The sequence below is a fragment of the Labrus bergylta genome, chromosome 8 (genome assembly GCF_963930695.1).
Source record: "Labrus bergylta chromosome 8, fLabBer1.1, whole genome shotgun sequence".
NCBI classification, from domain to species: Eukaryota; Metazoa; Chordata; class Actinopteri; order Labriformes; family Labridae; genus Labrus; species Labrus bergylta.
In genome coordinates, this window is record NC_089202.1 from 6,452,390 (window position 1) to 6,524,478 (window position 72,089).

Below are 72,089 nucleotides of genomic sequence, written 5' to 3' on the forward strand. Positions count from 1 at the left end.
ATTTTGAAGAAAGCATCAACCTCACTGCTCACACTTTCATATTTAGATAATGTTTATGTTAAAGTTACATGTTTACAAGATTTCTATCTTCTTATCTGTTGAATTTGACTTGATATGGGTTTAAAGTGACTAGAACTTGGGGGGGTTAGATAAATGCGTGTATGTTTGCTGTTTGTCCTTTAATTTAATTTCCAGCAAACTGGCATTAAGTAATGAAAACAGTTCTGATCACCTTGTAGACACTTTCTTGGGATTAAAACAATAACAACTTCTGCCCTGGCCGACACTCATACTGTAATACAGCATGTACACATAAGACACACTGTTAGACAGTGCCCACAGCTGACCAACAATAAATCAACTACAGAGAGGTGGTTGACGAGGAGGAAAACCCCTTTCTCTCTCTATACACACCTCTCTCTTTCTCAGAGCATTTTTCTATGACAGCACCGGCCTCACTCCTCCCCCCTTTCTTTTCCTTCTCCTCTCCTCTCTCTGATTCTCTGTAGGCCTGAAGGCTGTGCCTCTGGGATTATGACAATGGGGATCTTGTTTGGGGCATCTGTGTCTCCTTGACTTGTTGAGAAATGACTAAAGAGTAAATCCCAGACACAGTATGTCATAGGTGTTGAAATGGCTAATACCATATTGGCATTACAGTTAGTCAAGGCACTGGCTTATGTGTTGCGTTATATTGCATACTGAAGACTAGAGCTTTGTTCTGGGCTACATGGTTATTTCCAGAGGTGTGTACCATGCACTGACTGAATGCACTGCACTGCTGTGTGAGTGTGTGCTGCGCAACCAATCAGATGTGATGACAGTGAAGCATCAGGAGGAGTGAGGTGACAGTGTTCAGAGCAAGAACAGAGACGAGAGGAGCCACCGGCGAACAGCAGGTGAGGAGAAGATGAGGGACTGTTGCAAAGTTTTGAACTCGGGACTTGACTCGGGACTTGTCTGTCTTTACTTGAGACCAAAGACTTGAGACTTACTCGTGACTTGCAAAAACAATGACTTTGTCCCACCTCTGCTTATGATGATGGATTTTATGAGTACATTTTTATATACATCACTAGACCATTTGCACTGTGCCTAGTATTTGAAAATGGTGACTGCAGGTTAAAATATTCTAAACTAGCTAGTAGCAGGGCTTGAATGAAACCTAGTTCAGCCTGCACAAGCTTCAGTAACTCTTGATGTTGAATCCTTGAATTTTCTTGATTTACCACGATCACTTCTGTATTGTTTCTGTATGTTGATAACTCATTTGGGCTTTAATGACAGCATGCTTAAGACTTCAGCCAAAAAAAGTACGAGTAAAGGAATCAGGTATCTTCCCGAGTTTTCTTTTTAGCTTTTATTTTACATTTGCAAATATGAAGTTAGTTTTAAAATTGTCACACTAATTCACTCAATAACTCAGCTAAAAGAATGAATTCAGGACAGGACACAGCTGAGATGCTGACATGACACACAGTTGTTTATTGTTTTTCACTTACACAGTACAAATCACATTGGAGTAGCATTAGCCATCATCTTTCATTGCTTTGAATCCTTAACCAATAAATACTGCATTATTTTTGTGCCATCTCAATGCTTTAACATGACGAGTGTGATAATGTAGGACCATGAAACCTGACAGTGGAGCGGTGACTCTTCAACCATCATGCTCATACTTCAGTCATTGGTGAAGATGTAAATAAAACTTCAGTCACTGTTAATATTGCTAAATTGTACTTTTGACATCACATGATTTTCGTATTTAGAAATAAAACAAACGTTTTAAATGAAAACGGGTGCGTTTCGTCAGCATGAAATCCTATGAAAAAAGTACAAAATATAAAGGTAATGAGCTTAGGGTAGCATATTAAAAGGACACAATTATACTGCTTATTAATACAGTCTTTCAGCAAAGCTGTATTGTAAAGCCAATAAATAAAACAAACAATACTGTACACTGGTCACACAATGCATTTGTTCTTTCCTGAAACTTGTGATTTCACATTGTTGATGTGACACAAGACGACGTAGCACCACTGAGTATGAAAGTCAGTTCACACCGCCATGACCCGTTCTCTTGTTCGACGCATTTTATTTTCTTTCGTTTTTTTTCTTCTCTTTTACAAAACAAAGCCAAGCTTCCTGTTATTGTCCCGCTATCAAAGAATCCCACTTTGATTATTCCAGGGCTGTTTTTCATCAAGACGTCTATTAAAACTTATATTGCCTTATTCACTCCTTTGAAATCCATTTTAATTACCCAACTTCGGATTTCTAATTGATTAGAATTTGCAGTGCAGAACATGGCGTATTATGTGTTGTAGCTTGGCAATGCCTGAAACATCGTTAAGCATTTTGTTTTTTATCTTGGCCCACCATCTTTAGCCTTTGGTTGAATGGAAGAAGTTTAGTGTCATGGGCACAGACATGTTTCATTACAAACAGTATAGAAACAAAACTGGGGTTTTTCAGGTTTTCCATTTCTCTTGGAAATGTCAGACCTCTTCGCTTTAATCAAGATCCCCATTACACCCGTTCTTCCTCATATGTCTCTCCTGTAATTGTACTGTCCTAATCACATTCTTTTATAGTGCTGTCAGCATCATGTTCTTGTATCCAGATGTCCGGCATCGCATGGAGAAGAAAGGGTACTGCAACTTTCTTTTCTTTTTTTTTTTTGCACTTCCATAGAAATGTCATTTGTTCTTCAGTGCTCGCCACACGCTTAAAGCAGAAACGCTGTCTTTTCAAGCCTGGGCTTCAAACAATGTCTTATGTCTATCTAACTGCCTCTCTGTCTGTGCCACAGACAGACTCAACCTGTGTGCTTACAGGTTTGAATTTGAGCAGGATTGGCAGCACTGCTTGCCGTAGAACTTGTGGTTGCAGACTCCATGCTGGGGCACCAGGTAACACCAGTTGAAGTAATCCCTACAGGCAACATCTGCAGAAAACAAGAGAGAAGGAATGACTTGAATTATAGACAATAGATTATACCAAGCTCAGTTTTGTGTACAGTAGCAATAAGGTAGTACTAAATAGTATCAGAGCTTGAGTACCTTTCTTCTCAGGCTGTGGGCAGAAGTTGGTGTTGCAGGCCTGGGACATGGAGGGTTTAAGGTGGAGAGCACAGCCTGGAGAGGGCTTCCCTTGGACCAGACATTGGACAGTCCTGGCCTGCACTCCTCCTCCACATGTCACTGTGCACTGTAGAGTAAAAAAATAACAAAACTTTAATGATGAGCACTATGAATCTCTTAAATCATGCATTCCCTGTCCATCCCCATTTTCCAAATGATGTTGATTCTACAAAGTAGCAACAACCAAAGCAGAAATAACATGGAGTGGAAGTCAGTGCTCCTTGCAATATTCAACTATCTTGCTCTGAGGTAATGTACCTGAGACCAAGGGGATGAGTGCCACTCTGGCTGAGATGGAGGTTGAGGGAGGGGTTGAGGTGGATAGGTGCGATGATGTGTGCTCCATCGGTGGATTGGTGGAGTCGTGCGGACGGGGCACTCGGGCAGAAAGCAGGACCGCTGGAGCTCCACTGTGGGTTTGGGGACATGGTGGCACTTCTTGGCAGCAAGCTCTCTGTATTTTCCCGCAGTGTCCTTTATAATATAAATAAAGAATACTTTTAGATGCCATTACAGGCTAAAAAAACCTCAACAGAGTAAAGCAAACAAAACATATCCACATTGAACTGGTGGAGATTAAAAAAAAAAACTTAAAGCAATGAATTGTTGCATTTATGATGATATAAAACTATCTATTTAATAACTATGAACTTCCAAGCACGGTTACTTGAGTTAACTTTGATATTCAATACACACCTTTTCTGCACACTTGATGAAGCGTGCCTGATAACCACGACCACATGTAACTGAGCACTGAACGATCAAAGAGGGAAGGAACATACAGGAAATTGAGAGAGAAAAGTAAGTTACGTTGCCCAAAGAAAATACATCCTACATTAGTCAGATGTTCTTTGGAAAAAAAAAACAGAACTTGAATTACCTCTTGCCATGTGGAGACAAACCACTGGACTTTGCGTTGTTTCTGGCAGCGTTTGATGAAACAGGATTCTTGACTTGCAGGTTTCTGCAGGCCTGCACACACGCTGTCTGCCATTGTTTGTTTCTGGGCACCTGGGTTGGTGCTTGTACACAACACTGTCCTCTTCTTCAGGCCGTTGCCACACTTACGAGAACACTGCCAAAAACAGAAACATGAACATTTTGATATTTCATGTTCTTTGATGCTTAATCTTTCTCATTATGCCTGGTAGAGGAAAATTCTTCAGGTATATTAGTTGTACACAAATCTCTTCAGAGTTAGCTTGTACACCTTATTTCTCCTTGAACGACTGATTAAAGTTAACACCGTTTGACATAACAAAGCTGTTACATGACTTCTGCTGAGAAAAAAATGTCAAAGGTCAATTATCTTAACTTTGCACAGGAAGCATTTCAGCACCATATTTTCAAATCCTCCACACAGTCACTTATTGTGCTTTGCGTCTTTAATAATTCATTTGAGGTATAGTCCAACAACTCCCTGAATATTCATTCTGATCCCGGGCAAAATCTTATGGCACAGCCTGAATCAAAACCTTGAAGGTGTTGCTCTACAGCCAAGAAACCAGAGCTGTGACGCACTTCACCGGGCCTCAGAGTCACAGAGAGGAAGTCAACTGGACACCATTTGTGGCAGGTAGTAAAGGATATTTGGGGTGAAATGGCAGTTAAATAAGTTTAACAGTGCGACAAGTCACCAGGCACAACGTATGGGGATTGGACAGAGAACAGAACACGAGGTCTCATGGGTACATTCAGAGTTTAAAGCCGCTGAGATCAGAGTCATAAAATGTGGTGAAGCCATCAATGCTCGAGTTCACTGAACAACACTGTGTGAAGTTCTTTATGCTGAGTGCAAGTGTGTGACTTTGAAGTGAATTACTACCAGTCCCTTCAGGATCTCACAGGCTTTTTCTGTGATTGTGACAGCCTAAAATGCTTCATTTAGTAGCAGCTTTTGAAAAATAAATTGTAAAAGCATATTGGGAGGCTTTTCTGTATAATGCATTACATATCCTCTGTGTGGACCTTGGACATTCCTATAATACCATCTGTCGGCTGAGCAAGCTCTCTGTGTTCTGATAACACTACCAGTCGATTTCTGAGTCAAGATAACAAATAGAATGAGTGAAAAGTGAATGAAACTAAAGTGAACAGCCATGGAATGTCTCATCTCTTACTGTGTACGCACATTGCAATGATACCCACATGCCCTGTTATCATTTTTTTTCCCATTATTTACTTCATTTATGCAGTTTAGGTTGATGCTGACACACACATCGTTAACTAAGTCTGTGGTGGAACGTTTGCTACTTTGGGCAAAGATAGTAACTTTGATTGGTCAAAAAGACATTGGAAAGTGGCCAAGTGGACGGCTTATAGCTGACAAAACTGAAACATTGTAAAAATCTCTATTAGACACTCAGGATTGTATTTTATTTGTAGGTTGGCTGTTCAATGTTTTAAAAGGTTTCACAGAATGCAAAAGAATTTGAGTTTGTGTTGATGGTTGCAATCTCGATTTCCTGGAGGCACAGAACTTCAACAGCTGTATGTCTTTACTACCATCCCTCAGTGTGGGCACAACGAGAGTTTTCCTGATCTGCCACTGCTTTACTTCCACACATGCTCACCTGTGACCACGGCCCACTGGTCCAAACTGGGGGACAGCTGTGCGTGTTGCAGGCTTGCCTCCTGGCAGGAACGGGCTGAGCGCAGTGAGAGTCGGCCAGGGCGTCTACGTTGGTTTGGCTGGTTCTCTGGTCACACTGGACCTGCCGCGTCTGCGCCCCTCCTCCACAGCTCCGGCTGCACACCCCCCACTCTCCTACAGACCAGCTGGGACAACACAACACAAGGCCGCTGAGTCAACATGCACGACTCCTCAATCACTTTTTCAGACAGGCCTGTGGGAATCCACAAATGACATGATCACCGTACAAAGATAACACTTATAGAGGAGACCCTGTGTTGTACAGAGATGGGAAGAAACAAATTACAGTTACTTTACTGAAGTAGAGTTTTCAGGTCTCTGTCATAGTTTTTTGACAACTTCTAACTCTTAACACCTGCATTTAAACACACTCAACTTCCTACAGTTTTTATATTCAAAACACTGAGGTGAAAAGAATGCATGTATATTTGCCAGATGCGGTGTAGCCTGAATTTTGTTTCTTGTTATTTTCAGTACCAAAACCCATTTTTAATAAGAACGTCCTTGGCAGATTGATACCAGTGATGTGTATAATACACAGATTTAATTATTAGCATCTGTCTCAGTTTCCAAATATAAGGGTTTTGATATTGCTGACCAAAGAGAAGTTTGGTTGTTCAGACCCAAGTCCCCATGGTGGTCATGGCTGCCTGGCTTCAGATCAAGTCAGGACAGCCGTTGTACTTTTAAACTGTAACTTAGGCCCTCATCAGCACTAACACTAAAAACCACCAGATATTTAATTCATCATTTATGGATTGTTGAACATGTCAGACAGATCCAGCATTATTAAGCCCCTGACCTGGGTCTTAGAGACACAGTCCCTCGACTGAAGAGTGCTCAGTTCAGTTGTTATATTATTAGGGCATTTTCCAACACAGCCCCCCCCCAGTACACCACATGTCTAAATCCCCAAGCCTCCTATTCTTTCTTCTATCATCCACAAAGCTTCATTGCATCAATCCTTTGTTACCCCAAACACAAGATACAGGCAACTCCAGCCTTCATCACATCCTCTCCCAAAAATGCCATTCCAGCCTCATCTACCCCAAACAATCCCAAAACAACACTGTCAGCATGTAGAGTTGTATATATGAACATGCTAAACTGTATTTGTATTAATTAGCTGCACCCCTCCCTTGGAATCTTGTTTAAAGAGTACATCTTTAAATGACAATATACAAGTAATCAGATCTAAGTAAATATTATGAATGGATACATTCCATCTGCGTTATTGTTTGTCAGGATGTAGATACACTCTATTGCATCAAGGGAAGATTTGAGGGGAACTTGAAAAACATAAAAATGCAACAATGCAAGACGGTAACCCAATGCACAAGTAAATGCTAGCACAAGACCAACTATAGCAAATGTTTGGATTTACATGAAGATCTGAGACATGTTTTGAGACATTAGGCCTGCATAATTGTTAACGTGTGGTAGCTTATATTATGGATTGGTGATGTAGGAACATTTAACAGCTTGCTACATCATAATATCACACTGCTGGCATACTGATTCAAATCTTACTTTGGCCCTCTTACACCACCACGTCACATCTTGGGTATCAGATTCCTCACAGAAGGTGAAATATAGCTTTTAATGTGCTTGATGATGATGGTGACATATTCTAACTTGAATTAATACTAAAAGACCTGCACTTGTAATGCATGTGTGTAAATGCATCCCTTTAATGAGCCCTCTGGCACCAGTATACTCATATGCAGATTAATACCCTATAAAGTTACAGCTCATCTTGTGATCTTTGCCTCTAGTTTTACAGTGAGTGTTATTGGAGGATGAGTAAGCATCAGACTCTGTGCACAGGAGCACGACTCTTCAGATATCCTTTGGACAGTGTCGAATCACCTCTGTGGTCTAAATGACGCTGTTTGGATTATCACCAAGGGCATTAAATAACCTCTGACCAGTGTTTATGGCTGGACCACTAAGTGTGTGTGTGTGTGAGCTTTCACGTGTGTCAGTGTCTGGGTGTTTCTCTGCTTATATCCGAGTTCATCCACACACTGAGACAGAATGATATCATGCTCTAAATTAGGGTGGGCATCCAATACCTTTTTTCCATGATGTAATGCCAGTTTGGACTTACTTAGTGGTTGCACACGCAGCAAAATGAAAGACGTGCAGGGCCTCAGAATAGTATGATCTGCAGGGATGGACTGGTGACCACTGTCTAGTCTGGCCTGCATGTTTTGGTGAGTCCAGAACACGTTTTTGTCTCAGCTCACAGTTTATGAATGCAGAGAGAGCCCACAAAGTGCAAGACACTGATGCATTCTCAAAAATGTGTCAGATGCTCTGTGAAATAAATGAACACATGTGCAAAGATACAAATGCAATATGTTTCAGTTTAGTTTAACAAAAAGGTCTAAATACAAGGCATGCATTGGACAGATGTGAAACTGAAATCAGTTCTGGTTGATTTCACCATGACGAGCAACTCTAATATACCAGGATACACAAATTAATTTCATAATCAGAAAACCAAACAGTACAACATAACTGTAACTTTATTATATTATATTTTATGAGCGTTAAATATGAAATGTGAGATCTGGAAATGATCATAACTGGGAGTGCAAAAGCATGGAAATGCAGCCTGAAAGTTTAGACTGCAGCCAATTGCAAAAAAGATGGATTACCTATTATTTACTCTGTTATATGAGAACTTTTATGTTTTTAATCAAATTCAAAGTCTAGGTTTGTATATCTAAAGCTCGATGGGTCCTGATCCCACCAGGAACTCCACAACAGATGACAAAGGTTTTGAAAGAGTGATGGTCAGATGTAATATAAAATCATCTAGACGTAAGATTTTAAAGAAATGGTCGAATCATGCACTGATAACACTTACTGACAGAATGAATTTTGCAACATCAATAAAGCATCTCTTATAACGTAAAAACATATTTGATGAAGTGTTAATATTTGACCTTAAGAGATTGATTGCATTCTACAAGTTCATTGTTGTTTTTATTATCAGTCCCCAAGAGCTACACATCAATATATCATGCATTGCAACACTAACAATCTGTCAAATTTTCCTGAAAACAAACAAAATAGGTCTGTAATTTTGTAATACCTTGTTCTCTTGTGCATACGTCAGCACACATGCACAGCTGAGCAGTCTCAGCTGTGGATAATGAAAGAGATAGGCCCCAGAGATGAGTGTAAACAGTTGTGAGATTACTTTACAGCCACTATTATCACTGCTTCTTCATCGCAGAGTAAACACACAAATCCATTAGTGAGTAAACGCTGATAGGGGTGGTGTGTGTGCGTGGGTGTGTGTGTGTGTGTGTGTGTGTGTGTGTGTGTGTGTGTGTGTGTGTGTGTGTGTGTGTGGGGCTCTGCAAGTGTTGGAATGTCACACAAGAGAGAAAGTAGCAGAAAGAAAAGCAGGCAAAGTTAAAAGTGATCGCAGAGTGGAGCATCAATATTTCAGACGAGATCACCAGGAGGAAGCAAGGGAGATGTTGTGTAAAGGGAATGTTAATTTGAGTATATTTATAAATGACTTTTAAATGATACAGACAGCGAGACAGACAAACAAGCAGACAGGAGTGTATGTTTGTCATAAAACCACAGCACGACAAATCCTCGCTGAGAGACGGGTAGGACTGCAACCTGAGCACTACACAGTTTGAGTGACAGCCATCCTTGGCTGGCTGCTTGGTGATATCAGTCTGAAAGTGTTTGTGGGTGCGTGTGTTTGTATATACACGGTAGGACAGGGTTGGACATGTCACTGAGAAGAAAAAAAAAACGTCACATCAAAGTCTCTAGGCCACTAAGGTTATGTTTACAGCTGAAGACACCCAGTAATGGCCTGAAGATCTCAGGTCTTATGTCCAAGCCTGCTGTTGCTCTTTAGTGAGTGTGTGTGTGTGTGTGTGTGTGTGTGTGTGTGTGTGTGTGTGTGTGTGTAGATGGCAGAGAGGTGGGACAAAAGGTCTCACAATTAACCTCAAAGGGTTCTCTGTGACAGAGGCAGACAGCAAGACCAAGATAAACTACAGTATGGGGAAGACAGAGGGCTCAAGGAATAAATGGATGCACACCTTGCAGACAAGAGGTGTGTGTGTGTGTTTGTGTGTGTGTGTGTGTGTGTGTGTGTGTGTGTGTGTGTGTGTGTGTGTGTGTGTGTGTGTGTGTGTGTGTGTGTGTGTATATATGTTTAAAGCTGAAGGGAAATTAAGCATCTGTCGTACCTATCGTTGCCTTAGGGATGAGTAAGCAGCTAAGTACCACCTGAAACCTGGAAATGAAACAGTCATTGTCTCTGTCTATCAGATAATGCCAGTGTGATCACAGACTGTGACTCATCAGATAAAGCCTGGTTTGTTTGAGATTTCTGGATGTGCTAATTGATGTGTGCCAGCCTCACTTCTGAAATGTTGTGTTTCCTGACTGCAATCCAATCCATTTAGCAAAAGTAACATAATTACTTTGCCTACTATCAGCATGACACAAAAACAGGAAACTCCAAATACAATTTCTCACACATTATTTACAAAGTAATATTGTGTATGTAATGTAAAGCATGTCTTCTGGTTTTCTAGTTGAATAAATATATAGGGAGACCATTTTGAAATTGTTCCAATATACATTTTTAATACTAAAACGACCATCGGCTAAAATTTAATTTAATTGTTGTTTAACTTTGTATTAATTCGTCAGTCTTTGACTCGTCAGTCTTTGACTTTTGAAGTGTGATGCGTAACACCTTTGTATCAACCACCATGTGGGTAAATTTAGCCTATGAGAAAGAATTAGCTAGGACATCTGATTACAATCAATCAATGTCCATGGTAACTGAACAACAACATCTGCTGTTGGAGGCCACAAGAGGGGGTAAGGAGCTTCATTCATTGAGTTGGACCCTTATTTTCAAAAAAATCTTTTTGCATGTGTAAAAAAAATAAGATAATTTGACTCTTTGGCAATACAGCCCTATACACAGTAATGTTCTACAACATGTATGTCAACTTGTCAGATAACAGTGAGTGGTAAGGCTTTTTCTACACTCTGTATTTTTATGCTGAGCTATAATTCTGCTTTATAGATTAACTAAAAAGATGTGCTGTTGAGCACAAAGACACCATGGCAACAGTAATAACTCTAATAAAAACCATATAGTTAATAGTTTGGTCTGAAGGTGGAGTACAGTGGTAGCTATCCTAACATAACATTTGCTTGACTCACAACTGTATGAAGTTTTTGGCTTGTGTTGGGATAATCTGTGAAGCTGGCAGAGCTGCATTGTGCTTACACAGAATCTGTTTTTATTGAATATACCAGTGAAACGAAGCAGGAATGACTACAGCACATTACCACACATGATGACACAATGAACAGCAATCATGCCACTATGACTTAAAACCTCTGAGCTAACAAAGCTCTGGAAGGCACAGCTTCCTATTTCTTATGACTTTATATACTGTATATATGTCTCCTGTCAGCACCATCGTTACTTTATGTCAGTGACAATGAAATGGCTCGGTAGTAATTATGCAGGATTTTTCCTAGGATACCTGTTCCAAAACAACACACACTGAGCAGACACTGATGCTGCAGAGGAAAAAGAAAATCCCCTCTCACACAGCTGTTGGTTACTATAACACATGAGATAAATGGCAACGTAAGTGGGTCTCCATGATTTCAGTGCTGATTACATAATATTGGTGGCCTGCATAATACTGAGAAAAGTATTTCTGAAACAGCAGTAAAATTCAGCAATAGTTTTGGACAATAGTTTTGGACTGCAGTTCCTTTGGTGGGGTGCAGTAGACAAAGTGTCACTTAGGAGTCTTGATGAGGGGGTGAGATAATTTGGATCGGAGTGGGTTTCAAAGTAATCAGACACCACCACTGTTCCTCTCTGTGCCTGCAGTGTCTTCTTCCTCTGATTCTGCAAGTATATGTGTGTGTGTGTGTGTGTGTGTGTGTGTATGTGTGTGTGTGTGTGTGTGTGTGTGGCATGGTGTTTTTGTTACCTATTTGTAAAATGTTCAGCTATAAACATATGAGAACCTGAAGTCTGCATATATCTGGGTTGAGGATAAGGCGTAAGGTGTGAATTTAGGTATAAGCGTAAAGGTGTTTTGCCTAATGGTAAACTGTTTGCGTTTGCTCTCTGCAATGAATGAAAGTCAATGTTAACTCCTACTTAGACTTAGACTTAGACTTTCTTTATTGTCATTCAAACTTGTACTTTACAGTACAGATAAGAACAAAATTTTGTTGCATTTGGCTCGTTGTAGTGCAGGATAAAAACAGCAGCAAGTATTTACATAGAAGAAATAAGGTGCAGATATAAATAGATATAAAAAGAAAAGCTATGTGTAAAATGACTATACAGATAAATATATTGCACGTTTGTGATGTATGTTATATTGTATTTTACAGTCCAGTGAGGTAGTCCTGTGTGGGGGTTTGAGGGGGAATGGAGGGATTATTTTTTCGTGTTCAAAAGGCGAGCTGCACAAAATTGTGTTTGTTTGTGTATGTCCGTCTTCCAGACAACAGCTGATAGCCAGTGGTATCATAAAGCATGAGTTTGTGTGAAGTGAATCATAATACTAGAAGCTTTAATGTCCTGGTAGAAAAAGGGGAAAAGGCTGTATTGTTTTCCTCTCTGGCATTGAGTTTTATTGTGGAGAAGTAACGACAGTTCTAAAGATATTTTAGGCTTGGCTTCAGCATAACAAAACAGATTTTGCATGCACAGGAAAAAGTCACATTTGGACACAATACAACTGAATTTATTCAGGACATCCACAGGTCACACTGACCAATATGAGACCACTTCCTCAGCTAAGCTGCTTTCTCGTAAATCAACGCACAACTTGTCAGCAGCCTCCACTTCATTTGCAAGGACTTGGCTGTAATTTCAGACCAATGCAAAGAGTGGACATAGGAATATTCAGAACAGCGGCATGGAGGAATTGACGCCTCAACAAGAAGCAGACAAAAGTCTCAAACTAAACGCTGCTTCGAGAAGAAAGGAATCTACTGAAACTGTTCAGCAGTTCATTCAAGGGAATCCATGTTATACATACAATTTATCGCTAGAAAATAAACATTTAACCCATGAATTTGATAGAGAGGTTAATGACTTTCTTGTATGGGAATATTTGGTCTGCAGCTGCGATCCCTTATCTCTGTGAAACATTGTAAAAATATGGCACCTCCATCTTTATTAAGACCTCCGTCAGATATTCCAGTGATTGTCTCTCATTATTAATGGAGATGGTGACCTTTTGCTCTGCTTACATGTTGCTAATACTATACCTCCTGTGTAGACACCATGCTAGATTATCTATTGGAACAGTTAGCAATGTTAAACCAAACCGATAGTGCGTCCGTTCTGTATCTTGTACTGGTGACCTTTACTTACAGGATTTACAAAGGCACAGGAGATCAGGTAGATCTGATAGCAGAGAAATGATGAATCCAAACCCACATTCAAAATGTACTCACAGGAAGCCACAGCTGCTGCAGGAATGACTCGCTGCCTCTCTGTTGGTCAGTGCATAGACTTGATTTTTTTTTTTTTAGTGTTGTGCCTTATTACCAGTCATAAATGCTACAAAACATATTTTATCTCTTCTTTAATATTTTGTGGCTTAATCTCAAATTCCTGTGTCATTAAATCCAGTTTTATCCAAAGAGTGTCTTCCACTGATTGGTTCTCTGGCAAGTTTCTTACCCTTCATGACACTGTCCAGAGCAGCACAGACAAGGGCGGACATTTCCCTTATGTCTGTCTTTATGTCTGTGTGTTCATACATGTCTGGACTGTCAACGGGTGCACCACTCCCTATGATGTCCGCTCTGTAGAAATGGACCACATTGACTGATCTTTTATCCTCTGCCTTGGCCCTGCATGTGAGGAGTAAAGACAGTGACCAACCAACTTAGCTGAGCCAAGATCCCACAGAATCACACCCTGAAACCACAGAACCTTTAGTGGATCTCGCTCCCACTCGCTTTCTGTCTTGTATCATCAAGAGGAACTTTGTGTCACTCCAAGTGACAGCAGTGACGTTAAACAACATCAAGAAAAAAGCCTTCTTGGCCAGAACCTCGTCATAGGTTAGAAATTCTTGCATTGGGCCCCAACTAAAAATGACTATAGAGCTTGTTTCTAGTGCAACATTGTCAGGAAAATCCTGAGGATTACCAATGATTGGATGACACAAACATGCTCCATCAATTCAGGCTGTCGTGCATTTGGTATACTGAACAACTCTTACCCAAGAAATGGGTCTTGGAAAACTTTATGTTATAAGCTTGGGTCCCAAAATGAAGCTACAGGAAAAAAGGTTTACAGAATTCTTTGCCTGCTGTCTTGAACAAACAAAGGCACTAACCATTCATGACAGCTGGTGAGGTATCGTGCTGAACTGGATCAAGACATGCACAGTTTACACACTGGAACTCCCCCTTATTTTCCTCAAACACATGTTTGGGCTAAAATGTAAGTTATTATTTCATTTACGGGAGGGGAAAATGTCATCATCATTGAACAGGTGCTCTACTAGGCTGGGAAAGGGTGGAGAATACAGTCAGTGCTGCCTGACACCTTTCATTTCTATTATTATGAGGAGATAGTGTGGGAAGTTTGGAAGAATCGACTCAACTAATAAACAGCTCTTTTTGACACTGCATGTCAAGAAACTACAGAACAGATGTGTAAGTGTTGTAGACTAGTAACACATGGCAGTCATACTGGTAAGGGAGATGGAAGGTTAAAAGGTCACAGGGTAGATAGACAAAGGACTACAGCAAGATGGAGAAGTCGGGTGAGAGATACAGAAAGAACATACGCAGAAAAGAGGATATTAAGACAAAGTCGAGAAAAATAATCTCCCTGTTAGCATGGTGAGTTTGAGTTACTGTATCAACGTATTTGGCTGGTGGCCTATACAACTGTCTCCTCTAGTTCCAAGCATGAACATGCATGTACAGAATGTTGAGCCGTAACAGCCAACAATGTTTTTGGCTGTCACACAGCGTACAGAACATTACAGGCCTATAGTCAGACCAGGGCGTGTCAGCTGAGCAATTGAACAATTGACATACCTTGAAGTCTAGAAGGGCTGTTTCCATCCAAAAATATTTATCAGAAAATTACCAGGAAAATGTCTGCACTGTCCAAATATCAATTGTTAATCATATCCAGGTTGAGAGCTTAAAAGAATGCAGACATATCAATGAGGTCACTGAAAAATGTCTGAAGCCACAAATGATCATTGACATAACAAAATGTTTTTGATAAATGAGTTGTGTGATTCAAGTCACAGAAACGGTGTATTTAAAGGAATATTTCCATTCAAATCATTGTCTTGATTTAGTTGAGCATGCTCACGTTTGCTATTAGCACTATACAATATATAGAAGATATCTGAGGCGGATGGGAAGTCATTCTTTCAGCAGGTATCAAAACTGAAACAATTGCAACTCAGAATCCATTGATTGTATAAATAATATAAATAATATAAATAAGTAACTGATGCATGAGCTTCAGTAACCATCACTTCCCTTAACCTCCAACCCAAAACTGACATACAGTATAAAAGAGCAGCGCGTCTTACCTGGAAGGGCATGGTTTGGTGTTGCATGGCATCAGTCCAGTGGCTGGTCTTGACCGGGGATTGCAGAAGGATGTATTTACTTGCACTCTCAAGTCTTTGTAGCATGCTGGCTTGGTACTCATCTGACCTACAGGTTATAAATCAAAATATTAAACTTAGGCACATCATTAACTTATTATTTTCATTCACAGTTACAATCTAACCAGTCTGTGTCTAGGCTATAAAATACCATTAAAACAAAACTATGTGCTCACATTCTCTATGTTGAATCAGATGATGATATAGAGCGGCATTGTATATTATTGACACAAAAAGACACTCCCATTAAGAATACAGCATGGACAAAAAATATATTTGGGATTTAAAACAAAACAGCATTTCCTTTTGTTGTTGCCACGTGTCAAGAAGCTATTAAATTTAAGCACATACTGAATATGTGAGACCTATTCAAAATGCTTTCTAACCACATCTTTCACATGTTTTAAAAAAGAGATTCTCTGTAACTTATGACAACACTTGAACAGTTTGATTACTTTTTTAGTAATGTAGTTTATCTGAGGAACTTTCTGTTAGTGTTGATTCTGGCGCTCCCTGTGGACACAAAGAGGTAACTTTTGGCTCTTTGCCAATCTTGTTGAGTACATCATCATCTTGCTTTTTTTAATAGACACTCACCACAAATATTTGCCTAAGACAATGTATTACAGACTGTTTAGGCAGGGTTCTGTTTATCACATTGTCTGGCACCTATACTGCAGCAGCATTTACAGGCATTCAAACACAATTATACACTGTAGATATAATCAATTTCTTCACGGATGTTATCTTCTGCTTTTGTAGTGCATATAGAGGCATCAGTATGTTTCCTAACTAAAACTCCTCACAGGAGCTTTAACTTCTGTTTGTAATTTTAGGTTTAAACATTTACTTGCTCAGAATCTAATAAACATCTCATATTGCCCTTATGTGTTTGTTGTTAAATCCTTCCACAAATGAGGAGCCAACAGTGCTTTTTTTTTTCTTCACGTGAAACTTGAATCCTGGCTTCATGGATCCCCAGGTTGGTATTTGGCCTCAGGCATGGTCAATCTGCACATCTTAACTCATACAGGCCCGTTAGTCAGTCACACTCTTTAATAAAGCAAATGACCCCCAACCCATCTTGGCCTACAATCAGGACACAAAGGCATTGAGGTGGTGAGGGTGGACTGCAACAGGCCTGGGTGGGGATCTTTAACCCTAAGTGTCAATCAATAGGAACTCTACACTGGGGGCTTTGTTCACATGCATACAGACACACAAATACACACATGCATATACAAAGACCTTCAAGCACAAGGTCTGCTCAGGTCATTACAACAGCTTTTTCATGTTTGTGTGTGTGGGTACAAGTTCAAAAACAGGGCCTCTGATTGGACAAGGTCACTGGTCAAAGCCTTGCATGCGTGTTCTTGTGTGCTTAACTTATATGTGCATGTTCATGTGTGCATTTAATAGCAGGTGTCCCTTAGAACAGGCCCCACCAGAAACGGCTAATGTCCCCTAATGATGGGAAAACTCCCCATCCCCATTTAAACTGCAGCTAAAAGCCTGATTATAGATCACAGAGGTTGGACTGAGCTTTAGATGCTGAGCCGGATTGAAGATCTAAAGGTGATCCGTCCTTTTTCATTAGTGCATCATTTAAAAGGGTCCAAGTTCAGTCACATTTTGACCAGATTTCTATCGCAAGTGTAATAGGATATAATGTTTAGGTGTCATTCATGTATAAACCTACCTCCCGCACAGGTTAATGAACATTGGGAGCGTATGATAGCCCATGTGTAGTTGTGTTTTATGTGATTTCTTCTCTCATCTGCTTTCTTCAGAGTGTATTCCCAACGTACACCTGGGTTCCAGCCCTGCAACAAGATCTACAGGAGAAACAAGAGCAAATGAAATACATGAAATTACATCTACCATTAAGTGATCAGAAATAACCAAAGAAGGTTAACAGCCATACAAGCAAGTAAAGGGTGTTTTTAGATATTTAAAAAATGAAATAATCATAATAAATATTGAACAATACCGTCAGGATCCTCCGATTCTTACCTCTATGACTAGTGTCTCATTGGTGGGGCCGGTTGATATGAGACTCTCTGGTCGGTTATAGGGTCTCTTGTATTCGAAAATAGCTCCAGCGATGGGGTGTCTTCCTGGCCAGTCCACCGTCCATTGTCCGTTAAGGTGGTAGCGTCTCTGTGTGTCCCTGACTGCCAGGTAGGAGCTGGACGTATTTAGTTCTATCACACGGATACTCCGGGCACCCGCAGGGACGGTCACCACCCCATAGTACTCTGGGAGAAATGTTTTTGTTTGTGTTTGAGAAAATAAATAAAATGCAATCAAATTCATCGAGGATAAAGAAAGAACTAGTAGCTACAGTTTCTCAAATGAAAACCAGAAAGAAACAAAAGAGCAGTGGATCAACTCACGGTTAGTGTAAAGCTGCTTAGTGTACTGTCCTTTGTAGATCTTGCAGGTGGAGTTGTCTCCTTTGCACACACCACAAGCATCAGGCACCGCTGTGGAGCCCAACACTCGGTCACAGCCCACTCTCTAGGGAGAAAAAACATCATTGCTTCTGACATTGTATACGTTGAATGCCACATTTCATCATATTATAAAATAAAACACATCAGTTGAAAACTACCAAATATGGTGACACGCTGACATATTTTTCCTTATGATGTAAAAATGGGTTGTGACAGAGCAAGGCAAGGGTGTCTACTGATGTTTTTTAACTGATAAATCCCCTCTAAACTGTACAGCTCAACTCTCATCTCCAAACCGTTTGAAATCATTCTTCAATCAAATCTCTCTTCGTCAGTCTCACTTCATGACATTTCAAAGTATTACCTCACACAGTCCGTCGATGCAGACGTTAGAGCTGTCCTGTGAGCACAGTGTCCCATCCTTAACTTTGCTGGCCAGTGCAAAGAAGAAATCGTAGCCTTCAGCAAAGCAGTACAGCTTACACACATCCTGGTCTGGGAGGAACATGAGCACAGGTAACAAAAAAAGTTGAATACAATGAATGACATGGCTAGAAATGAAAAAGCCTCCTCTAGAATTTCCCTTTAATCGTTTCAATTTTTCTTTTTACATTTTGAAAAACAGGTAAAAAAACGTATCATACCATCCACTCTGGTGTATGGCCTCCAGGTGTAGAACCATCCTCTGAACTGTTTGCTATTATATTCTGCACACTGCTGCGCTCTATAGTCAGTGGTGTTGGCAGGACAATCCTGAGTGTTACAAAGTTTGTAGGACCTTGAGGAACCCTCACAGAACTTCCCTCCAAACACAGGCCTGAAGAAGAGAATTGAGAAGTTAGACTTGATGCAAATTATTGCATGTTTATTACTTCACATAATTGTTGGCCTTGGGAAAAAAAGATGTGTTGAGTAAATGTACCTTTTTTTTTTGCCTCCTGTATTTATTTGTTTTCAGGATGTTGTTCTCTGTCAATTTTACAGAAAACCTTAAAACATTACACCAGTTTGATGTGTTCCTTTTATTTGCTTTTTTATTTTTTTTTCTGATTCATTGAAATGGAATACAATATTTGAACATCATTTGAAAAACAATGCAACAGGTTTATTTAAAAGTGTTATATTTGAGGTCTGAGTCTTAGTACTTTCAATATTCATCGCATTTTCAAAAGGCAAAGAGAAAAGAAAATACAAAACAAACTGAACATTTTGGCTCCCAAGCACTTTCAAATGAAATCAGGTAAGGGGATTCTTGATTCACATAGTATACAGAGAAATAACTGAAATACAAAAGAAGTAAAGAACAATAAATATCTCTGAGGCATGTCTCAGATGTGTAGCACAAACCCTCTTGTAAGAATACTGGAAATATTCAAAGCGTATGAGATAAAGAGTGAAAAACGTTGTCTCTATTGTAGTTTGTTGTGTTTCTGTTTTGTTCATTCTTTTTATATTTGACCTTACCAGTTCATAAAAAACACACTTTGTTGCATTCTTAAAGGTGATCTATTATTCTTATCTGTATTTAAATACATACATACATTGTTACTATGTTGGATGTCCATACTAAACTTCAGCGAAGTTTTTTAAAAATACAATATACACTGCTTTTTGGCTTAATTGCTGGATCCCTGGTTTCCGGCGGCTCTGTCGGAGGCGTTACAAGAATTTGCCAACGTATTAGAGCAAAGCATGGAGCAAAGTTATAGGACATGCCCATCCCCGGCAGCTTTTTTAAGGACACGCCTCCTGGAAGCTCACTCAAATTTCTCTGCAACTTCAAACAAAGCTAGCTAATCAGAGAAAAGTGGACACGTTGGGAGGGGGGACTTAAAGAGACAGTAGCTGAAATGAACCATTGTAGGCAGAGGCTGAAAGGAGGGATTTTACCAACACCAGTACAAGATAAATAAAGAGGTTTTTGAGCTACACATCTAGCAACTCTACTCAATAGGTGTCCCAGACTGATATAATTAATGGTGAAAGTGAGTATAATAGATCTCCTTTAATAGGTTAATTTGAATTCTACATCTAGACTGCATTTATACACTTACAAGCAACCTTCCATTGACTCCTTGTCATTCTGCAAAATGACATGAGCGATATAAACATATTGGAAGCCAAATAGAGACTTTTAATGGGACTTGAAGAAGAAGTATAATAGGCACCGTTTCTATTGGCTCTGGAAGAATGTTTAACAAATGAAACAATAAACTGCAATGACTTAACATGAACATCTGATGAACCAAGTCTTTGATCTGAGTGAGGTGAAATTGTGTGTCTAATTTCCAAACACACACATTTTTGTTATAAGCCTGTGTATTGGCATGACTAAAATGTACTGTAAGTCTGCATGTGGCTGTGTGATGTGTCTGTCGAAAGTCCTCTTCAATCACAGGTGTATATCCCTGGGCAATGTTCTTTGAATTCCCCTCTGTGGGACAACTACACCTTTCTTTAACCCCTCCAATCATATTGTCAGTTATCTCCTCCTCTCTCGCTCTCAGATTCTCTCCCTTCATATCTCTGCATTTCATCTTTCTCTTTTTAAATCCTTCTCTTTCAACTATCTAGACCTCATTCCCCCTTTCTATCTCTTTCTTTTTCTCTCTTTCTCACAAACCCCTGCCATCTTTCCTTTTTTCATCTCTCTCTCTCACCCTTTCTGCTCATCTCTCTCTGTCTAATTTAACTCGCCACTTGTCAGGATCTTGGCATGACATGATAAAGAAGGGGCCCTGGCATTCGGGGTAGGGCCCCCTTACTGACTGGCTGTACAAATAATCCTGAGTGACTGATGAGTAGCAGACTAAGTGAACAGATAAGTGATGAAGTGAGAGACCCATGTGAGCCATCTTCACCATTTAAATCACGTGTCTTAATATACTCTTTGCCTTGAGTCAAGTCATCACAAACCGTGCAGACTACTTCTGTACCAAAGTGTAGTCACTTACTAAATCTTCTGTGTGCTAAAAATCACAGGAGTGACAAGTCAAATGTCAAATTTAAGATGTGGTTCAAATTATTTCCTTTAGTAACGCAACCAACAAAACAAAGTCAGCTTAAGGTGAACCTGGGTTTGAGCTCTTTATTTGCATGGATCAAGTTTTAATAGCTTGAAATGTGATCATGAAAGCATGTGCCGTTCTGACACAGCACATGAGTGGACCAGAACGGCATACTGTATGACACTCATATGCAGCATGTGCCGGCAAGTGCCAATCTGCCTCGGCACATGAGTGGACCGGCATATGCATATGATCTACCTATTTTCAGGAGTGCATAAGTGAAAACGCCTAAAGACGCCACTGCAGCAGCACACGTTGTAGCTCTGCATCATGACAGTGCCTGCCTGAACAGCTCTGCATTTAAATATTCTGTAAACCTATAGTGTTGCCTGTTTGAACTTGCCAGTACTACGACTATCACACAAATCGATCTGCTCAGCCCACTGCTTGGCCACATGTCTCTGCTGCTGCGCTCCCCGCGGTCGCGACACACCCCGACATGCACAGGGGGGCGAGGGCCCTTCATCACCGCTTGCTGTTTTAATTTGCTTTCGCTTTTCCACCTGTAGACTACTAATTAGCACAAATAAGAAAGTAAAATTCATCATTTTTGCTGAAGTAACATGCTGACTTACAAGTTTTTTTTGGCAAACAGGCTATAAAGTACCAAGTCACTACTCCCAGGTGTACATACTATACATCATTCATTGCAAAACCACAAATTTAACATGTTATGCATTTATGCATTTAGTTTATGTATGGATAAGGAAATAAAATGAAGGGTTTATCATGTTCTTGAGCAGCTAAGACAAATGTATTTCCTGGTGTTGGCTTTAGCTTCATTTGTTGCTCTCATCTGCACAAACAAGTGCCGCAGTATGTGCTTCACAGGTACTCTTATGGTGTGTGTCTCTACCTGGGGTTGTTGCACTGCCTCTCCCGATAGGTGACTCCGCTCTCACAACTTCTTGAGCAGGCAGACCAAGAAGACCAATCTGACCAGTGGCCATGCTGGGGCCTCGGGCCCTCATCACCCTGTTTCACACACTGGCCCCTACGACACCACTGAGAAAGATAGAGAAACCAAGGATTATGATGGAGAAAAAGGGAAACAGAAGAAAGAGAGAGACACACCAGGAAAGTCAGCCATGAATGTTTCAAATATGTAGTCTTTCTAATGGACTGTGCCTTGCTTATTCTTTATGGAGCCTCTGTCACACCATATGGGTGAACAAAAATATGTTCATCTGAACAGAAATCAAGATTAACTGCGACCCAAAAGTTCCTGCTGCAGTCCTGGTTTCGTACTTACAATGTATCAGTGAAACTCCTGTTGCACTGCCCTTTAGTCAGACTCTACCTCGAGCCGTCATCATCTAACACAACCACAATGTGGAAAAACGACAAGGATCTTCTCCTACAACAAATACACTCAACCATTGTTTTATACAGCTATATTTGTATTAATTCAGTTTTCCTCCTTAAAAGCAGTATATTGGAGGAAAAAGAGTTAAAAGTAGGGCTGTCAAGCAATTATTATTTTTAATTTCTCTAATTGCTAAATTTCTATAGTTAATCGTCATTGATTGCATTTTTTAATCACATGTTTAAAATTTCATTATTTCGCATTTTAAAAGACATGAAGGCTTTTATTCAGATTTTTTTGTACTGTCCTAAGCTGAGCGTACTTTATTTGCTGTTTGAATTCAACCCTGCTTTTATTCTGAAATAAAGAAAGGCCCTTCTTGTAGATCGAAAGTTACAACATTAACAGGACATTGTAAAACTAAATAAAAAACAGCTCAACTGAACTGTCTGAAAGTGAAATGAGACATTCAAAGATAAAGAAAAGTTATTGTTTTCTATCCCTGTGACTAGAGTGAGACACTGCAGAGACTTATCCACGGTGCGCCTGAAGGGACAAAATAGCATGTGATTCGTAAATATTTTTTAAAAACTGATATGTTTATTTTTATTTCAGACCTTAATTAATCGTGATTAACTAGGTAATGCTGACAGCCTTTAGTTAAAAGTAATTTACAAACTTTAAAAAAGTATAGTTTCCTTCCTTTTAAAAAAATTGCTAACGACTTTGTTCTAAAGTAAAATAATACAAAAACATTTTAACATCTTTTCAGTGCAGAGCAACTTAAGGTTGGTCTGTAAGCCCTTCTCTGACTTGTTCATAAATACTAGTGTCTCTCTCATTTTTTAAAAGAATTTAATTGGAACATGCAGGCTTTTTCTCTCTGAGGCAAATTGACCTCACAATAAGGCCATAACTAACTTTTACTGGTTTTATGCAGATAAATTAAGTATGAGGTCACCAGCTGCTTCATTTTACACTTCAGAAAGGAACTTCATTGTTGTACAGAGTGCTTTCCACACATGAACATCGCCAAATGTTTTCCCACCAGGCGAAGCAGAGGAAGATTTCAAACCAAATGGCAAGTCATGTAATTACAGTTTATTCAAATAACTCGCTGTTTACAGCATGTGGTGATGGAGACAGTACAGGACACACAAATCTTCATACATCTTAAACTCGTGATTTGTCCCCAGAAAAAGGCTGAGTCATCAAGCAGCCAACATGTCACATGTTTCAAACTAAGAAGCAACTAGCTCAAAATCCCTAAATGTAACTTGAGAATACTTTTTACAAAATGTAGACTCACTTAAAGCAACATTATGTCACAATCACTTTCCTGGCACAGGATTGATCTGGATTTGTACATGTCAAGATGACATCAGTCACAGTATACTCCTCTGCTCGGCTTGGAGTGATCTCAGGAACCTTTTTGCCAGCACACACACACACGAACGCATTAGCATTGAGGGGGGGGGGGGGGGGGGGGCATATAGTCAGCTGTCCCGCTTCTCACTGTGTGTTCATGCCTGCACATGAGCCATAATACACACACACACACACACACACACACACACACACACACACACACACACACACACACACACACACCCATCTAACTAATCTTGGTCCTTGACTAAGAGCTAGAACAGCTGATTTCCCCTCAGTTTTCCCCCTGCGGCTGAGTGCCACGGATTCCGAAGTGGGCCTGTCATTGTTTGTGTTCACTTAATTGTCCCGTCGAGGCAGAGGGCGGGATTAAACCATCAGGTCCAATATATTGAGAAGAAAATGTAGATGAGGGGCTGTCGGGGGAGTGAGGGTAAGAGGAGAGCGAGCCTTGGGGGAGAATCATCTTGAAAGAAGTACGTGAAAGAAACAAAGAATAAATATAGAGCACAGATTGCTTTTTGGCTCAAACTCCAATGGGATCTTTTTTTTTTCTTTTTCGCCATGTCAGCAACAAACAGATCGCAGCTGCTCCCTGAGGTAAACTGATGGAGAAAGAGAGTTGTACCTTTGAAAAACAGAGGCTTTTTCTGACACTGAACTCAAATGAACTGAAATATAAAATGTAATATAGTCAGTCCAAGCATCTCTCTTACGGTTTGATTTATTGCTCTGCACTGGGACACGGACATGAGTGTGGAATAAGGATGCTGGGAAAAGTGCAGCGTCAGTCAGCTGAAGGCTTTTTGTCTTCAAACAACCAAATTAATTGGGAGTACAAGCATTACACTAAAATGTCCAATAAATGTGACTTTTTATACTGGTTTGCCCATGAATCTAGCCGGTTCGACTTATAAATACTACGAGTCTTGATTGTGCAATTTACCCACTTAGAGGTCTGTGGTATCCCTTGGAGTAGATATCTGTGTGCAATAAATACTTTTAACTGAATGTCACACAGTTGATAATACTGAGCAGTACATTGGAAAAAAAAAAATCTGTGTAGCGACTGATGCCTTAAAGGGAAGATCCACTCAGAATTGACTCACTTCATCTGGTTTGTGCAGCATCTGAAAGCTGTCACTTCCAATGTTCTTGTTTGAATTGTGTTGGTCTGCTGGAGGGGACATTTTCACCGAAGCTGCAAAGAACTGTTTGCAAAAAAAAAAGGCTGTTGTTTGGTGTCTTTCATTTGTGTTTAATTTGGTTAAATGTTGGAAAGGAGCAGCTTGCTGGCAACACTCATTTAAAAAAAAAAACACATGCTGTCCACATTTAACTAAACAGCTCTAAGCTATCACAAAGGCGAATCAGCTGAAAAGTCAATTTTGCTCGTGTTGCAACGGCAAAAGTTATCTTAGTGATGATCTGTGATCCCTTGTCCCATGTAGGAAAAGCATGTTTCTTTCTTTTATTGCCTGAAACATGATTAATGACATCCTGAAGGAAGCTTACGTGTCCCTGCTAGCTTTTAGATACCTCCTTGGTGTGCCTACTTGAGTTGCATCAAAGGCCGTGAATGAAAAAGTCCCATGTAAGTGATGGCTCCCATGCGAGCCATGTGATTTTACTCCTGAGGTGACAAAACTGCTGATAGTACCACCCAGCCCCCCACACCTTTTACACAAAGACACACACACACACACACACACACACACACACACACACACACACACACACGACAACACTTTTTGAATCACCATATCAGGTCCACAGGCAGAGCCCTCAGCAGCTGGCATGAACTTGGTCTCACACTTCCTCCCAACACGGTGGCACCACAGAGCCTTACAGATATCCTGGAAAAATTAGATGAAGAGCAAGTTAAAATGTATACTGACATGTTTTTTTTTCTGATCTTTATTTCAGAAGCAGGATGATTTTTTTTTCCATCTCATCAACTGTAAACACATTTAGCAAAAGATCAGATGATGAATTATGACTGCATTTTTAATCGCCCACAAGAGAGCTTTGAAAACATGATGTGTTGAAATAGAGTTCATCTTAATAACAATCTTTGGCTAGCGATCAGTGTGCAGCACCAAATATTTATGCTTCAGTAGCTAGGATAACAATATTTGAGGAAAAAAAGGCATAAAAAAAAAAATCATGCGATCTGGTCCAAGACATTATCCCATAGGCAATGAAATGCATGAATGAACATAAAAATACACACCCATTTGTGTGATATGATGACAGACAAATAAAATGAAAGAATTTGCAATCAGTATTTTCCAACACTTCATTTGACTAACAAAAATAAAAAGGAAATAAACAGAGGAAACAGTGATTAAAATAATGACATCAAAGTGTTTAATTGCATAGCCAAGCCTTTATGATGTCATTGCCTTGTTTCTCAGCATTGGTCTAAAAGATTCACATGGGAGCACATTGTCTGAGACACAAGGCGGGCTACTTGTCCACTCCATTACTATCTGAATGGCTATTTCAGATTTTGACAACCCAGTGCAGAAGCTGACAAGAACCTCGGCCTCTGCTTGTTTCTGCCAAGAACCACCATGGAATCCATTCCAATTCCTATTTGTCCAGCTGTTTTGCTTGTTCAGGCCTTTTTGTAGCAATACAATTGTTGGGAAGGAAAAGACAAAGTGAGCAATGGAAGGAAATGATGGACAGAGTGAGACAGAGACTGAGTTAAAGAGAAGAAAAGGGACAAAAAAGCACATATCACTTTACGTATTGCTTGTATATGCCAGGTTTATCAAACCACACACACCATGGAGAGTATCATTTTGCTTGTCGAACTCCACCTTATCTTGACGGCGCCTGCCAAAAAGTTTTGTGAAAAATGAAATCATGACGGGATGAATGACACCGCTGAGGCCGATTCTTGAGGTGTTTTTTATGAGTAACAAGTGTCTGGAAAGACGGTGAGCGTGACGGCTGCTTGGGGGAATTTTTCTGGGGTTCCTGCACACCTTGCTGCTACCAGGTGCATGAGAAAGGATAGTTTAAGACCAAACACAAAACCACAAGGGAGCAATTATCAAATATCTTGTTGCTGAAATAATGCACGGATGTTTCGATGTTCAAGAGAGAAGCCTAAGGAGGATACCATGTGCTGATGTTGTTGGCTGAAATCCAGTCAATAATCTTTGGTGCATTTTAGGGCATTTTTCTGCATAAAAATCATCAACACAAAATAAAATTGTATTCTATGGTCCAAATGATCTTTTATGAAATGATGTGCTTTGCATATTAAGGACAACTGTACCTTACTGCAGCCGACACTTAAAAAAACAAAACAATGTGCTAACCTGCCAACTCCTTTTCTCTTTAAAAGTACCTGGATGTGTTCTAACTCTTGCATCATAATGTTTGTATAGATCAAATAAATGATCAAATCCTGTTAGATAAATAGTCATGCATGGATCCTTACTCCATGGGGATCCTGAGATAGAGGCCTTGTTGTCCTGATTTAACCTTGATTTTGGTGTCTAACAAATCCAGTGATGTTGAGGATACTTAATAAACCTTGATATATTTGAGAGCTTTTCCTAGAATGTACTTACTCTCAATTTACTAATTTACTAAGTAATTACTCTCTTACTACAATACTGATACTTTGTTAAACCTTTAGCAGCAATTAGCAATTCAGATAAACTGCTGATAGTGATGAAGGTTCCTAACCTAAACCATGTATTTTTTTCCCTCAACTTAACAGAAGGGAGTGTTTGACCTCATTATATAACATTTCATTATATTACACTATATTGTTCATATTGCACTATATTATATTATACTACATTATATTATATAACTGCACTCTGCATTACTGTGGTACAACACTGCCTCTCCTCTCTGCTGTTTACATTACTTGCTGCTATTTATCATACCAAGTCACTTTAATCATCACTTGTCACTTTATCTTGTCATTCTCTGCAAATACTGTTTCAATTCTCAATTCCCTGCATAGTTAACTTCATCATTCATTTTGTACTTGTATATACCCCCTGTTTTTATTTTTATTTATCTCATCTATTCTGTTTAATGTGTATTTTGAGCTTTCTTGTCTGTGCTGCTGCAACGCCCTGCTGTTGATCTACTTCCACCTCATTAAAACAAAATCTACTGTATCCTTTCTTTAAAAGAACGTGGAGGCACTAGGGTATCCACATGTGAGATCACCAAAAACCTCAAATGCTTAACTGGGTCATAAAGTATTCTAACCCCATGTCTGTTCTAATGCACACAGTCTCAAAGAGTAACATCAGCACTAATGAGACAATGGGAGAGCACTGGGGAGAGATTCCCATTGGCAACATTCCAGTTTATATTTAGTCATCTATCCCAGTGAGTATTTCATAGGCATCATTCTATCTTTCGCTGTTTATTTTTTGTGTGTGAGAGAATCTACAATATCAGAACATGTGTGTGTGTCCGTCCAAATGAGGACATGCAACCCAACCCTTTTCCACTTATTCATTGCCTCTCTTTGTTTTACTGCATGTGCTGAGAAACCCACTGAGAGTATTAAAGCATGGTATGGGATGGCATGATTTCATTTTAAAATAATTGTTTACCTTCTTAAAATCGAGGGTGCAGAGCTTGGCCTTCTCCCCGAATTGCCATTTACACTGCGTGTCTGCATCGTACAGCTCGCCAGGCAGCTTCTCAGGGTACCGATACTCCTTTACTGCTCGGGGTTCATCTGATAAGCACAGAGCCTGGGCGGAGCTGCAGGAGAAGAGAGAAGAATACAATAGGAATGAGTGGAAAGTAGATATAGAAAAGAAGAGTTAAGAAAATATGAGAGGATGCAAGAAGAAGAAAGGCCAATAGGGAAAAGGCCAATACAAAAGAAGAGAATTCATCAAAAACTTTGTTCATAAATAAAATAAATGTAGACATAATCAGTCAAACAGATGTGATTCAGTGCCTTCATTTATAAATGTAAAGTAACTAGAATGTAGGGCTTCCATCAGTCCCTCTGTTTCATTGTTCCCCATTTTCCCTATTACTGTGAAGTGTTGCCATGGAGACAAAACAAGCTGCCAAACTCAAACCCTTGGAGTAATGGTTTTTAATGCGTCACACACTTAATTATGACAGACATAAAAAATCCTTACCCCTATCGCTCATATCCTAACACCAGCGGGGGGTTTTTCCAATGTTAACTGATATCACTGGTTACTATACAGAGAGTTCTTATGCTTATACACTGCAGTCGGGGGAATATAATACAAGAATATTCTGGAAAGTGCATGAAAAGGCAAATATGTTGGAAGGATTCACTGTGTTAGTGAGTGGTCCTGATTGCTTTAGCAGAGTATGTATATATATATATATATATATATGTGTGTGTGTACGGGAGATTTTCTGTAGCTTTATGGGTCCTTTGTGTCTACAGAGAACAATGTCTGTTCTGCAAGTGCAATATTTTGATATTATACATTATTCCTATTATAAAGTTTCTGAAAAATACATTACGTTCACAGTGGTCACACACCAGCAGGCGCATGAATAAGGCCTGTCAGCAAGCACAGGCAGTCAGTCATAAAATTACATGGACAATGTAGAAAATGTGCAGGACCTCAGGACAGATTTGTTTGAAAACAGCTTCTTGTGCTCACTGACGGATCTGCAAGAGGCTGAGAACAAAATGTTTTCCCAAAATTTAAGCTGTAAGCAGTTTACACCACAAGATTATAATCAGCTGGGTATAAATAAATACAATAAATGAGAAAACAGGCACCCATTCTTTCAAGGACTCACTGTAGATCTGCTGACTCATCTCTTCCAGACCCAATGGTAATGAGGCAACACATTGATTTTTCTGTCAATAGCCCTGATAACAATAAGACAACAGATGTAGGCAAATAAAAACGAAGAAAAGTAAAAAAGTAATAAAAAAAGTAGAAAAGCCTTGAAATATTAAACACAGATTTGAGGTGATTTTTTTTTCTTTTTCTTTTGGTTTCTCACCTGACATACCCAAACTTTATCAAAGTGAATACTGAAATGAAAGCTCCAAATGTGATCATTGAAGAAAGACAACAAGTAATAATCAAATCTCTCCACATTTTACCACCCTAACATACAGATGGATGGACTGAGTTTCAACAGCTAGCATAGCATAAAGATAGGAACACCCCACCTGCCTCATTGTAATCACAAGAAAAATATGCTTGCTACCTTTTTCATAGCTACACTACACGAGCTGTCTTTCTGCTATGCTATGCTATGACTATGGCATATGACACATCTGGCTAATTTCATGTCATATAGATTCAAAAGTTATATCTACCTGTATCACAAAAGAAGCAACAAGCTGTGTCCTTTGTTGCATGTTTCTGACTCTGGGAAAAGTGGGTCAAACTTTCATGTATCACTGCATTCTTAATGGCTTTCACCAGTGGCCATAGAAACAAAAACAACTTCAAGTGACCTTTAAGGGGGTCTTACTTTGCCATGAAAATTGTCCATCTATGTTATGCATGACAAAGGGCTCAGATAAAGTATCTGACTATACTTATACAGAGTTTGTTTAGACCTCTCTGTCATAGCTGACTGAGGAGAGGCAGATTTAGAGTGAGTATGAGGTTTAGCCCGTTGGCTAACACAGCAGTCCCCTGCATAGCAGAAAAATACCCAGATAATTTAGGAGTCTTGGTTAACGCAATGAGACATAAAACTTCAAATATCATCCCATTCTGTTGATTGCAATTAAGAAAACGTGCAGCATTTCGCCTTTTTAAAAAAAAAAATCATGTAGTGATTATATAGCAAGACAACCCCTAGTTGCTTTAGTTGTGCAGAGATCCCCTCCAAGTGGCCTCAGGGGTGATGGGAGTTTAATATAAAGCTGACAGGTCTAACAAGGGTGAGGTCACCCCCGCTCTAATAACTCAGCGAGGAAATACACTGTCCGTCTCCACCACTCTGAGAGGGGAGACCTGATAGTTCGGTTAACACCCTGGTAAATTTAGTGGAGTGGACTGGCCGTGGGTTATCTGGTTTCAAACAAACGCACACTCACACATGCATCACATGGAAACACAGCCAGACACTATGTCTGTGATGCCTGTTTTCCTCGCTTGGATTAGCAGGCTGCATGCATGAGAATGCACTCATTGCGCAAACACAAAACTTTCGGCCTTGCCCGTACCTTCTCCTTGACATACAGAACATACAGTATGCAGTCTGTAAAACAACACTTACAGAAGAATAGCAGTCCCACATATCACACATGTGCAATGTCACCTATATATTTCAGTCTGTCACACACACATTAGGTCTGTTTTTCCTTGCATTTAGAAAAATAAAGCGAGTCCTATATTAGTTCTAACATTAGTGCAGCTTTTCTCTCGGCACTCTTTAGATCAGAGCAGCATTTGTAACTGATACATCTCCCACTGACATGTTTCTCTACAACACATGTTCATCTATCAGTAACACATGTAGAAACATATAAACACAATGCATGTTTGAAGGCACTTTGGGGGGAAACATGCCTTAATAATTTTGTTGTATAAACTGATACAGTTCTCTATGCCTTTGTTGCAATAGCACTGTTGCATGAGGATTTGCTCATTACTCAACAACGATCCATGTGGATGTGATGTTGTGTCCCCAAAACCTAATAAGACTCTTCAAAAAGCAGTACCCATTAATGTCATTCTCAACCACTTTGCTTCTTAAATTGACTCGCTTAGCATTGGTCACCACAGCAAACGTTTTAGAGTAATAGGAAAATGTGGTTGCCTACTTGAGGAAGCGGCTGAGGTATTGGCGGCTACAGGCGGACCAGGAGAAGATGCCATTGTGTCCGGCTAATGTTGGAGACATGATGTTGCCTTCTGACTTCTTACAGACGTTTCCTTCACCATCATGGACCATTCCAAAACTGTGGAATGAAGAAAGTCATCTTGTTTATGTGCTTCTTACCAGGACTATAAAGCAGAAATCACAGAAAGGCATTAGTATGAGTACCTAAAGTAGAAAAGTCATCATCAACTGGAATTTTTTTGCACAAGGAGAGTAAAAAAACATTGCATAAAAATCATAGTTAATCACATGTTGGTAGATACTATGCAAATTTTGCACTTTGTGATGGCCCGAGAACCTCTGCCGGGGTACGGTATATGTGTTGCTGTCTGTCTTTTCAGCATCCCTGGTTCCTGATTGGTTGGTTCTGGCAGCAGTTAGAGATTACGATATAGCTGGCCATTATCTCTATCCTCTCCAAGCCCTATAATAAAAGCCAATCCTGTTTTTCTTTTCCTGCCAGTCTCATTTGTTGAAATCTACCTTTGATGTTACATTTTTAATTGACAGTTAACCCGTTTTACTCCATCCCCCTCGTGTCTGAATGCAGTATTTTGTTATTTTATGGGCTCAGTTTTTACATTATCTACGGAACAAATCATACATTATGAGTAGATTAGAGATTTTGAGATGTTTACTTGTGTCCAGATTCATGGGCGATGGTGAAGGCGAGACCCAGGCCTGTGTCCTCATTAATGGTACAGCTCCGGTACTTGCTGCACATCCCGCTAATTGGAGCAAACCCTGCAAAACCAAAGATAGAATAAAAATAAAAAAAACTGAAATGATAACATCAGTTATTGCAGTTTAGGCTACCTTTGGACTGAATGCTTAAGAAAATATCAAACACACCATATCTGGGTTAAGCCTCCTCCAGATGTTAAAATATGGGATCTTGTGGGAACATTCCTGGATCCCCCTGCCACCTTTCACTTCACTTTAAACACCCTGAGTCTGTCTTCACTTCTTTCTCATATCTCTCATTGTCTATTAAACTCCCTTTTACTATTCTGCTCCCATTATGCCTCTTTCCTCTTAACACAGTCAGACACACACTTACTTCTACACACACACACAGCCCCCCTGGCTCTGAATCAAAAAGGATAATAGCCATAGGGGCCTCACTCAGTGTTTTTGTCTCAGTGTCTGAAGGGGAAATTTAGTCTTGTGTTTTGTTATTTTACAGGTCTAAGTCATGTGTTAAAGAGTGCACAAAGTAATGTTCTCATGTACATAACTAATGTGCGTAATAACACAAGACAGGCAGATTGACTGTGAGAACTACCATTTAGTTTAGTTTTTTGTGTCAGCAGAGAGTTAAATCATTGATATTTTATACTGGTATTGATGGATGGAGGAAAACATTATGGAATAGGGCTGTTACAGTAATGCAAATAAACTGTGTTATATACAGACTGGTAGCAAAAATGGTCATTTTGCATTGCACCTTTGGGAATAAGTCAGAGCTTACTCTTTTTAGACTGCACGGACGCATACATACACGCACACATACACACATGCATGCACGCACACACAGACACGCACACAAACACACATACATACACGCACACATACACACATGCATGCACACGCACACACAAACACACACACCTTTGAACTGGGGTCTCGTTGCAATGATTTGCACTAATGCTAGCCTCAGCACTTTGAAGTCAAAACTTGAGTCTGGATTTTGTAGGTAGTGTGTGTCTCTTTGCAAATGTGTGTGTGTGTGTGTGTGTGTGTGGGAGGGGGGGTGTTTGAGTGTGCGTCACTCTGTGTTTCACAGGAACACATTATTGTCGTTTTTTTTCTCACCGTGGGGAAGACAACAGTGTGTTTGCATGGTCATTACCACAAACAAGCTGTTGTTAGTTTGTTAGATGGCATACAGTCACAATGACTGTGTTTGTTTAAAGCAGAGGAGCCTGGTCTGTGCAGATGATAGCTAAAGGGCCCTGAATGTTCTGTGATTTAAGTGGAAACATGATTGGTGTGTTAGTATGAGTACACTGCCGGTACTCCATCTGCAATAACGCATGTTATTTTCTATAGATCTTTTTTCTCTATAGCCATCAATGACATGTTGCAGATTCGTCCAGCTGATCATGCATGTTTTTATGCCCTTTCACCATATGGATGTGATATTATTTTTTCTGCATTATCAAAAGTGAATGATACTGTGGTGGTGAAAAAAAATCTTGGGAGATGCGCAATTTTTAAACATCAGCTTTAGCAGATGTGATGCTTGGTCACACCATGTGACAGGGTACAGGACCACCTTCCCAGAGAGGGACAGAGGGCAAGGGAGAGTAAAATATTCATATCAAGAGTAAGAAACAAACACAAAATAGGGACAGATTGCATCAAAGTTAAAGTGACTTGGACAAACTGAATGGGTGTTACCAAAAAAGCATTTCCTCTTGCCCTTTCATTTTTGGGGATCAGTTTTCCAAGAAGAAGAAGAAGAAGAAGAAGAAGAAGAAGAAGAAGAAGAAGAAGAAGAAGAAGAAGAAGAAGAAGAAGAAGATATACCAAGTGTGTCACAGGGTTCATTCTTCCACGAGCAGATGTCGAGTCCTGTGAGGAGGATGGCGTGGTCGTGGTGTTGGCCCTCCCTGCCTCCCAGCGTTGACTGCCAGTGGCAGAAGCTGTTCAGTGTGTGGTCTGCATGGTGGTTGATCACCAAACCATCCTGTGAGATAAAGCAGATTAAAAGAGGTAATGTTGTCTTTATGGAAGGAAGCTCTGCGGAACGGTGTTATCGTTCAGAAAAATGTCAGTCAAATGAAATGGCATAACCTTCTTCTTCAGGCTAAAGTGAAGGACAACATGTCGGTTTGAGCGAGGACACTGATGAAAGTGATTTAAAATGTGAAGTGTTTTTGCTGGCAGGACAAGTGTCTGGGACATTTTTGCAATATTTGGCATTCCTCAAGCTGATACTCTCTCTTAAGGAAGATCGAAATCTTTTAACATCACAGGTGGATGGAAACCAGAATCCTTAATCGCGTCTTTTCCCTGACAGAACCCCCCCCTCTTGCTTTCATTTACTTATCTCTCTCTTTCTCTCGCACCAAAGCTCACCTTTCCCCTCCTCTATGAGAATTTCCCTCCTCAATCTGGAAAAGATCCAAGGGAATGCATACCCTATAATTAACCACCGTAAAAGTGCTTAGTAGTTAGGACCACTGCGGGAAAATCTCAGGGAGAACGAGGAGAACTGATCCTTCAGGCATACAAACAAATAAACAAACAAATGGTCCGTATATAGCATGCCCTTCAGCTACATTTTAAGTACTTTGTTGTTCTTAGAGACCATAGAAAAACAAAGCCATTCAAGAGGAGGATTTTCATCCATAACATAAATGAATACATAAATAAATAAAATGTAAAAAAAAAAAAAAAAAATGCAACAAATAATCAAAGATTGAAGAGGGTGGCTCTTTGAGAACATGAAGGTTTTTAATACCACAGTGCTTATGGTGCTTTGTGGTGCTCACCTGCTCTTCATCCAGAAGCACGAGGCCCACTATCACGATGTTGATGTTACCCCCTATTGTACCGTCTTTGAAGAGACTGGAGACCTACAACACACAGAAGACAAAATTATTGAATTTGACTACAATCAACTTGTCAAAGTTTGCAACAAGAAGGGTAATGTTTCTTCTACGACTTTGAAAACTGGTAAAATAGAGGTTCACACTTTTTTTTAAAGTCTGTCCTTAAAAGCTTTATATACCCATATCAACTGTATAAAGCATGCACAGTTTAACCTGAAGAGGGCATCCTGCAAATTCAACTTTAAATGGCAAAGCTTTTGTTTTCAAAAAGTGTTGGATTGTTTGACTGGATCAACTACAATTGAAGTGTTTTATTTTGAAGTAACGGACATGTTGAGTCATTAACACTTCCAAGTATCATAAAGCTATTTAAAACCCTCCGCTATGACACAACTTCAGTCTCAACAAAATAAAAGACATGCTGACTGCCCCCCCAGAAAACTCCCTAACAGAAACTTCTTAAGATATTTCCCTAATTGTATATACTTTGCAGAGTTCCCAGTAACATCTATTCGATATGATCGTTTTTTTAAATGGGTAACAATCACAATATGCTATGCTTCAAATAATGGATCAAAATATAAGCCTTATACTGAGTGAAGCATACAGAGATTGTTTTTTAACACACAACTTACAAACTTTCTGCCATCGATATTGAAGGTTTTGAGGTTAAAGTTACATTAATGGCATAGTCTGAAGTTAAAGTCTTTCTGAATAAGGCATTAGCGAGTGCTTTATGCATTTTTGTACATGCTAAGAAGCTATGTCATTTGTGTACCTTTGCATAAGGTGTTACTGAATTATATTTTCAAAGTGTCCCTTGGACACGCTACATCCTTTTTATTTTTACTAATTGATCAAGCTAAGAGTCACTGAATTAAGCATTATAGCTTTATTTCTAATCTCTTACTTCTTGCGCCAGGTGGACACATACAATAGAGAGGTCTGTGTCAAATGAATGAGGGAACACACCTTGACATTCCTGTAGAAATAACACCTTAAACTCCTTTTGATGGTATCAGTGATGTTTGACAGCCACAACTGCTGTTTCCAATTCAACATCTCATACTCACACGGATATCTGACCATCAATCATAACAGTTTTGGCTTTGAAAATGGACTCCTGATCTTATTGCTCTTGTTCGCGCTCTGTCTTTCTCTCGGGCCCTATGAATACCTCAGGTGCCACTCACTAAGCCTTTCTTTTTCCCCTTTCAGGAACACTCTCATTCGTTCCTTATGTTCCCGATGTTTGGTCTTCCTCTGACCTGACTCATGGGAAGACACATGGCCGTGGTTTGTTACCGATTTGGAGCACAATTTGGAGGTCAAAGAGGCAATCAAAACCACTTACTTAAGCTAAGATCTCCTAGTTGCCAGTGTTTGACAGAATTTAAGATAAGCACAATTCAACAGATTGTTTTAATTGTCTCAGCAAAGAAACAATCACCAGTTTCCATAGAGTTTCAGTGTTTTGTGTTACAAAATGTGAAATGTTTTTTTAAGATAAGTAACTAAAAAAACCTTTTCTCTGCCACAGAAAAAATAAATCTGAAAATATCCTCTGAAGGCATATCATATTTAATTCTCAGCAAATATTAAATCACTTTTTTCAACACCCATGAGACCTGGCATGTGAGGAGAAGGGGCTTGGGTGTTTTCTGTGAAACTCCATACCGTATTTAGGCGACTCCTCTGAGGCGGGCTGTGACCGCTCCAGCTTGGTTTCTACTAAAGGGAACTGTGTTTTCAAAATAGACGGATTATCTTTGGATTTGTCAGTCAGTCATTTAGTAGCAAAACGAGGGTGACGGAATCTGCTAGCAGATCAGCTGAGAAGCCGGAGACACTGTGATCTCACCCTATCAGTTTCATGTGTTTAGATATGCTCCTTCTCACTTGACCCTGGGCTATTGTAAACTTTAAATTCATTTATGTACCTCTAAGTCAATCTATACTGCCCTTTACATGTAATATAATGACAAAAACTGAGAGTTACTTTAAAGTCAGGATTAAGCTTTGGTATAACATGCCAAAACATTCTATGACATGAAGGCTTTCTTGAACTTTTGTTAAATCCACTTAAAATAATATGTATTATTTCACTCATGCATTGCAGTTCTTCTTTCTATCATAAAGCTGAACTTTACAAAATTGCTAATTGCCATCATAGCAACACTCCATGTGGCTACATGCTTAAGAACAGCAGTACTTTGAGATAAATGCTACTATACGTCTGCTATTACTTCAAAATAATAATTCCTATTCCTGTTGCACAGATTGGTTAATATGTTTGTATCTATTGTTGCAGTTATAAACCCTATCTTGCAGCAACTTCACATGGCAAGTTTCAGCTAGCTATTATCTAGCCACATAACATTAGCATGCTAAGATACTCAACGTTCATTTCCAGTGTATCGCAATATCTCAATGTTGTGCAGGTTGAAACTCAGTCATAAAACAAATATTAAGGAATAATTCCTTAATATACATTGCACTTAAGTCCATACAGCTCTGTTTTTGTTTTATCTTTTAGCTCATACAAGTGCGTCACTTATCATCAGGCTGTCCTCACCATATTAAGCACAGTAAGAACATATGTGGTAATGTTCTCATGGCCATGGTTGTCCATCATCTTCTTGTCCACGACCACTAGCATTTCCACGTTGAGCCTCTGGCTGACCTGATTCTTCATCAGCACGGCTCTTTTGTTTCTGGGGATGAACTTGTACTCATCGGGTAGAACAAATACATCGTCTTCAGGAGGTTTTGGCATGTCTGTTTAAAACAGGAAAGAGAAAATTCAATAACTGGCTGCAGAGTCAAGACGATTCAGAACAAACTGTTTTTCAGTGTGTTGTGGGTTGCTACTGATTTATTAAAGAAAAAACAATGCATATAGGCCTAATGGCAATTTAATATCTGTTACAACACCCATTACAATATGCAACACCTCCTTCCCACAGGTGATTATATGTTGTGTCATATTTGTAATGAACATATAGAAAATAGCTTTGTCTTCTAGTGTTAGCCAGTGATCCTGGCAAAAAGCTGAAAACTAATGGATGATTTACTATACTGTTTCTTTCATGATCTGATGTCATGGATATACTGCAAAATGAGTTTTTTTTCTGTTGTTGAATCTGGCGGTCTGTTTGTTACAGTACCTTAAAGTAAAGTGTAAAACCATAGCATATGGCTGTAAATTAGCAGCATTTAGCGAGTTGAATATTCTCTGTGTGATGGTTGTATGAGCTCTGCGTACTCAAAAACAGATACATTCTGTCATCAGTGCAGTTGCCAAATACATACCTGAGTAATTTCAGAGATTTTGTAGACATAGCAAAATGTTTCATAGTGTTGGAGCCAAACCTCGACTCATAATAAGAAATAAAAATGAGTTCAAATATTCACCTTTATGTGTGTTAATTCACTTTTCAAACTGTTAATAATGGGGATTTTTAAGAGGTGACTGGAAATATGTCAGTGTGTCACAGATTAGATCCTGTTTTTCCCTGTTTGTTCCTGTTCCTGAGGGGGAACTTGTCAGCACTTTAAGTGAACATGTGACTCAGATAAACTGGACATACGCTTAACATCAAATGCACATCTCTGCCTTTTTTTTTTAACTCTTTGAAGTTGCTCTGCATTTGGGAAAAAACGTCACACAGCCATGTCCACTTCTTCTCTCTGATATGAGGTCAATGGTACACACAAGTCAAAGCAAAGCAATAACTAAAGTATTGTAAGATGTGACAATATCACCTCTAATCTTCTCATCTTTGTTTTCTTAGGTTGTCAAAACTTTCGCCCATCACTGCCTGGCTGTGATAAACAAGAAAGACTAGAAAGTTTGCTTACATAGGCGGAAAGCAGGTGAGCCACCAAAGTGCTTTTTTGTCTGAAACATGGCACAGGTGTTCAGTGATGTCATCCTGTGGGAATGTAAACATTGGTGTGTTTTCACAGGGGACAGACAGCTGTGGTTCTGAAGGGTGATGGTGGTACCAGTCCGGTTCCTGCCTGCCTCTCTTACAAGTGACCCCGGTGACCTCGGCAATGTTATCTGATCTTGTGGTAATTTCTCAAAGCTAACATTTATAATAGCGTAACATGGATATCAAACCTGTCACAGGTTATGTCACACATTACCTCAAAAAAGTCGGCAATAACTTAACAAGATAATATTCTTAAGTGGAAACTTTTGTTTCATCATGCGAGATACCAATCAAAACTTCCTCCAGCTGGTTCCCACCCTTAGGATAACTTCCAAAGGAAATTTACAAAACGTTTCAATCGAGTGATTATAGGAATAAAAATGCGCATATGTGAAATTGAGCCTTTGATTTAATCAGTAAAAAATACTTCTCTGGAGGTAAAAATGGGTCAATGACAGTACAATAGCACATAATGTATCAAATGTAAAGCAAGTTATAAAAAATTATACGTCGTGTTGAACTTTCTGTTAAAGTTGTTCATGCAATCACTGAACTTTGCAGCACTTATGATAATACCGGCATTCATTGCGATACAATTAATATGGTGACATATTCATGATGGTGTCTCCGCTTACACGAACCAACCACAATACTTGGAGATTGACTGCTAAATGGGAATGGCAATAAATAGAGCTATTATGCTAAGCAAGTCTTTGTTTTTCCTCACTGACACCGTAAGTGCTGTGATAATTCCTCGAAACGACTAATTAAGTTACATCTGGAGAGTTAAGCATCATATACATCATGTGTAACATGAGATATATGTCCAGCTGTGAACTTTATTATTTAAGTTTTAAACATTCATTTTATTTGAGGGACTGTTAGGGGCAAATAGGACTACATGGTCATTTTCAGAGCAACATATTTTGTTACATACTAAAAAAGATCCTGGTAGGACAAAGTGCATTACAGTAGATTAACCTAATGATAAAATCTTAGGTTGTATTAATGCTGTTTGCTACATGAGGATTAGAATGAGAAATGGCCCTTACATACATTTCTTCCTTCTCCCGCAGAAGTGTTGCCTGTGCCTCTCATTATGTCTGTAGTCGTTTTCATGGTGATGGCTGCTATGATGATGCTCCACCTGGTCACCATGTCTGCTGCCTCTGTTGTTGCCATGGTGCTGTTTTTGCTGCTCTCCGTTTACTGGGCTTTCCATGGGTTCTGTCATTGAGCTTGTGGATCTCTTGGAGACGGAGTGTCCGTGTGATTTGTGATGAGTTGAATCGGCTGATCTCTCCTGAAGCGCCTGAGGCCCCTGACCCCTACGCTCGGCCCGGGCCGTTGTCTTGCTCTTGTAGAGGATGTGCGGCTGATGGCTTGAGGGTGCTGTAAAGTTCTCTGTCTGAGCGAGGCTGCTTGGTACAGGTCTCAGGAAGTAGTCTGCATCATGTGTTCTGATCAAACCTGACTAGATGCAAAACATAAAGTGTCATTAGCTTCACAGCAATATTTTATTTTATCAACCTTCTGTATTAGATTGTATGCACTTAAACCATTTATGGAGACCCAAACAAAACATATTTAAATCTACCTATACTGCCTTTAATGTATCAGCTATAAATTCTGTCTGCTGACAAATAGTCTCAAGGGCTGCAGCCATACTTTAAAAACGGACAAAACAGTAACCCTTTCTAGTGATTCATTGAGCTTCCCCATCTATCTCTGTCAGCAATTAGTCAAGACTTGAGTCATAGGTCACTGTGTACGTGACCCCACTAAAGCTCTGTGTGGCTCAATTACTGGCCGTGTTTCTTCATGTTCAACGTCTGTTCAGCTGGTTCAGGGTCAGACGTTATCTCAGGACAATCTAAATGAGACTTGGTCAGAATGGACGAGTTCAAACAAAAAGGCTTGTGTAAGGATAAAAGGATGTAGCATGTCTCTCTCAGTGCATATGTCCATAGATGTCAAGGTTGCTTTCTTTAGGAGTCACATAATAAGTCCCTGCTCCGAAAGAATCATCTAAATGTAATTAGCAACCCCATTTAAATACATTTAAGACATCATTTTTTTTGTCCCTTTCTCTTGAAACATCACTTGTGGGAGGCCACATGAAGGAGAGAGCCCCACTTTAGGCATCAGTGCCTTTGGCTTTTGATTCTAATGGATAAGTTATTGACTTGCCCATTATAAATCTCGACTGGTTCAGCACTGGTTTCTTCAATCGACCCTTCAATTCACCTCTTTTTTCTCTCAATCTTTTAAGAAAAGAGAGAAGACTTAACAGTTTTCAATAAACCTCTTTCCACACAGCTCATTCAGAAAGTCTCTCTTTCCCTCAAACACCCCACACACACACACACACACACACACACACACACCACATCTGTGTTGACAGTCAACTGGCAAGAAGTGTTTGAACTGTAACTGTTCTTTGCAGAAATAACAGTCCTTCAAAAGCTTTATTTTGGTCACATTATGTTGACTATGGAGTCCTTTAAGACTTCAGTCTGACCCAGGGTGAGTATGGCAGCTGGAAAAAGATATTGTACTGCATTCATGCAAGTGAATGTACCTGTGTCAAAGTGTACAGGTGTGTGCGTACCTTAGTGTGCATTCAATTAAGAATGTTTCTTATTCGAATTAGTCCATCTTGCACAAGCAGACCTCTACAAGAGATGTATTTGGTGTTGCTAGAATGATCCTCACTACTGATTTTCCCCACGTCATCATCACTTACTAACACAAGCCTCTACCTCCGCCAGCCTGTCAGCCACAGATCAGGAGACCAGCAAAACAGAGTTCTTGGAAAGTGCTTTGACTGTATTAAGCTCTGAATTTGAGAATGATGAAATCGAAGAATGAAAGCCAACACAGATGTGCACAGTGCGGTTAGAATGACAGCATCGTTAAACGCTGTCTGTATTGTGAAAATGAAAGTTCTCACACATTTATGTTGCATTTTGTGAGTTATTGGTTCTGCAGCAGCTGAATCTGTTCAGTCCAATATGCTCTAAAAATATGAACGCACATTATCCTTATCTAATAGGAGGAAAAGATAAAACTGTGTTGAACTTGTGAATGCATCTGTACGACTCTTAAGTCACAAATATGCAATTGGCTTCGGTGTGGGGATGGCCTGTGTAAATCCTACTATTAACTTTCGTGCCCTTACCACACACCAGCGGAGAGCAGTTGTTGTTTACAGGTGTGCATGCGTGAGGTAATGATCATTTCCCAGCGTACAGTAACTGGTGTTTGACAGACAAAAGATAACCGCAGAAATCTTTGGAGACATATTTACAGCCGGAAACCCACTTTTTGGCCCAGTACTTATTGCTATGATTACAATCTTTTAGGTCCCTTTTAAAAAAAGGTTAAAAACATGCAAAAACAAAACAATAGATAGTTCAAGTGATGTGCTTAAGCCTCAGACAGAGTATATGTTTGTTACATCCAAAAACTGCAAGCGTAGACATTTCTTTTCTCCATGTTAAAACCTCTATAAAGCACATGACTGGTTTTACTCAACAACCACAGCAATGTCCTATAAAAACACGGACTTTTAACCCTGATACAAAGTCCAGTTTTTTCTTAAGTGAAAATACAAGAAGATGGTGGGGTATTCAATAATAAAGAAAAAGAAAGGAATAGAGGGGCTTGCTTGCACACACATTTCTCTGTTCTGTAGCGGGCCTGCCAGCAGACAAGACATAATCCTCTCTGGGAAGCCCGGCAAGGAACATTGGTTACAATCACACGTGACAACCAGTGCGTGATCCTATCATCCGCATGGCACTCGCCCCAGCAATGTGTAATCACAGGCAATTGTCATAAATTGGTTCCAAGTCACGGTGAGGCCTATAACCTGGGCTGCTGTGAAATGTCCCATGTTAAGTGCTTCTTCTGTCTGGGTGGTTTGCATTGGGGTTGTTTTGCATTGCGAGCATTAGTATGAAGCTACAGAAGGGTGCTATGTGATAGTTGACTAAAATATTTCGGCTGATTTGGTTTCTTCTTCACTTGTACACCGGGGACTTGAGAATTTTGGCGGAGATGAATAATTTCCCTTTCATGTTGTTTATATCATGGAGGTTATTTTTCATCAGCTCATTCCACTGGCAGTACAAAAAGGAGATGGGAAAGATAAAGAAAAGGAAATCCATGATGGAAAGATACAATCGTGGGACTCACACCTGCAGCCTTTGGACTGGCCTGTTCAGCCTGGAGTTCCTACAGAACCTGTCATATTCTGATTTCTTTTTAGAGTAGGCTGGAGTCAACAAGATCTGCTGGTTGATGTTCAGTTTTAAGAGAAACTCGGTAGATATGCAAAGAGCTGTATTACCTACAGTAAGATTATTTTCAACTACTGCAAACTATATCCATCTCATGTTGTAGGAAATACATAGTTTTGCTTTCAGTGAAGTTATCTAACTCCCAAGGATGCACAACTATTTAGAGCTATTTGCAAAATGTATAAATGTATAAAGCAAACAAATTCAAGTAGAAAATTCAGTTATTTAAAATATGGCTCTTTCTTGAGGTATTTCAACAAGCCTGAGTATCGTCATGGATACTGTTTCTTTATGATGATGTTCTACGCTTTCTGACTGCCACGTTTGTGTCTCCTCTTTTTAAGCACAGCTTGCATGAGTTACATTCCACAGTTTCTATACCTAGTCTGGTCTATCTTTTAGCAATTGTTGCTGAAGTTCTTGTTTTTTCATGTTATCAAGTTCACAATTAAAATAGATTAATTGTGGTTCTGCTGTGCTGTATGTACAAATGTTTGGTTTGTAACCAGAAAGGGTTCTGGAGATCTTCAGCAGTCTTTGATGAGGTTCCAATACCATGGTCCCTTAACAATATACAGGATTCATTGAGATCACTGTGTATGTGTTTTTTCATCTGCATACTGCCAACTATGTATATACTACACATATAGCTGTATTGTTCCGAAGCATGTATAGGAAATGTAAGTTATTCCTTACAGTATAACAACTGTCTCTGTTTCTGTTTTCATGATTTCTGAACACTTCATGTGAGGTGACCATAAGTAAATCAAAACCATGTTGTTTCAAAGTGAAGAAAAGGATGAGCTGATTTGGTTCATGTTTGAAGCTCCATCGTAACAAGAAGCACAAGTAACTCTCTAAACATCCTTTTGTTTCCTCTCATCTGCAGCCACTGTCACAGTAACTGAAATGACTTTTCTGGTTTAGGTATTTTGTCTTTATGTGTATTGTCCCTTGAATCAGACATTAAATAAAGATGTTGTATAGTTTTACTTGTGTTGGTACATGTGGTGGTCTTCTAAAGCATGCACATTTTCTGATTAGTTTGCAGAAAAAGTCTTTCCTCATAGACCAAACCCAGACAGAATTTTTACAGAAAACCACATGTTGTCACAGAATGTATATGACTTCCTAAACAAAGAAACATGCATCTTTCGCCCTAACTAGCCTTCAAACACCACAGATAATCTGTCTGTCTGTAGTCTGTAAACTGCACAGTCTTCAAGATTCAACCCGGCCTAACATAACAACAAGCATTCACTATACCCAGGAGTTTGTGTGCATGCAAGCCCCTATGTTAGGAGATTAGGTCAGCTAGAGCCTTTCCTAAATAGCCAAAGTCATCAGATTACACAGTGCGCTCTACGAGGTGCAAATAGCAGTCATAAAATGCTGAAACACTACTTGGGAGGGTGCAAACAGCTGGACTCTCTGGAGTCAGACACATCCAGACAGGCAGTGACAGGAATGGGGGGCTGGGGGTGGGGGGGGGGGGGGGGCGGGAAAGAAACGGTAGGAAAACGGAACTGAGGGGGGAAGCAACCAGTGCATTACAAGGTGCACCTGACTGTGTAACTGTTCTCTTTCTTTTTGTTTTTAAGTGGTCTCTCCAGTGGCAACCAAAAGAGATAACAAACCTAACAGCTGATATTACAGTTTCATTTGTCTTTTAAAAAAAAAATTGCAACAAAGAAGCACAGTAAGTTTTAGAGTGTAGTGTCCTTCAGAAAACAAGAAAAAAAAAAGATTTTACTGTTTAACCATTTAAAGTTAAATGTTTGCTAAAAAAAAAAAGCAGCTGCACAAGAATGTAAGTAAAATAACAGCTGGAGAATTTGCACCACAAATCTATCTTACAGCTTTGCAACTTGATCTCAAAATGATCCCAAACAATATTTTTTTTGACAGCCGTGATACTTTACTTTGCATCATGGAAACTGGCTCTCTGATGGACACGTTTGAAGCAACTGAAGACAGGAGTTCAAACTCTGACTTAGTGTTGACAGGACTTATTGGAAAATTGGAAATGATACTTTGACATTGAACCCTACGGCTAGACACCAATCCTTAATCAATTAGTTGTTTCACTTCAAGCTGTACTTCAGTCATCTGTTGGCAGGTAGTGCACACATTACACAAACTGGATGTATATCAATTTGGAAACAACACATTTTCCAAAGTCTCACATATGTACATGACTTAAAACCAAATCTTCTTTGTCTGAACGAAAATAGTTTGAGTAATGTAAGTGCATGATAACTCTAACAATCCTTAAAGATCGTTTGACTGATCTAACTATATGTTTTGAAAATTGATCTTAGCAACCTGACAGGACCACACAGCCTGCTTTTCAAAGCTTCATCACATCAATGAACCATCCTTCATATATTCTTGGAAATCCCAGAGGTGGGACAAGTGTGTTCATTCTATTATTACTACTACTACACAGCCCTGAGGCGAGAAACACACCCAACCTTTTACAAGAGGAAAACACATGATCTCTGGTGATTTGTAGAGGGAGGACATACAGCACTTCCCTTTTGTACAAAAGAGACAGGTGCATTAAACGTCTGGGTGAAATTAGATAAAGCCATAGACTGTAAATATTAATGTACCAAGTCAGAGTGACGTCACCCATCTATTACTGCAGTGAGCTTTGAAAGCCCAACTATTTCTGTTGGGCTAGCATGACAGGCTAGCAGAATGCACAGAGCACATTGAAGTGTCAGCCTGTCAGAATGCTACTCACTAACTATGCTAGCCTGTGAAGGAGGTGGCTAAAATGTTTTTAGAATTAAGCTTGTTAGCAGTCTAACATTTTATGATACTTTATAAACAAAAAGTTCAGTTGTTGCTAATGGGAATTTCTAGGAGTAGCCAAATTTGTATATAGTCACTTGAAAGTAATGAAATCAAAATGTATCTTTTCAGGGGCTAAATAAGAAAATGTTGATTGACTTTATCATCAAGAGACTTATAATGTTTGAACCAAACTTTGTAAAAAAATACAATATGTGGAGACCAATTTGTTGGAAAGTTTGAATTATTGCTAAAGCCTGGCTAAAAATAAAACAAAATTTTCGATACATGGAAAATATTATAATTTATGTCTTCAGAGTTCAGTACCTGCTTGGCCATATAGTATTGAGTCAGATCAAAGTACTGCACAGATCCCACTAAATAATAAGTTACAGGATCAGCCTAGTTAATGGACTCTATCCTCTTGGGACTTTCAATATGTGTACAAAACTTAGGCTAGTGCTGAACCATCCTTTACGTGCATACTGTATATTTAAGTCAGGACCAAGATGGTGGACTTAAAGCCCAACAAAGTCATTGCTAAAGCTTGGCTAAAAATCAAACAAGATGTCCTATATGGGAAAAATAAATGATTCATGTTGCCAGAGTTCAATGCCTGTATGGCACTCTCCTCACCCCTTAACTCCCTCACCCCCATCAAAGCCAGACTAAAGAGGATTACGCTGCAGCATAAAGTCGACAGGAGCTGCTTTATGATCCCCTCTTCCACATGTGTGTCACTGTGCAGATTTCAAACCCTTTGGCAGGTGAACAGAGTCAGAGTGATTGGCCGGCTTCTTCTATTCCTGCTTGAAAGTAGGATATTTTTATGGTTGAACTCCTTACTGTCATTAAAAGGGGGATAACCACTATATGGGCTGCCAGACGAGGGGAGTTGAAAAGGCAACTTATGCCTAAGCTTTACAATGTAACACAATTTACAAGGGGGGTTTTCAGCACTTCAAAATGCCAGTGAGGAAACAATGACCCTCATAGCCTTCATCTCTACATCTTTCTTTCTGATCCATTGCTTTGCATTCATCAATCAGCCTGAGAATAAATAGTAACATAGAGGCCAAATATGACTCTCCAAAAATAGACTTTGGCCACAGCTACAAAGGTTTCAAGCTTTTCACAAACAAATGCCATTAAAAACAAATCTTAACTATTGAGGATTTAACATTTAAACATAACTAATCCACTTAGAGATTGTATCGGGCCAAAAATAGCAACAAGGAAATTGAAGAAACTTTTATAGTATACTGTAACAAAAAACTATCTATTGTGTACACAGAAGTGTACTTAACCTACCATAAACTACCCATTTACTTCATGCACATAGCACTTTGCTGTATGTGATTTCTAGGCCAGGCTCCATTCTGAAAATATAAATAATATATCAAATAAATATTTTCTCAAATAATGAGTTTGCAAAATAGGGTACAAAAAAAGAAAAAAAGATTTCAACTAGGCAGTGTCTGGCTGCAGTTGGAAGCCCAGTCCTCTCTCTGATACAGCTATTGATCTGGTTACCCCCCGGGTCAATATTTACCTGCCTCTAGCCAAAGAGAAACCTGACCAAAGTACAAGGTTTCCAATGTTGACCAGTCATAAACAAATAATGTGAAAGATCTGAAGTACACAAATAATAGTATGTATATGAGTTCATGCAACATACATACACTAACACAATCAGAAGACCAATGTAAAAACTCATCTCTTAAGGAGGATTGAGGTCAAGCAGCAAAAATGTATAAAGTGCAATTCAGCATGTGATTAAGGACGTTTAAAAAAAGCAATTATAACTATGTTTAGCTTTCCTAAGGAGTCTAAATACTTCTGTCTGCTGATAAACCAGCTTTGTTTTCCCTAATTTCCATAAAAAAAACCTCAGATTCTCATTGATGCACTGACCCAGTCCATTCTGGCCAGCCTCAGTCGTGAGAACCACATTTACAATCTCTGCAACCCTGGACCTTTCGGCTGAATGTTTTATTGGGATCTGGTCTGAGATGCAGACATGCACACACAAAGACACACAAGACTTTCTCTCTCTCTCTCTCTCTCTCTCTCACACACACACACACACACACACACACACACACGCACACACGCACACACGCACACACACACACACACACACACACACACACACACACACACAAAAGAAGAAGCATCCCTGGAGATATGTGCCATTCTCTGTCTGCATTTAAAGGGGGAATTCTCAGACACAGCAGTGGTCCTCCACAATAAAACACAAACAGTGAACCAACAAAGACAGGTCTGAAATGTAATATGATTAAAAACACTAAAAAGCAAAAAAACGAAATGGGCTCCTATTGGTTTTCAAAACATTTCTTTTGATGAAATGATGAAAGAGGGTAAATTTGAAAGATTAAATCCTTTTCTTTCTGCTACAACAAGGTCTTCCAAATAAAAAAAAAGTTTATATGACCACAAGTTTTAATGTTCTCAAGACCGTTTTTGAACTATGAACTGCTAGACTCATACTAAAGTAAATAAGCAAGACCTCCGTGTTTCTCTTCCTCCTGCCCTGCTGCTCTCCATCTCCAGTGATTGTTGAATCTTTAATGAAAATGTGTCCATTTTAGTCCAGAGCTAAAAGGATTATTGTGCATTCATAAAGTCTTTTGTTTTGTCCAGACTGCTTAGAGGGATTGTATGAAGTTGGGGTCTTACTGGGGTGGAGCACTTAGGCTTACTTAGTGTCAATCTTACAGTAATGTTTCCTTTATATTCATGCAGAAGAGGAGGGACCACCAAGGTAAGACCTGGATTGGAGCCAAAGCTGTCCATAGAAAAGACTACATTTTGCTATTTTTGCCAACATTTAACAATAAACTACTTTCCCTTAGAACAATTTAAATGTTTAAGAGATAAAAAAAAGGAACATTTCCAAAAAAGATAAACATCAACAACAGAGGTTTGGTTCATACATTTCCTTCCCACACAAAGATCATCAATCTGTCCCTTTAAACGTAAAAAAAGAAATCGGCTCACTTTGGATTATGGTATCATCCAAATAGGTTTAATAGCTTTTATAATGTACTACATCATACTAATATGAACATAATTTACAAGTCAGCTTTGCTAACAAGTTACATCCCATCCACTCAATTCCATGACAATGTAGGTCAATTGCATCTTCTGTAAATTTTATTTTGCTGTTTGCATAATAAGTTCCCTTTTTTTTGTTGACAGCTGTGTTCGATCTGAGAACCATAAAATCTATGCAAAAGGAATGCCACGCAGGGATTGGAAATATGAAATCTAAAATGATATCCCTGATCTGTACTTCATTTGATTGTGATGAGAGCTGGTTGAACAGTATACAGCAATCCATGAAAGTGATGAATTACCTACAAAACATTGCTTTCTGGCATGAATTCATATTGGGGATTTTCCTATAAACTAAACATTACGAACTGCTCCAAGACTTGACTTTTCCATTCATTAGTTATTCATTAGCTGATTTAGGCAAAGTGCATTCCATGAGGGATGAGCCAGAGCAAATGATGCACAACAGAACTAAGGAAGAAGTGACTTTACTACCCAGTAGCCTTTTAAGTCAACTTAATTAAGTCAAGCACAACAATATTCTGACCAGATCAGACAGCCAATGCAAAGACTCAGACTATGTTTGAAAGGCAGTTTCACACTAGCAAACCAAAGGGCTAGTTGATTAATGTTTAGGTGTCAATTAATGAGTGCCACATCTATAAAAATGTTATTATATCTAGATTAACTGGACTGCTGTTATCTGATTTTCCTCCTGCTTCTCCTTTCACACATCCTTTGTTCAGTGTTTTTTCAATGACCAGTTAAAATCCAAAATGACCATGACCTATTTTTTTCGTATTCTTTCTTTCAGATTGAGCATGACAAAAACACTTGTGCTATGTTTATATTATCATGGGTCCCAGGATGAGCCAATTTTCTTAAATTTGGCTCCCAGGCTCAACATTTGTTCTCGGTCATAGAGTGTAATTACAGTACTCTCTTGGTGGTGCAGCCCCAGCGCTGCCAACATTCGGATAAAATATAAAATGTCCAGGATATGCCCTTTCAAATTAACCGACCTCTGAGTCCTACACACACGCCAATCCTAATAAGACTACTCCTTTTTTATTATCCAAACCCTCCCACAACTCCCAGAATGCTCAGACTCACCATCCCCATGCACGTGGACAGTGCCGCGGAGGAGTTGATCCTTGACCTCAGTGACCCCTGATAAAAGCACAGGTCGTCCTTGTGGTAGGCCCTCAGGCTCTTGGTGCCATTCTTTCCCAGGACCTGGATGGTGAAGCCAGGTGTGATTAGGCTCTCCGAGGCCTCCTTCAACTCCATGTGGAAGTCCTGCCCCAAACCACTCAGCCGGAAGTGAACTGTTTCACTACTGCTGTCGGTGTTTGGTGAGTCTGCATCTGGGTTCAGAGATCTTCGTCGCCTTCTGCGCTGGTGGTGGGCGACTTCATGAGAGATGTAAACACCCTGGTGGTTGACCTCATATGGAGACACAATCTCATATTCTGAATGAGGGATGAAGAAAGACAAGGAGAAGAAGAGAGAGAAAATGTTAAATATGAGGAGATAATCGGGAACATTTTTGTAAAATCTGTGCTAAGACACTAAATCTAAATGTAAACAGAAATGATAGAGAGAACCAAAAACATATTCTACACTTTGGATACACCGAATAAATAGAATAACATCTATGGGAGACATTGCAAAAAAAAAGTTGCAATGCTTCTCTCATGGACAATTTTCAACTTGGTAAAAGTAAGACACATTGTCCTTGTAGTCATTGTAGTCCCTCATTGCTAATTCAATCTGCCAAGATCAGTTACTGTGATATATTGCATGCTGAGTCAGCTCTTACCTTGAGCGCATTACCGACTGAATGAATAAAAACTACAACCCCCAGCCTTCCTTTGTAAGTTTTCCTTGACCTGCCTCATATACTTTTGCTGGCAGGGTCAAGAAAGAGTTACAAGAAAAGGAAGGCTTTTAGACGATTCCACCACAAGCCCTTCCGTGGAGAGTGACTCATGTTTGACCTCAGTGTTTTACTACAGTTTTTTTAGCTCCAGCTGCAGGCTGGATAACTGCAGGTCATAAAAGGCGATGGTGGCAGGTCACTGTCCTGGCCTCTACGATTTGTTCAAGGGCTAATGGCACTCTGGCCACAGAAACTGATAGGCTTTCTACAAAAGGTCCAAACAAAAGAAAAGCTGAGTCCTTGATTTTCATTCAAAATGGTTTTTCAGAGAAAATCACAACAGTTATTGATGTCTTTTTAATCTTTTGAATAGCAGTGTTTGGCAAATGTATGCCCCTTGCCTGCACAGTAATATATAACATGTATTTTTTCCAACTGATGCCAGGAGGAAAAATTGTTTAAAAGTCAATGTAGTGTCATCTTAGTGGTCATGAAGGGAGTCTGTAGGCCATCACACACCTTCAGCAAAGTCTCTAAGAGCCACATCCATTTTACATAGTGGTATAGATATAGTGATACAAGAGTTCATGACTTACTTCATGTGCACTGGTGATTTTTGACCATCTAGCTAATTGATACTTGATAATAAAGTTGCAGTGGAGATTATGTCTACAACCAGATTGTTGGCTGCACCTATGCATGCATCTGTTAAAGAGAATCTTAAAAAAAGCATCAATAGTGGTTGAGGGATATTTATTGGCTTCTGGGATTCAGCTGATGTGATCTGTTGGGTTCCATTTAGGTCTGAGTAACCTCTAAGCAAACAAAGTACTTCATATCCAGATTTTTTTGTCGTGTTGAAATAGCCATTGAAAAGGTTCTCAGCCTTGCCAATGATGCATGACCATCACATCAGCTTAGAGCACACAGAAATAAAAGCAACCTTGGACTTACAGTCAACGAGACCCAGTGTCAGTTACTGTACATGACCTGCTTTAGCAAGACTGAATAATGAGTAAATATAGCACAGAGACAGACATGTTTTGCCAGAGCAGGGAGAAACATGCAGGGTGACAGACAGTGTGTCATCACTGGCAGTGTGAATGGCTGAGGTCGGAACTTGGATATTTGGTGAATCTTGATGCTGGGTAATAGCCCCTTCTCACAACATGACATATACGTATGGATGCATTTATTTAAAGCACCTTGCATTACTACGACTGCATGTTTTTGGTTTTTGGGTGGTGAAGGGTGGAGAAAAACCTAAAATCCTTGAAGTTTTATAGGACTGCAAAGAGCAAACACACAAGTCTCAAGTACTTTCTGTGCAGACAGAAAATGGTCTTCTCATTCTTTGTAATTTTGTCCACCTGCCCCCAACACACACACACACACACACACACACACACACACACACACACACACACACACACACACACACACACACACAAAGTTACACCTAGTCCACTATGTTTGTTCCGCCTTAAGTCAAAACCCAGCTGCAGTGACCCGTGTCTGACAGTATACAAACAAGAGTCTGCGGGAACAGAGTGCACGCACACACACATGGCTGCTCTGATGGACTGAGACAAGATCTTGCAGTGGGTAGTTTGTTGGTTTAGTGGCTCCTGAGTGCCATTAGCACTGATAGGGGGTCCAACCTGTGGGTGCCTATAGGCTTAAACTTAACAAAAGACTGAACATTGTGAACTCTTTCCTCACCCCATTCTATCTCTGCCTGTATGAATGTTAAACACATTAAGCCTGAGAAATAGCTGTTAAAGCTCTGGCTGTGAGATGATCTGAAACAGAAAGGGCTTCCCCTTTTTTCAGCTTCCTCACATGTGCACAGAAAAAGGGAGTTTTGATGTTTGTTTATTTGTTTGTATGTGTGCTTTTCATGGTAACTCAGAAAAAAAAAAAAACTAAAACAAAGGGAGAGTGCGCAGCCAAAGCAGTTGCTGACTCAGCACCACATGGGGTTACATCTACAAAACAAAGAACAGATGAAAGTGTCACACAAGATGCTTTCACTAATTAGTGTATTGACTCTGAGAAGCTCAGTTTATTTTTATTGAAAGATTTAGTGACTCCCCAGGGGGTTCTAAAAATCTAAGTGTATTAAAATGAAAGAACTATTTTCTCAGCAATGGTATATAGGCCTATACTTATGATGATATTTTTGATCTGTAAACAGACTATTTGTCAATCAACTCACAAAGTTTAGTAAATTTAGAGTTACTAAATGTCTTTTAGAAACAATTCTGTGGACTCAATCTGAGCTCCACTGCTGCAGCAGACACTGATTGCTCTGTCAGGGTGAAGGTCGCTCCCTAGCGGTGAAGAGAAAAAATACACAGCGCAGGTGAGCAATGTTTGATGCCACTGGACTTTTGAGAGATACAGTGGGTGGCTTTTCGTTTCATTTTTTTTTTGTAACTGGTGGCAAGAAATAGCCAGGCAAGTCATAAACCACTCTGTCCAACATAATGAAAATAACAAAGTCACAAAAAGCACTGATGAATCTGAAACACACGTTTTTGTCAAACTATGACCCTACCTGTATGTTGAGGTAAATTAAGAGATCTCAGCAGGGCCGATACTTCTTGCTGAGATTCAACACTATCAGCACCATTATTCAAAAGTATGCTCTGCAAAGAAAAAAACATGCAAATATGATTGAATGCAGAGATAATAAAGCCACTTAAAGCATCATTCGACGATGACCACTTCAAAAGCTTTGCATGATTGTGAGATAATAGAACTGACTTACTTTGCTCAGTTTGAAAAAGCAAAAAAGATACAATACGAGCAACAGGGTCCACCGTCTCGACTTTGCACAAACCGGTAAGAAAGCCATCTCCGTAGATCACCTTTACGCACGACCTGAAGCTTCAATCACCCAGCTGCAATCTAAAAGTCCAAATAGTTTTAAACCCCAGTCCAGCAACAGCAGTTCTACAGCTGAAAGAAGCATCAATCAGTTTCAGATGCAGGTTTCTTCTTCACTCTCTTTCCTTTGGTTTCCATTCATTTCCGTGCGCAGTATCCCAACGCGTAAAATCTCTTGCACTCCAGTTCTCTCTCCCGGTCAGCATTTTCCCCTTTTCCATTCAGACAGAGCGACCAGAACCAAAAAAAAAAATCTCTCTCACTCTACCGCGCTCTCTCTCCCCAGTGACCCCCGCGGACCATTTTGACTCCCAGTGAAATCATGTGATTGTCTTAAATAGGCTGCGTCTCGTCTTGGCAGAAACAGACTTCTATGAAAGACGCACAAAGTACGAATCTGTTCCCCCCCCTGGAATCCGACGAGGGAGCACTGAACACATTGGCTGCCGAGGATTGTGTGTGTGTGTACGTTTGTGTTTTGAGGAGGGGGGTGTGGGTGGGGAGGGGGTGGGGAGGGGGGTTAAGTACAGCCTGTAGCCAATCACATTTGACACCTGTGCTGAGAGATGGGGTTTGTGTTGGTCCATCTCTCAGGTTTCAGGAGGATGTTTGGGAGGAAGAATCAGTGTGTGAAAAGGTTCTATATTTGGTTTTCTTGCAGGGAAACCCTAATCCTCAAATACACTGTGAGTGAACTGTTTGCTGTGTTTGTTCCACATCCGGTCACTTTAATAGAATGATGCATTTTAAAGTATAAATCACAGGAAATAATGTTTGATTGCATCCAGTAGTCTGGACTCTGTAACCCAAACGTGACTTGGAGATTACACCCTGAAGCAGGTAATCAGTAATTTGTGATGGATTCGGGGCTGAAATGTAACCCCTGACCCCGTTTAATCCACTCTTCATTCTCCCCATCTCTCCTGTATTCTGCAGCTGCACTGATAGGCATGTTGCCAACATTTTTAAACTCCCCACAATCATTCATGGAAGTGCTTTAGCAGTGTTGGAGCCAGAGGATAGGGAGCGCTTGTTTCATATTCTGGAGCATTTCATCCTCCCCCAAAAGAAAACCAGATGAGTTTTCTGCTGTGCTGCTGCAGAAATGTACGTGTGACGGTTTATGGTGTGATCCTCTCGGCAGAGAGTCAGAGGAATCAGAGGTGATAGAGAGTGAGATGGTTCAATGGAGTTCTACCGTTTTGTTGTTGTATCATAGCCTCTGTGTCAGTATGTCAAATTATTAAACTCTTTTTAAAGAGTTCTTTGATTCCTACCAAGATTCTGATTGAAGGCAAACAAAAAGTGAACGTATATTTGATGTACAAGTGTCCAGAAAAGTAGTACACAGCCATTAAGCCAGAGATATGGAAGGGAAAAAAACAGAATCATGCTTCAGCAATTTACAGAAAGTGATGAGTGAAGACCTTAATGACAAATTCAAGTGAGTGATGGATGCCAGAAGAACAGAAACTAAACCTAAAAGTGGGGCAGGACATGGGCTCTCTATGACAGTCCTGAGGGTTTGTGCAAGGTGTTTGATGCATCTTCCAAACTCTCTGTGTCATGTAGGATTAGCAATAGTGTCACAAAGAGGGATGCATTAGCCTATTTGAGGAGAAAAGATGAGATAACTTTGCAGAATCAAAACCAAACAACCAAATATTTCCTTATGCAACTCCTGCAGATAAGAATGTGAATGTAAGCATCCTTAGAGTAATATGCTCTACGCCTTTAAAACTAATACATATACAAAACTTTCTCCCAGATTCCTGCCTAAGTTTGCCAATTCTGGATTTAATCAGTGATAAAACACCATCATGAAGACAATTCCTACCATATGTTTGGAGACTCGATAAATCTTTACAGTGTCAGCTGCTGCTGGGGTTATCGCCCCCTCTTCCCTTACATTTTGCACACATGTTTGCGTGCACTGCAATACAACACAATGCTCACATGCACCTAGGTGTCTGTGAACGACAACACACTGCACTAGCATGCATGGGTCAGTATGTTTGGTCAGCAATTTGAAGCGCACACAGCTGATTTGGAACGTTTCCAAAGCTTTGAACTTTGAAACACTGTGACAGTGTTGTGTTGTCAGACCATCAAACACCCTGACAGTTATGTGCTTTATTGTGTGTGTGTGTGTGTGTGTGTGTGTGTGTGTGTGTGTGTGTGTGTGTGTGTGTGTTTGTGTGTGTGTGAGCTAGTCAGGGAGAAGGGGGTGAGCAGGTACAGCAGTTTAAGAATAAAGAGAAGTCGCTGTATTGTTTGAAGAAATTGAGCAGAAAGAAACCCCCTGTGGTCTGAACTGGATGCCGTGAGTGATTTGACCTTTGTACCTCTGAGCTCCTGTAGTCTGCCTGTCTTTCTGTCTGTCTGTCTACCTGTCTATCTGCCTGTCTACCTGACTGCATGCTTTCCTGACTCTCATTCACTGTTTGCCTGTCTTCAGTATCATCTGGGGATGCACAAAGACAAAGAGCCGGCACATAAAGGGAGCTCTTTCGCGTGTTATTTCCACTCACACTGACGCATGCAGTCTCACACGAACAGTGCATTAGTTCACATCAGAAAAGCTGCAAACATTCTTCTTTCTACTTTTCATCACAGGAACAGTTTGATCCTTGAACTAGTTTGAAATAAGGAAGAAATGCAACAAATACCCCTCCCCCCTTTTGCACTATATAGATTTGGTTGTGAAATTTGAAAGTGCAACAATTTAATGCTATATTTTCTGAACTAAATACTCAAACTTTATTCAAAGGAAAAAATGGGTCCCTGAGACACTGGACACTGAACATATATCACAGAATCTGTAAACTTCTCCAACTTTCACATTTCTCAACCAAAACTCCCATAGTGCACCTTCAACATTCATCTGCGTAATGTTTAATCTATGTGCAAATGTGTGGCTTTGTTGAAAGAAGAAGGTGATTGAGCTTACTCACTATCATACTCAGGTTGGTTTAACTCAGGTGTGTGTTCATATACAGTATATGTAGCAATTATCACTAGTTGGATATGCTTTGCAGAAATACTGTAACATATGGTTAATAGCTATAGCCTGGCTATTTGCAAAGGTAATGAAAATCTGCCTTCTGGCACTGCTAAAGATTTAATTCTTATTTGTTTTCATGTGTCCCAAAAGTGTAAACACATAAACCAAAACCATCCCATCTTTGACACATGACCACATGTCAAATAAGTAAATGCTGTTTTGAGACTTTAGTAATACAGAGTGGTACTCAGTATTCGTGCGCTGTCAGGCTGGTTTCTTACCTCTGAAGAGATCCAGATCACCTTTTATTTTTTGATTTATTGATAGATTTTTTGTAATTGTCTTTATGCAGTGCTGGCAGTAGCTTCCTATAGATGTGATATTGGTAAATCAAATATTTACAAAGGAGGAATGTGCTGCAGTTGTTATAATAAAGGTTATGTATATGTGTGTGTTTGGACTTTTGTATGTGTTTTGAGCTTGTTTGGTTTCTGAAGAAGCAACACATTTCTCAGAATTGAAATCTTTGACGAAGTCTATATGGCCTTGCTTCCTCATTTTATGAGCTTTAACAAAACTTGTGGTGAGCATAGCTTCAAGTTTGTCTGTATGCTCTCTGATGTGATCAATGTAATTCTGTGTCTTTGTGCATAATAATAACGAGGGTGAACCTGGACATGCACGGATTCCTGTGATTGTGTGATTTGTATTGATCCTTATGATCGTGTGTGTGACTGGTAAGCTGACAGCAGCTGTAAAATTCCTCTCTGAGCATCACAGAGGGGAGGCTGATGAGAGCTGACAGGGAGTGAGAGTGAAAGGAGGTGGGAGAGGAAGATGAAGGTGAGTGAGGAGCAGGGGGAGACGCTGGTTGGCAGCTAGCTTGATGATCGAAGGTTTGGTCTGGCATTGCAGAAAATCAGAGCTGCTGTCGAAGAATAACTATGTCTTTATGGTTATTATCCTGACCTTATCCAATGTAACCCATACACCTTGGATGTATCAGCTCAGGGTGAAAGAACTGCTTCCTTTAAATATCTACAGATGGGGCTGAAGTCTGGCTTTTAGCCACTGCTGGACCTTTTCCCAGCTATCCGTTTGTCTATATAACTATATTGAAGAAAATGGTTTATTTAGTTTCAGCTTGAAACTATTATACCCTATAATGCATTACTTCATCAAATCTTCTATTCTATTCTATTCTAGTCTATCTTCTATAAATCTTTTTTATTGAATGTTAATGTTAATGTGTGAATATATGCAGCCGGTTTACTAAAAAAGAGATTGATGCTCTACATACTCAATGACAAAACAATTGTTCTATTTTTATTTTGGTGCATTTAGGATATTAATTTGGCACTTTAGTAAGAACTTTTACATACATGTCACGGTTGTATGTTTTCTGTGCTGTTTGTCCCTCCTGTTGTCTCCAGCCCAGGTGAAGCTGCTGATTGAGGTGTACCCGGCCTCAGAGCTTAAAGGCAGAGTGCTGAGTTCAAGAGGAGAGGCTTTTGGGACTGCTGTGCCTCTCAGCCAGGGATTGGCTGTTGTTGTGTCCATTAGATTAGTATTTGAGTTGATCTTCATTTAATGATTACGTTTGTCTGTAAACAAGAAATCCCTTCGTTTTCATTTTGGTAAGGTGTACGATGGGTTTCATTGGGTCAATTTGTGGGTTTGTTGTTAGCCCCATAGGACCAGCTCATGATGTGACGTAACAATACATTGCAAATAAAGGGAAGCCTTTTGCAATATGTGCAAAACTACAACAATAATCTGTGCCTTGCCTCATTAAATGTATAATCTCTTTGGATTGATTGATTGAAGTCTTTTTTTGAACATGTACTTTTTTCCCACCAAGACAACAAACAAAAAACCCACAAAAGAATTGTGCAAAAGACAACAGACAATTCTAAATACATGTTCAAAAAGGAGTTGGAAGAAGCTTGAAATTATCTTATCCTACTCCCTCTCCATTCATCTTTAGTTACTAGTTCAGCATAGGCTTCTTATTAAATCCTAATTTCTGATTATTTTAGATGCAAATGCAGTTGCTGCCCACCACTGTCAAAATCTCAGATTGACAACAGGTCATAGGATTGTATTCCTTTTTTATTTTTATTCAAACTAACATCAAATAACCTAGTCCTTTTAAATACTATTTTCAAGCCACCATTATCCTCACTGCAGTTAAAAGCCTATCTGATTATTGTACTATTCATATTTCTTTTATGACATTATTTCATCATGTCAAATCCAATACATAAACTCCTAACACTTATTATTATCACTCATAAAACATCATCCGTCTTGAAAATAAATTTTTATCAACAGAGCATAGAAAATAAAAGTCTTGTTTGGTTAAAAAACTAAAGATAAAAGTTATGGAGCCTCCAAACTGCTGTCATGTGAAACGAGAATGAATCCACACTGAGTTGGTAGCAGCTTGAAAAAACTATAAAAAAGTGTCAAATAATCTAAAAATCAGCTTCTTACCAGCTGCCTCACTGGCTTTGCATATGTACAAGTCTTGCACAGAACCTCTGGTTAGAAAGCAGAAACACATGTTGTTTTGAATAAATAGTCACACTATCGAGGATGCAAGTCTCTCAAACCTCAGTTTGACAAACGACTTAATGATCCCTATCATGTTGGTTTCGATCACAAGTTTCAAGAGTAAACTTTGAATAAAGGTTCAATATCAATCAAATTCAATTTGACAAATGATCATCTACTGTAAGCAAAGCTACCGTCTGCATTGTCCAAACAGAGCAGTGTGCTACACATGGTTTATCTTCAGTGTGACTGAAGCTGAGCAGGATCAGGGGTAACTATAAAACAAAGTCAGATGTGTAAAGAAGAAAATAACAGGGGAGCTGTTTCTTTAGGGTCAGACCTGTTGGCCAAATACAACACAATTCGAGACCCAGAATAATAGATCAATCCATGTTTACATGTAAAGACTTTCACAAGGAACTGCAAGTTTACATTTCTTTTAAAGATCTGTAGCGTTTGCAACAGGGAAGAAGGTGCAACAGATTTTGTCCAGGGATGATTATTTTGATGAAACAAAAATATTCCGGTGTTTTTCTATAGCAGAATTTGTAAGTCTGTAAAAGATGTTAACAGTTTTCCTTTGAAAGTGAACGCACATCATTTTTCAACAACACATCTTTGCGCATGTTGCTGTGGCTTCCACCTTGTCTCCTCTCTTATTACTCCTTGATAAGCTAATCCTTCTAAAACAATCCAACACACTTTTTGAAAAAAAAAAAACCCAAAAGAAATAGGTCAGTTCTTTTTGTGGGTTACAATAACATCAGCCTGAGCCAAATCATGGAGGCATGGTAGTTTCTGTTTTCTGGCACAAAACAGCAAATTATTACTTCTGCAGGTTCAACAGCACTCCAGTGGAAAGTTGCACGTGGACTCTGTTACTGTACCGCTTCCACTGAACTAGATAATATATTGGGCATGGCTGAGCGACCCTGGCATTAGTCTTCATTAAAACCCCTGATACGTGGAGTTATTGTGCTGATGTCAATGCTCTGCATCGGCTGGCCCGACAAGTGTTGCAGTGTGGGAGGTCTTGTGCTTATCCTGTTTGATCATGTGAGCAGTGATAGTTCACATTGGGACACAATACTGCATGAAGCTGACACATTGCTGATTAATCTGATTTATAGTGGTAATCATCATGTTGATCTATTGCTGACCAAGCTATTTATCTAATCAGGTGTGTATTATTAATTTCCTCAACAAGTGTCCTATGAAAACACTGATGAAGCTTTGAGTGCATGAAGTTCTTTAATTACAACACAAAAAAGCGAACGGTCAAGGTCATTGATTCCCACATTGTGAGTAATAAAGATAACATGTTTTATTCTACTTTGATTTTAAGAGATTAACCACTGAAACACATTTCAACTCCAATACATGGATTTTTACTCCTTATAGTCAAAGAAACATTTTTAACTTCTTTCTAACACAACATATCTCTCTCTCTTTCTCTCTCTCTCTCTCTCTCTCTCTCTCTCTCTCTCTCTCTCTCTCCCTCTCTCTCTATTTTCTCTTGGGTATGGGAGCCCTTGAAAATGAAGGGCTGAGGAATTGCGCTAATTATTGGTAGTCAGCTGTATGTGGGCGCTGGGGCAGAAAGAGCATCTCTGGAGGGGTGAAACCTAAAAACAAAGTGGCTAGTCTTATGACACTCTGCAGGGGTGAGAGCCTGCTAAAGTTCACAACCCCTCTATTGTGTAAGCAGCGCTGTTATAATAACTGCCTTCATGTTGGCCTGGAGAGAGACTGTAACTGAAAGAAAACTAGCGCATAGGGAGATCGGGATTTTAAATGGAGGAATGAATGAAAGAAAAAAAAACCTTCCATTTATTTTAAAAAGTCATAAACTGTATCGTTTGTGCAGTAAATTTGCATTTGAAGCCTGTATCTCCTCGAGTGTAAGCCTTGCTCAAATGTAGCATCAGTGTGATGCCAGTTTCAACACAAGTGCAGCCTACCTGTACAGTAGCTCTTTTCTACACTGCCAGACCAATAGGAAAGTGTTCCTGTCTCAGCACTCAAACATTTGCATGTCTGCAAACTGGTGGTGGAGTTTCACCCAGTGGTAAAGCGATGTCTGGCCAAGAGTCTCCGACCCACACAACCCACCAGTGTCCATACTGTGGTGTGGAAGTGGACCTGCTGGCAGGGAAAAGAGGAAAAGTACAACAGTCCTCAGTTACCTGCAGGCAATGAGTGGATGTTCAAAAGTATTGCTGAGTCAAACTGAATTCCCAAAATCGGTCAGTTTAGCTCAATGTAGCTTCTTTATTATATCAATGCAAAGCAATGCGTTACAGGTGGTCCATGACACTGTTTTAATGGGATTAGAATGAAGCATATATTAGACAAAAACCTGACCTCTAACCTCTCTTCAGATGGATTAATGAATATAACATCTCTATTTTAATTACTGCTACTTAACAGTGAGAGACTAAGGTAAAATACCTGAAAATGTTGCATTGAGTACATGAGGAATAACTCACTGTAGTAAATTCACTGTAACTGCTGCAGTTTCTGATATATACCCATATGGGTCAGGGAAAGTTTGAGAAGTGCCTTTGTATGTTTAGCCTATTGAGACACTGTGTTCTTACGTTTGAGGATTACAGACCTAAGTTATTCAGTCTGACCACCCATCGCTTGCATTATGTCTCTATGGATGGCCAAATTGATCAAATCTTCTAATACTAATTACATTGTGCTGATATACTTTACACTTGTAACTCATATTATCTAAGTGATGACATTACCTCAAAGTATTTGTGCATCAAGAATTTTAACAAAGGACTCACACTACAGCAGCAATATTCAAATCTGAATTGAGAAATTATGCTGATATGGATTAAAAAGTCCTTTGTTGCCGCAGAATGCTGACAAACTTAAAATTTGCCACCAGACACATTAAATAAACAACCTGCTGCTTCACCTCCCAAGGGTAATCAAAGTATGGAAATCTCACAGACCACCCAGGAATACACACATTCATTCTCTCTCTCTCACTCTCTCTCACACACACACGCGCACACACACACACACACACACACACACACACACACACACACACACACACACACCACAGTGCAATCTACTTTAGCATGGTGCAGAATTTGCAGTTGTTTTTCTTTTCACCTATTACTATGAAATTAGTGAAATCTCAAAACTAAAGCATCTTCACTGAACGTTACAACAAAAATATGTTGATGCAATGACCTGAATTACTTTTATCCTCAACTTTGACACAAATAAACTATTAGGCCATTGATTCTATAACAGCATTTGAAGCCATGATTGTAGAGAAAGTCTTGCAGGATTGAAGGAACCCTATACCTTCCCACTTTAGGAGCCAGTGCAGACATATCCACCAACCGTATACTCACATGCAATCATAGTAAGGGTTTAACAACAAACTACTCTACATAAAGAAGCCTGAAAGGGACCTAGCAGGTGATGTATGAGGAAATAACTGTGGAAGAAAAATGAAGATACATGTGTTTCAATATCCCATGTGCTACTGACATTGACCTCTAAAAAGTGAAACAACGTGGGCATCTATGTAAGACCTATTGTTAGGTTAAATATTTAGTAACGTTTGCATATTTCAGGCCCCACACAGTCATCTTTTGAAGTATAAATATTTAAGAACAGTAATGAGTATTTATGTCATTTTAAATACAGGCATGGTGTTTGTCTAAAACACAAAGTGTAGCAAAGCTCCACTGACAGAACTTGTTTACATACTGTGTTTGCATGTAGGACAGTTGAACAAGCCATAGCTTTACTTGCTTTAAATATGAATATACGTTACCATAGCTTTAAATATGAGTTTTAGGGACTCTTCAGAAACTTTTAATACTTTTATCCGAAACATGAGGTGACCAGACAAAGGTTAAGCAATGGAGAGGTCATGAGTTTGATCCTCAAACTGGAAGGATAAATCGACATTAGAGAAGTACACAAGCAGCACTTAGGTAACCTTGACCCAATGATATATGAAGGCGACATAGGTGACCCTAACAATATAATCCCAGTCTGCTGAAGTGAGTAGCTTCCAGGTGTGAAGGTGGGCAAAGAGAGCATATAACATGTTCTTTTAAGGTTAAAAAAAGGTGTCAATTTATATGTGCAAGTAACATGCAGGACAAAAGGCCTTTAGCTGGACACACCCTCTTCCCAGTTGTTCACCCAGTATAACAGCATCCCCCTATGGGTCACTTATCTCTCACACGCTCACACGCTCACACACTCAAATTTAAGAGAAACAACAACAACAACACTCTGCGTGAAAAAGGACAATGATCACAGGTCACCACCTCCGTCAGCATGAATCCCCATTAGTGACAGGAAAGGTGAACATCTGTAGAAGGAGCAAAGCCTTATTTTGGTTGTGAGGTTCAAAGGTCCTGAGACGCCGGTCGACAGAAGCTGTCATGGCCGCTTGAGTGGCTGTGTCAGTGAACCTGAAAATATTTGTTTGGAAGCGTCCAACACTGAGAGAAACCCACGGGTGAAAACTGCAGCTGTGGTGAATTAAAAACACATAAACCTTTTAACGTAATGATTAAAGTGTAGTGTAGAATACATCTTTTTTTGGCCAATTTCAAAGATGTTGTGCTGAATTTACTTGTTTCTTTCTATTATCACAGTATGTTTGCCCCCCCCATAAGTGAGTAACCATTACATCTCATAAATACTTAAATATTCAATCTGTTTCTATATCTTAACAAACTTTGAAATCTTGAAAAGTCCAACTTTTGAATTACTTCATTTCAAGAATCAATTTGTTCAGTTAAGTGATGAGCGATAAAACCACCACCCATAAACAGTCTATTTTTTATTACTCCTGTCACTACTATGACTTTTCAAAAACGGGCCTCCTTTGGAATGTGGCGAGCCCTCTGACCCTGTAGTGCAGGGAGTTTACATATCCATGACTCCACTAGTAAAAACTACATTCCTACCTTCGATCTGGGTCACAGATGAAATAGACAGAGATCTGATGCTGACAGGCGAGACACATCTGACGTTCAGAAGAGCTGAGAAACAAAACAAAAACTGTAAAATTAGAATATTTTCACATATTTTCAATTTTTCATCGTGACAGAAATGTGTCAAATAATTTACTGCAGCTACTTTTCATCTGGGCTTCCTAAAAGTAGAACGGAATTAATAATGGATCCTTGTGTGACATTTCTGACCTATTGCAAATCAATCTGTCACATTACTTTTGCCTAAACTGCCTTTTCTGTTGGGAACTTAAACAAAACGAGAGTGCTGGTTGTTAATCTTAGCACTGCACTGGTTTGATTTTGGAGAGTCTTCATTAACAGAAGTGCTGGAAGCATCTTCCTGCTGTTTCTGGGTGTCCACAAATAACCCTGTTGTCAACCACTGAGCTACTGAACTGATGACTTATAGATCTGAAGTCCTGTCCTCCTTTCCGGAGATAGTTTTTGATTTTAAAGAAACTCTGTAATACAGTTTACACAGAGAGTCTCTTAAATCAGTCTTTCAGAAAACACTGAGACAGTCTTGGCTAATCTGATCGTTTAGACATATTAGGACGAGCTGATGTAGTAACTGATCGTGTAAAATAAGTCAGCAGTATCAAACCGTTAAAAGAAAGGAACCTCTTCTGATCTGAAGTAAAGAGGAGAAAACTCTTATTTCAACACCTAACAAACGGTCTATTCAATGATATGTGTCATAACTAATTCCTCTATTAACAAAAGTCAGAGTCAGACAGCACAATAAAGAAATGGAAGGATAATGTAGGATCTTTTTTCATACATGTTGATCTGTGCACTTTGATTTTTAATGGTTTTTTTTCAGGTGGACAAATGTACAAAAGATGAATTAATACAAATAAAGAAAGTATATCCACTGTGTTTAAGCATTTAAACTATTTACTTCATATATTCATTCATATTATCATAAATTGACTAAAGTATTTATTTATGGACTGGCCCATACAGAAATGGTCTGTAAGGACAAATTGACCTGCCACATTTGGTGGACATTTTGAGAATCTAACAATGAAAACATCAAGAGACAGGGAGAGTCTATAAACGGGTCATTTTCTTAACTGTGACAAATACTTACTTGATCCCAAAAATCTGAAAGAAATGGTTTGTGATTTTAACATTTTCAGCACTATTGGAACAATATTTATTTGATCCCTGTACTTTCTGGGATTCAATTTCAGTCACGACGTATTTTAAATAGGATGGTGTGACGACCCTGTGGCATAGCCGTGAGTAGTCTTGGGCTGGCTGCTGTTTGTCTGTCTGTGTGTTTGTTGCAGGAGGTGTGTCCTCATCAGCAGGATCACATACACCTGGGCCTGGAGCACCCTGGCCTACAAAGAGCTGCTGCTTCCCTCATTCACTCTGATCTCTCAGCTTGACAGATGCATGCACATTATTTAGTTATTTTTGTTAGTGCACTCTTCAACACCTCACACCACATAAAGCTTTAACCATTGACAATACAGATTAAACACACCCCCTAACTTTGGTTGTTTGGTAATTTAACTTGTTTTGTAAATAATGATCTTTTGCTAAATTCTGACTCCTCCCGACTTTTTGTCACTACCCACAAGCCGGGTTATGACAATGGTCTTAATTCATATTTTCTCAGTGTGTTCAAATCACCAAATGTATATAGCCTAATTTACATTATTTTCAACAGACACATCAATGTCTTTATATCCATGTTTCTACTTTGAAATCTTTTCTTTAAACACACTTTTATGGTTTTTATGATGACCATCTTTAAGTATTTTTAACCTGATCTTATAATAATATTATAGTAATATTTCAGCTAACCGTTTTATCTCTGACTGTTGATGCGGTTTAAGTTGTACTTTTGTAAATCACATAATTTACATTATCTTTATTTGTTTGCACTCACTGTTTTATTGTTGTAGTATATTTAATGGAAAACACTTTTTCAACTTTGTTTTTAAAAGGTGCTCTACAAATAAAATTATTATGAATATGATTGTGTTCATTAAGATTATTATGATGATGATGATTATTATTATGTAGGTGTAAAGATAGCTGCTACTTTTTGGAACACTATTACAGGCAATATAGAGTTTGCATTCATAATATTTATATATGTTTAAATCTACATTTGTATTTCCCTCAAAAGAATGTGAACAATAAACTGTGAGTAGTGTCACAACTAATTAACACAGTGGGAAAAAAAAACTAGAGCCATTCTGTTCAAAAAAATCTCCCTCAAGATGCTTCATAATTCATAATAATAATACATTGTATAAACAGTAAAGTCAGCCTACAAACAGCAGTTTTGATTACTCTAAATTAATGTTTATTGCACTCTGTATATTTAGTACATTTATGGTACAATACTCACCCTTTTCTGTCTTATATCACCTTGCTCCACCTTGTTTATCTAGGTGTTTCTATACATTTATGTCAAGCTCTGCAAGCTTTCTGAAGACTGACAAAAGATACTAGGTGAGAGTAAAAAATGATCTGCAAAAGGTGTAGCACTCAGAACCTGTAGGAGGTTTTATCTTTATTCTTTATTGTGATGTATTTCCTGTTGAAACATGATTTGGAGTGGAACATTGTTTGAAATGTTTGTGTGTGCTCTATTGGCTAGTGTTCTAAGTCCCGCCTACTTGTGTTGCAAGTGACCAATGAACTCTGTTCCAGGAAGTAACTTTTTGCGGGAAACTGAAGTCTTCAATCCAGCATACCAAACATTTATTCTACCTAAACATGTTGAATAAATCAAAGATACCCTTTCACTCACTGAGCAAAAGACAGTTTGACTCTAATTAGCAAGCTTGCTTTTGTTTTCTTCTCTACATACTAAAGGGGAAGAACAAGAAAAGCAAATGTGGAGACCAACACACCTTAACAAAAAACTGCAGCAGAGGAGGAAGGAAGAAACCCCATGTTTTTTTTTTTTTAATCCCATGCAAAACCTGAATTAAAAAAAACAGAGCCCTGTAGTTGTTGTACCATTAAGTCACAAGATAATAATTCTATAGCTTTTTATGCTTGTATGACGATCTGCTGACAGCAGACTTGATCATGTCTGTGATTGGTCATTTACTGCTAAAGCAGCCTCATTCACATGAAAGTGCTCAGATAAACTCTAGGTTGATTTGTTGAGTTGATAACCAGCTACATGTGGCCAATTAGTGAGATCCTATTTGTCAGGGTTAGCGAATTGAAAGATACCCTGGGTATCTCGATCGATCAGAGGCCCATAGTACAGGCCTCTGATCGATCCGTCTGTCTCCATCCTGTCAACTTGCAATGGAAGCTGTGCTATGAGTATTTATCCGCCCATGTCAAAGTCTGTTGATCTGTTTGTCCGTCTGACATTTTGTTTACTGAGCATTTTGTTGGTTATTATTTCTACTCTGTCTATCATGGCTGCTATGCCTTTCTATCTATGCCTTCTTCAACTCTTATTTACATGAAAGCCATGCAATGATAGCTGCGTTATGAGAATAATATCTGTCAGTATTGGGGTCTGTTGATCTATTTGTTTGTCACTCTGATGGTCTCTTTCCCAAATGTATTGTCTGTTGATTTATCTGTTGGTTGGTATTATTTCTTTATCTCTTACATGGCCTCCTGACCTACCTATCTATGGGGACTTATCTCAAAGCCTGTACCCACTCTTATGCCTAACCAATGGGACTGCTACAAACTAAATCCACACAGTACCAGTGATAGATCGAGCAACAAAACTGCATGTAGTCTCACAAAAGTCCACAGATGGACACAAGCGAGCAAGCAGTGTTTTCCAGTCATTTTGTTAGTTGGACTGGCGGTTGGTTTCACAATCCTTCTGTCAAGCAAGGCTGATGTGCATCTTATCTATTTAAACTTGTCGATTTTAATCTTTTAAATGGAAACCATGCTTTGGAAACTTCTCGTATCTATTTGTTCATAATGGGGTCTGTTGTTTGTCCTTCTTGAGGTTTCTTTGCCAAATGTTCTGTCAGCTGGTTTATTGGCTGGCTGTTCCTGTCATTCTGTCAAACAAGACTGATGTGCCTTTCTATCTTTGCAACCTTATCCCAATGTCTACCTAACTCTTTTTTACTCAGCATTGGGACCATCACAAGCTCTCTCCACTACATGTAATCAAACTAGCAACAGCACTTAATTTAGACCAGCGTTTGTCAGCTAAGTCTCTAAATATAAACCAGACCTTAAAGAGTCTCAGTAGAAAACATTTGTACATTAAGTTTTTATAAGGCTTCAGGCTTAGGTTTTTTTTTTGTTTGTAGTCATGGTTAAGAAATTGTTGGTCTCATCCAATAGTTAATTTACTCATAGGGCCATAATGAAAACATCAAGAGTCAAACCAGACAAAACCCAGACAATCAGTCAGTCAACCAAAGCGGAATCTTTAAGTCGGTCCTCATGTGAAGCCACAAAGTATGTTCATGTGGGCACTCCCAAACTACTTTTCATGTTGTCTATGTCTTCCAGACCACTTAAAGGCTATTATCTGAAAATGTCAGTCTCTTGGCATGAATAGTCTGTCTCTGTGGATTCAGCAATGGGAGAGGGGAGAAAAATTAGACCTTTAACATGGCTGGGAAAAAAAGGAGGAGTCAGGGAGGGAAGAAAGACAGAGAGTACATCTGTCCTGTGTTTGGTGACAAACCCCAGTGTTGCTAAAATGTTCCAGCAAATAAGTGGAATTTTCTGCTCTCTGCCATCACCAGCCATCCTTAAACATGCACACATAGGCCCTCACACTGCATACATTAAACTGTTTTTAGTGGGATGTGATCACATTGTCCCCCCAGAAACATCTGTGGCCTAATTTCTGTTATCATATTTCCGGTCAAAAACTTGACAGTTGTACCTGTCTTTAATCTCTGCATGATATGGATCAGTTTCCATCATTGGGAGTAATCATGGGCCAACTGTACTGTTCCAAGACTGAGTGATAACGAATGTTGCCTTTCAATGAGGTGCACAGCATTGTCATGGACATTTTTCCGTTCTGTTGTCATACAGCTGCATGTGTATCATGATTTGGATTAAGTTCAGATAACATAATTCTAAATCGCTAACAGTACCTCCTTTAGAAGTTACAATTTTGTCATCATATTTTTACGATTAATTTTCTAACAACAAAAAACGTAACAATGACCACACCTGTTTTCTGTCAAGGATGAAAGTGTCCTTCTCGCATAGCACTCTGTATTTTTGTTCGGAAATTGTTAATTGAAAATAAAATAAAGCAAGTCCATATGAGGAGTGAGAGAATTCCTCAGAACTAAAAAGAAAAAAGTTTATGTGCTCTCTCTGCATACATGGTCTCATGTAGAGACAAGGACAAGTGTGTGCTTCTGTTTCATTCGGCCAACATGTGCCAATGTAAATTGTAGGCTATGTGAAGTTATGCATGTGTGTGCCTTACTGTTTCTGTGAGACCCCTGTGCTCCCATGGCTCTCATTTATCCACTGGCAACTGGTTTTCACTAATCCCTTTCATTGGAAACAGCCTCCCTTGGTAGCAGCTGCCCTGACTGCTTTGCAGCAGAGGCATGATAGATAAAGTGGCCATATTACTGACAAATCGGTTTCAGTCCCTAAGTGTGCAGATTCATTCAGGACACGGCCTGTCATGATACATGTATCTGGAGTGGTTTTACAAGTTGTAAACCCTTGTCTACAAATTACTGTGTTTTTTTTAAGATGTTTTTTGGGGCTTAATTAGAGAGGACAGTGGATAGAATAGAAAATCCAGAGCAAAAGTGGGGATTGACATGTGAATAATAAGCCACAGGTAAGACTTGAACCCGGGCCACCGCAGCTTGGAGAACTGTCCTTGTTACATGGGCCGCAACCAAACCGTGAAGCCATCAGCATCCTTAACTTTGTGTTTTTATACAGATACATTTAAATAGCACTTCACTGCACTCTTGTATCTCCACTGCAAAAAGCAGGGTGAAATAATTGGTATTCTAAGCATAATGTTACAAATTTTGAAATGTTTTTTTCAAGACTGTCATTTTAAATTGATTACATTTCAGTGATTTTTCCTTTTTTTTTCTATTAGGCATCCTGTTTTATGTTAATTTTTGAAGTTGTCACTACAAAGATTGTTCCATCTTTGGTTGTAAATGTTTTTGATATGGGGATTAGTTTAACAGATGTTGTGACGGAGGAATGGGTTTGAGCGTTTAAAGCTTCCGACATCACTCACCAAATGATGTGAATATTCTCAACAGCTGTGTCCAAAATCAACATTGTTTTGTGATTTGAGCAACAGAACAGATCACATGGGCTTGAAGTAATGCCACTGTTGTGATGACCACTCTGTATGTACATATAAGACAATCCTTTGTTTATCATATCCGCCCTTGTTCCTGTTGATGCTGAGGACTTGATTTATCAGCCATGGAAATGTATTAGAGATGTCAGATGTTGATTTTTTCTCAGAAACATCAATGATAATTTCAGATGTTTTAGAGATGATTGGTTGCTATAAAACAGTGGGAGATTTGGACACCAGCCAGACCCTGCTCTTGAACCCATATCAATTTTAAGCAAGACATCAGGGGTAAAGCTGCTGCCACCCATCATTCATTTATCAGACAGCACGAACAGACATCTCAAATCTCTGCACTTACTCAAACCTCTGCCATTTCTGCACCCCTAGTCTTGCTTCTACCCCTGTTATTGCCTCTGATCTATCATCATATTGTTAGGATTCTTAAACGAACATGTTTACCCCAAAACACACTGATCTTTGTAATGTGCTGCCACATGTCAGGATGTTCTCTGCCATTGATCATACTCTCACTTGACTCTATAATTCTACATACAGCTGCTATTGAAAGTTTTCTATTTCCATTCTTCACCAATTTACTTATCATTTTCATTTAAGCCTTTTACTTTTAATACGTATCTGTTCTTATTTGTATCATTGTACAATTGCAATAGCCAAGTGTCATCAGGAATAAACACATTTGTTCATCTGTTAACTCAAAGTGGGAATATCAGTCAGACATGACACCTTGCATCTTGAGCTAAACTTTCCCTCTATACACTCTACAGCTGATACCATTATAATATAGAAGGCTGAAGCCCAACCTGCTATGCAATGTAGGAGCTTCAATGCGGTACAGCATGCCCCTGGTTATCCTCCATATTGTGATTATTTGTGTATTATTTTGCAAGTGTGATTTCTTCGCTCTGACATTTTTCAGTGTACAACACAGCAAAATAAAATACAGTTTAACCATTATTATCTACACTGAGAGAACCTGGCCCTTATGTGAAGCAGAGCTCTGTAACAGGCATGACTTTGTGTTATTTGCTGACTATCGATATCTGGTCATCATCATATTGTAGCGTTCTGCTCAATGATGTTAGGAGACGTTATTCAGCTTGCATGGGGGGTTTATTTCCAAACTTAAAACAGGCTACTGTAGGCCGTTGCAAACGCCAAAAATAACAAACCTACAGCCTCTCTCCTAGTCACAACAGACGCACACA

General features: G+C 39.3%; 1 protein-coding gene across 1 annotated transcript; it reads right to left on the reverse strand.

The window, feature by feature from the left end:
- Window positions 1–1,457: 1,457 nt before the first annotated feature.
- LOC109984431 (A disintegrin and metalloproteinase with thrombospondin motifs 16) lies at window positions 1,458–54,449 on the reverse strand. Its single transcript, XM_020634578.3, has 24 exons — window positions 53,893–54,449; window positions 53,680–53,770; window positions 50,351–50,709; window positions 40,113–40,530; window positions 37,694–37,896; window positions 35,059–35,142; window positions 34,091–34,250; window positions 32,197–32,302; window positions 31,500–31,637; window positions 28,315–28,468; window positions 25,474–25,569; window positions 21,875–22,023; window positions 18,595–18,767; window positions 18,315–18,445; window positions 17,891–18,014; window positions 17,508–17,752; window positions 17,194–17,329; window positions 15,417–15,543; window positions 5,717–5,921; window positions 4,024–4,218; window positions 3,840–3,896; window positions 3,402–3,617; window positions 3,063–3,210; window positions 1,458–2,947 (listed from the first exon to the last, which is right to left on the reverse strand). Exons 1-24 carry the CDS (start codon window positions 53,977–53,979, stop codon window positions 2,832–2,834), a joined length of 3,918 nt encoding a protein of 1,305 aa, XP_020490234.1. The 5' UTR covers window positions 53,980–54,449; the 3' UTR covers window positions 1,458–2,831.
- Between the last annotated feature and the right edge of the window lie 17,640 nt (window positions 54,450–72,089).

Coding starts and splice junctions, on each gene's coding strand:
- LOC109984431 (XM_020634578.3), bottom strand. CDS start 53,979: ATGGCTTTCTTACCGGTTTGTGCAAAGTCGAGACGGTGGACCCTGTTG. Junction 50,710..53,679: donor TAATTTACCTCAACATACAG/GTAGGGTCATAG, acceptor TCCCTCATTCAG/AATATGAGATTGTGTCTCCA. Junction 37,897..40,112: donor CTGCGGGAGAAGGAAGAAAT/GTATGTAAGGGC, acceptor TGTTTTAAACAG/ACATGCCAAAACCTCCTGAA.